The sequence below is a fragment of the Hevea brasiliensis genome, chromosome 9 (assembly GCF_030052815.1).
Source record: "Hevea brasiliensis isolate MT/VB/25A 57/8 chromosome 9, ASM3005281v1, whole genome shotgun sequence".
In the NCBI taxonomy this organism is placed as follows: domain Eukaryota; kingdom Viridiplantae; phylum Streptophyta; class Magnoliopsida; order Malpighiales; family Euphorbiaceae; genus Hevea; species Hevea brasiliensis.
Genome location: NC_079501.1, coordinates 1057008 through 1128568, shown reverse-complemented (window position 1 = coordinate 1128568; position 71561 = coordinate 1057008). Strand labels below are relative to the sequence as shown.

The following is a 71561-nucleotide window of genomic DNA, read 5'->3' as shown; positions in this document are numbered from 1 at the left end:
AATAATAATAAAATAAATAAATAATAATAATGATAATAATAATAACAAATAAATAAAATTGCTGCAGAATCAGTTCTCGAGGTAGTAAGGGTATTATGTAAGCTAAAGGATAAAAACAGAAATCACACGATAAAAGTATGACTGCAATTTCCTGAGTTCCTTTCTAACTTCATATTATTCAAAACAATAGTATAATCTAATTATAATAGTGTTAAGAGAAATAAATTAGCGAAGATAAATTATAGAAGGCCAATGGATAGAGAAAGTGCAGAATGAAGGTTTAGACAATGGGTGCCAGATGCAATATAATCTAAATGCCAGTGGAAGTACTAGCTAGAGTAGTCAAAGGACCAAATCTGAGTAGCACAGATATGTAATAACGTGGTAGAGACTTTAAAAGATATAATTAACAGGTACAACTGTCATGTTAGGAAGAAGAATGGAACCAGGGATAAAATAGTCAAGTTTTATTTTGGGTATGATAAAAGAAATAAATGGAAGGACAACCTAAAGAGCGCATAATAAAAGAACAAAGTTAAGATATAGGGTAGGCTAAGTGTTATTCTTGGCAAGGTGAATGACAAGGATGGAAAACCCAAAATGGGACCACATTAGTAAGAATAGTGATGGAGGTATGGAATCTAGTAATGTGATACTCATAGCATGATGTAGTTGAGATAGTGACATGGGCAAGATTCTTTTAACTTGTTAACAGTATCAAGAAGATTAGGCGAGGGAAACAATAATAATGAGCAAAAAGTAGAAGGTGTGCGATGATATTGCGGACTATCTAATTAGGCAGAGAAAGAGAAGTTAGTAAGTAGTAAGTTGAATAAAAGTTAATCTAAGGGATCAAATAGGTATGATGAGTGGAAATAATTATAGATAATGACACATAGGCTTTAGGTTAGACTTTTAAGATAGTGAGAAGGTAGTTAGAGGTTCGTTATGAATGTCAGGCAAACGTCTTTAGTGTGATCAACAGAATCACTTTGCAGTGAAGCAACAACGACAAAACAACAATAAGGGTAGAACGAAAAGTGACAAGTATGGGTGGTAATAAATCACTAGAAAGTTCAAGAATCAAATTAATGACCATAGATAATGGTGGAATTAGTGTTGGAAGAATCTATTAGTAAGAGAAATCTTTCAGGATTCAACAAAAGTTAAGGGCACAATATCAACGATGATAGATATGAATCATAGGTCGAGTATAAGTAAAGTTAATAAATTATAAAATATTATGTCAGGAAGGACAATGGTACGGTAAAGAGTTCATGCAGATGATACCTTATAGGTAGAGCACAATTATGCTAGGAGATGATGAAATTTGAAGAGAAAGACCAAGAAACATAGGCTAAATTTTATTATATGGACAATCGGTGTAGTTGCATATAAGAGGATATTTTTCTTTCTTTTCAAATTTAGCTTGTGCTATTGGTTCTAGAGGGTTATATAAGGAATTGAGACTGAGTCAAGGAGACCTAGTTATTTGAGAGTTTGGTAGGCACCAATTCATACACAATTTCCTGATATGAGAATGACAGTAAGTACATACCTAGTGTTAAGTATGAAAGGATGATCAGGATAGTGACAGGAGTCAAATGAAGTTAGCTACCAAGACTTGCAACCATTTTAAACTATGAGCTAGAGGAAATACTATTTATGGATGAGTTTCAATACATGAAATTGTTGCTGATGGGTAATTTGAGGCTGAAGTTTGGAAAGTTGTGGGTAGTATATGTGATTATATTAAGGAGAATAAACACGTAAAGTATCTTGTTTAGAATTAAGGCATGGCACACATTTCCCACAGCCGTGTTAGTTCAGATGGAACTTATAGTTTCTGGAGCTCATGTCCATCCAGGATAAGCAATTTCCTACTAAGGCTGGTAGGGAATGATAATGTTCTGATAGTTAAGTTGGAAAAAGGGGATACAAGAAAAATTTTCTATGGTTAATTATAAGTGTTACAAAAGGTGAAGAATGTGCAGGTAGGAGAAAATCGTAAGGTTAGAATTCCCGAAGTAATAGAACTAGTAATCAAGATAAGACTAAGAAATAAAATGAAAGTTAAAGTAGATGATGGGATGGACATTCTTGAAGAAAAAGGTGTAAGGGTGAAATAGGATTAAGATTTAGGAATAAGTGCAGTAGGTTGAAAGGATATCAACAATAGCAGAAATAGGAAAAGGAAGTGGATAAGATCCAAAGGATAGGAAGAAAGCCCGGTATAGCTAGTTATAATGATGAGGATAAGGAGGAATAGGTATGCTAGAAATACACTAAGAGATGTTTAAAATAAGTTATTATGAGATGATAGATTAAAGGAGTAGTAGAGCCTCGATCTGAGTGCCAATGTGTCAGAAGTAGGCCACATGCTGAGAAGCTATAGGAAGAAGTCTAGATATTTCCATTCCAGAGAAGGAGTGAGAATTGATAAAGTCGCATTGGATTGAGTTGTCAGGGAATATAAAAACTTTTGTTACCTAGAAGGAGAGACCCAGTTTACTTTCCAATGTTGATAAATGATACACTTGGCCCTTGGAGGATACTCTACCTGACTAGTTACATAAGATGGATAGAGGATTGGTCTAAGTACCTTAGTAATGACACAAAAGAGATTAAAAATTTGAAGTAGCATGGGAGTAAGAAGATTTATAGGTGTTGACCACTGAGGTTATAATAAGAGTGAAGATCTCGAACAAGATGCCTAGATTAGGTGCTACAGGAAAGCTACTCATAGGATACCATGGAATAAGGAACATAAGTTATGTCATTGGGAAAATAGAGATTATTAAAATAAAGGAATGATGACTAAAGTCACCAAGAGACATGTTGGGGCGTAATAAAAGTGAGGTAAGCACCAAAGTTGATTGAAGTTATGAGACATCAAGTTAAGAACAGTGAGGTATAGCGAATACTTGAAATGTCAGAAAAATGGTCAATGAATAGTTACAAGATAAAAGCCCTCTAGAAAGAGATGATGACAAATAGGACACTATAGTAGAATCACGGAGCGGTAGAATGTCATATATAATATATGAAGAGTTTGAAGAATAAATGTTTTACCAATCTCTGCATAGCTGAAGGAGTAATGATTGCACTTGTTCTCATAATCTTCTTTTCCTTATTTCTTTGTTTATTCAAATATTCGAGGACGAATTTTTCTTAAGAGGGGAAGAATGTAACAACCAGAAAAAAAAAATGGAAATGATTTGACTTTGGCGTGTGATAGTGGATTTCCACTGTCACTGCCAACTTTTTATAAAAAAAAAAAGTTCAAAAAAACGGGAAGAGGACCCGCCCCCCCCCCCCCCCCATTTTCCCTTCTCTCCTCTCCTCCCCTATCTTCTTCTTCTTTCTTTCTCCGGTTACCGGCAGGCGACCTCCCAGGCGGCTCCACACTCGGCCGGCGACCCTCCGGCAACTGCCAGAACCACCAGAAACGGCGGCAAGAGAGGGAGAAGAGAGAGAAAACTCGCGCACAGTGGGCAGCGGCTTTCCGGCGTGATTCCGGCTTCATCCGACGTCCGATCGAGGCGATTCAAGTGGCGTTGGAAAGCTTGTTCCGAGAGCTTTCTTTTGATACCAATTTTGCAGCAAATGGAGGTCGAATGAGTAAGATATGGAGGAGAGAAGTTTCGAGTTTTTCAAATTTTTTCGTCAGATCTAGGACGATCCGACCGTTGGATCGACGATCCGAGACCACATATTGACTGAAGAAGAGGGGAGGAACATGATGGTATGATCAGATCCGGCAAATGTCGCAGGCAACCGGTGGCCGGCCACCGTGCGCGGTGGTTCTGGCGGTGGCTCCGGTGGGCTATGGAGATGATTCAACTTCCAGAGGTTTCCTCGAAAATTTTTGAAATTTTTGAGACAGATAAACTTTGGGTAAGACTATTTTTATTATTTTTCTGTCTATGGAGCATAAATACAGTGTTTCTTAAACAGAAAAAATTGGAGAAAAATTCTAAAAAAAATACATGATGAAAGTAAAATTATTTAGAGATATTCTATGGTGTTTGTTGAATTTTTAAGTGATTGTAGAATATTTTTGAAAAATATAGATGGATTTTAGTTAGATTTTTAGCATATGGGCATATAAGATTATTTGAAATTAAGATATTTAAATTTTATATAATTGGTTGAAGTTTGAGGATGGAGGTTTAAATATGTGAATGTTGAATTGGGTTGAATTAAGAATATGTTAGTTGTTGGAAACTTATGGAATCGAGTAAAATTCTTGAATAAAATATTCATGGGTGCTTAGAAAATTACAATTCATTTTGCAATAGCCTTATAATATTATTAAGTACCACGGGACAAAATTTTAGAATTTTTAGAACATGTTTGAGTGGATTTTACAAAATGTTAATTATAGGGACTAAAACATAATTTTTAAGGTTTTGAGTATTGGTTGGTTTGGAGGGCCCAGGAGGGGCCATATAATGATGATGAGATATGAGTTAAATTTAGAAGTGTTATTTGAGCCTTTTTGCAGGTTTGGTAGGTCCCAGGTATAGGGAAAACTCTGCCAAATTTCCGGCATAAATTAGGCTGTTTATTGTCTCTTTAGAGTTTTATTCTAACTTAGTACTAATAAATTTATAATTTAATTATTAGGTGATCAAGGTCAGCTATTTTTCTGCATCCAGCAGCCACAATAGTCATCGGTGTACTGTGAGTAAAATATTAATTTTAATTATAATTTCAATATTATTATATGTTCAAGCATGCCTATGCATCACTTATATGTATATATCTATGTAGTTAAACTCTAGGCACGTTTTATGTTACATTCACAACTGTTAAAGTGCCTTGGATGTTATTGTGGTAATTTAGAGCAGTGTGCGTGCGTTGGCGTGCGTGTGATGTGGTGTGGACTATGGATAGGACAGGTAGACACGACTTGAGATCTTCGCTGGGACCTGGTCCTTCGGGGTAGACACGGCTTGAATTCTTCGCTGGGACCCCGATTTGGTATATTAAGCGAAAGTCCGGCTTGAGTTCTTCGCTGGCACAGGTTGGATTTAAGAGAGCTGTATAGGGGATCAGCTCCCATATATTATGATTGATATTATTGGGTGTGTGAGTGCTCCAAATTACCTTTTTGATGTTATGATGTGAAATTATTGTTGATGTTGCATTTCACTCTACAGGGTGCATTAGTTTTAGATAGTTATAGAGATTATGGTTAAAATTGATATTTTACTCTCTGAGTCGAACGCTCACTCCTGTTCAATATTTTTCCAGGTCACAGGAGGAGATATTTTTTCATAATAACATGTCCCTTTCCTGTCAGGTTATGAAAAGATTACTTAATTGTATTATTATTCTCCAAATTTGTAATTTACAATTCTGCATGTACTAGTAGTGGTATTAATCCTGTCAGGGACTGCGTGAATTTAAGTTTTTGTATTAATAAATAAAAATTTTTTTATGAGTTTTAAATAGTTTGAAAATGATGTAACATGGTTGAGCTGAGCTTTCCTAATTTTAGTTTCTGATAATTACTGGATTAAGTTGGCCCGAAATGAAATTATAACAGTTTGATTTAAATTATTTTATACGCATGTTGGGCCTAAATTGTGGGCTTGGTTATGGATTTGAGGACAGTAAGGCTTACTACAGGCCTCGAGGCTTTATGCCGACCTAGTAACCTAGTGTCGTTCGGCCCATAAGTTGAGTTGTGACAAAAACATAGTAAGTTTCACTAAAAAACATGATTTTCTTTTTTAATTTTTAATTAGTTGAGTGTATAAAATTATACACCTTAGTGCAACGAAGAATTTTCTTGGGGGAACTTACCTAAAAAATAGGTAAATGAGACCAACGACACTGTTGGGAGAGGATTTAGGATTGAAAGTTAGTAACTACTTTAAATTGCCTTGTATAATCCAGTGCATAGAGTGCGTGGTCCATAAACTATATAACTATTTTCAAGGTGGAATCAAATACCATGGGTGTAAGTATTGATTATTCCTAATTAATAAATAAAATCATTGATTAAATATAAAGTACTTCTCTATTTTATTTTAATGTTTTTTAAGATTTTTTGTATAAAAATTAAAAAATAATTGAATAACTTTATTTTTATAAAAAGAATATATCAATAATTAACTAAAGCATCTTTATAGCCAATTCAAATAAAAAAATGTGATAAAAAAATAAACATATTAAAAATAATAAACAATAATAAAATTAAAAAATATATAATTAATATTTTTTTTAATTTTTTAAAAAAGAAAGTGAAACCAAAAAGTTAAAAATATCACTTGAAATGAGACGAAAGGAATATTTAATTAATATATATGATAATCATTTATCAAGCTAATATGATACAACTAGTACATTTAATATAAGCTTAATTTTATATAAAAATAAAATTAATAACTATTAGATTAAATATTTATATCAAAATTTATATAAAATTAATTAAAATATATATAATAAATACATAAATTTAAAGATAAATATTTAATATAATTATTGCTAAACTCATCCTTATATGAGTTAGAATTTTCTATAGCCACACTAAAATACGATATAATACACAGCGTCAGATTTTTTTTTTTTCCCTACTAATTTTAATGTTTGTCAATGATATTAAAGTCATGTTAAGTCTCAAATTTAAACTTCAATTAAAGCCAATTGTACTAAATAAATAAAATTCGAAAAAAAATGAAAATAATGTTGGCTGACCCAGGCGTTAAAAATGTATCCTAAAATTGGATGAATGGGAGAATGTTGCAGGGTCGTAAGTTTGGTAGCCTCAATAAAAAAATGGGCTGAGAAATTGCCTGAATTATGGGCTGTCTCTAAATGCAGGGCCTGAAACAGAGCCAGTGGAGTTGATGGACCCAAAAAAAAAAAGAAAACAGTGTGAATCCCATCCGTTGGATTTAATGAGTTGACTTTTTGGAAAGAGTCCCTATCCAATATCCATACCTATGATCTTACGGGTAAAAAAGCATTTCCCTGGTCGGGTGATGACAGGGAAGATTGGCTGGGACAGATGGGCTCAGAACCGCTAGTACAGCTGATGAGTTGGACCAACCAGGGCACAGGTCTCTTTATGACTTCACTGCGATAATAAAAAAAAAAAGGAAAAAGACTACTCCATTAAGTGCTTTGGTTAAAGTTTATTGTTTTAGCGAAGGGTCTTAATCAGCTTAAGCTTTTCTCACACTTAAAGGGAGCCGTCAGTATAAAGGATAAAGAATAATTTTGATTATCTTTATAATTGCTTTTTAAATTTTGTATTATTATACTTTTTGCCATTTCCCTTTTTTCCAAGAATTTATGGCTTTCTATCAAAAATTTGTTACAGCATATAAAGATTTAATTTTTATTTTTTTCCTTTGCATGAAAAAATGTTCAAAAGCACAAACCTCAAAAATTCTTTATATTATAAAAGAAAGATTTAATTCCAAAACTACTAATTTAAAATATAACAATGCTTTCATAGTTTGTATGTTCGCCATGGTCCGCTCTCATATGTTCCCAAAAATTAGAAGCTGCAAAAAAATATCAAAAATGGTCCTCTCTTCTTATGAGTGTGGTACGGTAATCTTTTGGGTTGTTTCATTCTCCAATATCCCAGCTCACTCAGTAGCCCAAATTCTGTTTCGGTACGGCTCCAGAATCTGGAATCATTTTGCCAGTTTACACGTGTCAAGCACCCACTTAAGCTACTACAAAGTCATAGCGTCCCCCAAATCTCTAATAAATTCTATTAGAGATTTGTTAAATTATTAATAAATAAATAAATAAAATTAAATGACTATCAATAAAATTTATCCCTTCCTACTTTACGGAAACTCCTCAACTGTCTCATGTCTGCTTTCGCTATTTTTATTCAATCATAAAGCGTAGCCATACCATTCTGACCGTATACGTGGCTGATCTTTGGGATAAAATGGGTCCCACTACATTGGATACCCATGCCCAACGCGTCAATCTTTACTCCGAACCCAGACTCTGCTTTTCTTTTTTATCTTATAAATAAAAGGGGCTCAACAATGAAACTAAATATTTTTTCAAATTCAAGCACGCACATAAGCGCGCATATATATATATATATATATATATATAATGAATAAATTATTGAATACGCTTAATATATTAAAAAATAATATATTATATATTTATATAAAAATAATTATATAATAAAAATTAAAAAATATTATTTTATTAATAAAAAATGTATTTACCGAATACATTTAATAATTTATCTATAAAGTATTACTGTCGATGATATTGTCGCAAAGTGATGAGTTGTAGATCAGGGCTCCACTCAATCTACACCACATGTCCATCAGCAATCTGATTAGGGGGTCCATCATTTGGATCCTCATCATCCCCACAATAGGGTGCCGTCATTAATATTTATTATTACACCCATTGAAAAACTTTATAAGTGCTTAACAGAATTTGTTTAGAAAATCTTAATTTTTCTAATTTAAAAAAAAATGAATAAAGTGCTTTTATAAATTTGGTAGCTTGTCTTATAATTAGGTGAATTTATTTTATATATGTATAAAGAGATATTAGTAAATGCGAGTGACGTATGTTGCTGCAATTGAGAAATGACTTGTGTCCATCAATGTCAGGGAGCGCTTGTCTGCCTTTTCACCTACAGTCGGTAAACTGCTTAAATAATAAGGAAATTTATAAATTATAAATTTATATTATCAATCCACAGTTCCATCCCTTTATGAGCGCGTGCGCAGCATATAATTTTTTTTCCCCTTTAAGAATTTTACCGTGACTTTTGTTTTTTTACCATTTCCACTACAGGCAAAAGGGTTGATACCTATATTTAATCAGGGCACGACTTCTTTTTGCTAATTGCCAGCTTTTTTTTTACTTGCAAATTAGTCGTGACCTTGTGGACAAGCTCAGTAAAATTAGACTTTCTTCCCTACAGCATTGCCGATAGGGACTAAGCAAGAACAACTATCGTAAGCCATAGAGAATTCTTCCACCAAAGGTAATCAAGACAAGCAAATCCATAGGAACAAGATGAACCGCCCCACAGCCATCACAAGGCAGACCAGTTCTTCCAGGTAAAAACCAAAGGGCTAAATGATGACAATCATTACAGATAGAAAAAGCAAGGCCACGTAAGGCATTCTTAATCTCCTCTACCTGTGGGATTTCGGTGGTAGCCGCTCTTCAAACGCCGGCTTTACAATCCTTAAGCAGCTTTTTGAAAAACCTCTCCCGTGGCCGAATGAGGTCCACCCAGCAGAGGACCACCCCATTACTCAGGAAGTAGCAACATAAAAACTTAGCTTCTTAGACTACAGTTCCCATAGCGTATCTTCGCTAACCGCCTGTTTGACATTATGCTTAAAGGCCCTGCTTTTTTAAATAAATATATTTTTTAAGATAATGTTAAAAAAATTAATTTTAAAAAATATATTTTATTATTTTTATAATTAAAATTTATTAAATTTAATTATAAATTATTTTTAAATATTTTTTAATTAATATAATTTAAAAAATAATTTTCTTGACATTGTTTGAATGATAATACTAAATAAGCCCTAAATCACACTCTCCATTAAATAACCAAGATCTAGGCAAGGGGGCCACATTTTTATTAATTTTTTAACAGATATATTAAAAACTATTTTTTTAATTAATTGATTTCAAAATTTTCTATTAGCCTCTTCAAATATTTATAAAAAAATCTTAAGTGTAGCAAAATTTTAATTTTTTTTTTGTTATTTAACCCCCACAAATTTTTATTAATCCTTAATCATTTGTAATTTATTTATTATAATTTAATTTTAAGTATTAAAATTACTTTATTCTCAGTTTAATTAAAAATTAATTATTCAAACATTTTATATTTACAAATTATTTTTTGTTATTTAAAAAATTAAAATCAATCAATGTAATAATTTTCCATCATATTATTTCAAATCATATGAGATTTTTTCAATTCACATTTTTGTTCTCCCTCCCTTTCCATGGGTATAATATAAAAAATTTCTTTATCTTACATCTAATTTAGCTTTTTATTCTTTATATCAATTAAATTTAAAAATTATTTTATTTATATACATACAAATAAACAAAACTAGTGAAGTTAACTCTCATGTAAACTTTAAATTAATTATAATAAATTTACATTTATTTTATTATTTAATCTATAACTTTTTAATGATTATTATTATTTTTTAATATTATTATGCCATATATTCTAGCAATATAATGTATACTTATTTTTGGTCTTTGATCTATAACTTTTATGCAAGGATTTAGTATAATAATTTGATATCGATTAATTATTTTAATACTATTTAGTTTATAATTGTTCTTCCATTAATAATAAATCATATTTACTATTTCTTATAAATAAAAATGATTTTAAATAAATAATTGATTGGATTAGCATTTTAGAATCGATGAAAATTTTGGTTAATAAAAAAGAAAGAGAGGAAATATAATCTAGATGAAAGAGACGCTTTCCTCTGACCACCAAGAATTATCTCAATTAAAATAAGAAAACAAAGGAAAAACATCAAAAAAAAAAAATCTAAAGGACTTTCTCTCTCTAGAAATTTAGTGAGAGAGCTAACACAGGCCTGTTGCTCTGCTTCGTGAGGTGCTCTATTCCAGGCACCTATTTCTGTCGAGCAATTTTTTCAAATGATTTAGACCCATCCGTCATTAATCTGTAACTGTGCATAAATTGAATATTTTTGAATGTATCATTGAATTAGTAAGAAGATTCAAATTCTATAAGGCTGGTCTTAACTTCATTCCTAAAAAGGAATGAAATCGTAAGACCAGATTGTAAAATGGGGTTTTGTTTTCTTTCCACTCAAAATTTATTATCTTTAAAATAAAAACCAACGAAAAATAAGATTATACTCCAGCCTTTTTTTTTTTTTTTCTCCCTTCCATCCCTTATTTTCCACGTTTGACTTTGTCAAGTTAAGTTTGTAAAGAAAATTTCCAATAAGGCACCACAACAGTTATGAAAATGGAATATTGATAAAATTAAGTTCTAGGAATTAGAGAATAATGCGAAGGTGTGGTCACGATCAAGCCAATCTTGGCAATCTCAAGACTCAAGAGGGAGATCTTAGGTGGAACCCACTGGGCTCCGCGTGTTATATGGACTACCCCAATTCAGCACTGCACCAAAACTTTACAGACTGCGTTGCATTAAATGGAGCATGGAGCCATGAATGTACGTGAATTCTTCACTGCTCCAAACCCACACAGTAGGATTTACTTTTTTTTCCCCCTCCTGAAAAGTTTAGATAGAAAAGAAATTTGGAAGAACTGATTTGGATTTATCATCTTTTTACCCTTTAATTTTAAATTTCTCATACTTTTTTCTTTTATTTGTTTACAATAAGTTTAAATATATTTTTATTCTTTTATTTCTATTCATTTATCTTTATACGAAGAGTCTTATTCCCCTTTGTTAGTATTATTTTTATATTTTTAATTAATTTTAAATTATTAATATTAATTAATTTTATCAAATAAATGTGGATCTCTTAAAATATTTTAATAATTATAATTGAAAGCTTTATTTAAAAAAAAAAAGAGCTTGAGACATCAAATCAATTAAAGAGTGATGCATGATACATTATGAATAAGTTCGGAATAAGTAACCTAAGTAAGACACACGAAGCGAAAAATACCTATGTGCATTGTATCATGTGCTCGTATGTGTGTGAAGTGGGCCTTATACCTCGTACACTGACAATTCCGATTTGTTTGATTAGCTCAAGTCATTAACGGCTCGGTATAATCACACAAGTTAAATATTGAGTTAAAGTCATATATGACGAGCTAATTCGAAAGTCTAGGAATCGCTCTAAGAAAATAATAGACCGTTATATTAACATAATAACCAAACCAACAACTAGTCGGAAGATATGAGTGCTCATCGCGTAAAATAGCCGAAAGTATTAGGCCCAAGGCTAGATATAAAAAAATCCAGGTCCCTACCCGAAGGAAATCGGAGAGTCTAAATACTTCACAATGAATTCATAAAATATGATGTGATCAAATTATGAACATGATGAAATCTTAAGATCGGATAAATTATGTCAACCCTCTTATTCCTTATAACCCCAAAGGTTGATATAAACCTTAAAGGTATATCCAGAACTGGAAAGAAATCCCACTCCTAATCTGCCAAAGTTTTGACGAGTTAATAATAAGATTGTCTATATTAACAAGTCTGTCAAGTATATCTATCCCTTCCCAATTGGTTAGATAGCCGGTATATCGACCTGTTGATCGGTTAATTCATTCTGCTCAAACTTATCAGGGTTGTCAGAATAATAGGGACAATTGATTTGATCTTATGATAGGTGATCTTAATTATAATAGCCCACTTGTGAGAAACTTTACACATCCGGTTCAAATTGGCTCCTCAATTCTATAAATTAAGAAAGTCCTTCAATAAGAGGGTCAGATTGATTCTAGCCCATATTCTACCCAAGCTAGTTCACTTATAAAGATTCATCTAAAAGATTCACAACTAGGGCTTGTATTCCAAGCTCAAAACCTCCTATCACTTTTCTCGTACACTAGTCCAATCCTTGTATCAATATTACGAGTATCAACCGAATCTCTTATCATTAGATATCAATGCAGAATGAATGTTATGTAGTATTGTAAAAAATTGTTCTATTTTGTATCATAATTTTTTGATATTATTATTAATGGTAGATGCCGTAATGAATATTTTGTTAATCGGATGACAATTTCCTTTTAAAAAAATAGATTTTTCTAATATTTTCCACCACTTGAAAATGCTGCACGTGATAATAATAAATAAAAAAATTATTGTTAAACCTTAATTAAGTTTTTTTTTTATTGATTTCGCAATTTTTTCAAATATATTTATTTTTACCTATTCAAAATATCATATTTCATAACTAACACTTAGATTCTTGAATTAAAAAAAAAAAGAAAATATCCCTAAATTTTAAATTTTTCATACACTTTCATTCCTACAGTTTTATCAATTTAATCATTTATCAAGGAATTAAAAAGATTAATGAGAAACAATTATAGAAGTGTTAAGATATTTTTATTAATGATAAAAGATGAGAGAAATAGATGGAGCAATGAAAATGTATGACAGGCACTATTGAAAAAGAAAGAAAGATGAGATGACCATCAAAATCGTCCTATAAAATCTTAAAATATTTTTATCTTGTTTTAAATGTAAAGTAATAACGTATTAATTATGGCATAATAAACTAATTTATCCATTTAAAAACTAAATCAAAAGTAATTAAAACAATGTCCTCAAATGCATATTTAGCAATATATATCAAATTAATTAGGAGCAATTATTAACGAAAATGTGACTTAAGATCAATCAAGTGGAAAGTTACAGAACATATTTAATACATTATACATATAAACATAATATATTATATATTCATAAATAAGTGAAATCCTCCTATCCTATATAAATATAGAGAAGAGGTATATGAATTAAGAGCACTGGATAATTTTTTAAGTTAAAGATGCACTGAATTTTTTCAATTAAGATGTATTAATTATTTTCAGGTAAAAAACAAAATTCAAGAAACGAGAAAATGGAATATGGATCAGAAATTTGATTATATATTTTAAAAAATTAAAAAGAAAAGAAAAGAAAAAGTATATGGAGAAATTTTTTTTTTCCAAAAGATAATTTTATTGCATAAAAGATCAAAGGCTTAGCATATAAGAGGATTTAGCTAGATTCAATTATGCTATAAGTTCATCCTAGCCAAAAAAGCAAAAAAAATCATAAATATAGCCCATAACTAGATGGGTCAAGGCTTAATTAAAAGGGTCCTAAAAACTATCCCAAATTAGAACTAGGAAAAAAGATTTAGAGGCTTAAAAGAACGGAATCCTAGCTCTGAAGCAAAGAGAACTAATGTCAACGCTAAGAGTAGGCTTAGCAGTATTCCATCTAAACTAAAATATTGAATTGAATTGAGTCAATTCAGTTTAATTGGTTTAATTTTTTTTATATAATTTGATTATAAATTTTTAATAAATTAATTTTTTTTAATTTAGTTCGATTAATGAAATAAAAAAACCGAAAAAATCAAACCGACCAAAATATAAACCTATGTCATTTTGCCATATCGTCTTTGTTAATTCTAATTTATTAGTAATTTATAGCTTGCTGACCTATCCATTTATGAGAGAAGGCTTGGTGAAGAAAACCGTTGCACTGAAGGGTGGCTACCGTGATTTCATTATAGGAAGTTTTGAGCTTGGGCGCTTGAGTTCAGCCTTTCTCCCGTCCATCTATATGAAAATAACAACCATTATTTGACCCTATCTTTAACGATTCTCTTTCCCCCCAAATCATCATGCACTATGTAATATATGCCTAAATGAGCTATAATTTACAATAAACATTAAATGGAGATGTTCAACAGCCCTTTTTTTCTAAATATGCATTGCATACTATTATTTTATGTGGAAAACAATATCGATTGCCTTACAGCTTATAATTTGCATGAATGTGCCAAATACTGACTATATCTCATAATTTACACTCTGACTTCTAAACCAGATGACTATAAGAATTGACTCTACTTTACTCAATTTTGTCAATTTTATAGTTTTTCTTGCATGTACCTGAAAGATTATAGAAGACACATTTTCACGTTTTGCGGTTGCTAACAGTTACTAGTAAACTCTCTTATAATTCATTGAAACTATTATTAACCTCCTTGACCTCAGTAATCACTAAATAACTCTCAATATGTTTATCTAATAATTATCTTAAGTCATAAATTAATTAAATTAATAAAATTAATTTTTAAGCCTAAAAATATTAATAAATTAATTAATTAATTTAGTATAAACAACTCTAATAGACTTTATTCACTACTGCATTTTCCTTCTTTCTTCTTTGTTAGGTGAAAGATGTGGCCACCATACTATATTGGAAGATCTATGCATTATATAGAGGTCATTCCAGCTAAGGATGAGGACAATCTCTTCTTTTTTGTTTCTTGAGATAACATATGAATTAAGTGGGTTGTGTATACTGATATAAGACCCTTATATCAAGAACGGGAATTTCTCAGGCCATGTTTTCTTCCTTTTTCTGTATTCACCTTATTTAATTATATACGAGTTACTATGAACTAATGCACATGTTAGTCTTTAACTAATCTTTCAATTAACTATTATAATCATAATTTATGAAGAGACTGATAATATTAGCGATACTTGAGGGTTAATTTATGCTAAGCATCATAAATCATTTTAAATTAAAATTAACTCCACAATACATTTTTTTAGTGCTTGAATATATATATATATATATATATATATATATATATATATATATATATATAATTGAACTCTGTAATTAAAAGTTCTGCCATCCGTCAATGTATAAGGAGAAGATTTGATTGCATGCTCAAACTTACTATAATTTGAAGTGAATGGTAGGTAGCCATTTATCCACGCTGGATTTCTAATCCACCTGCTCCGATGGCTGGTGTTACGCTTAAGGATAAGGTGTATGAATGATATTCTCATTTTCTGTATTAAAAAAAAAAAAAAGAGGCGATTCTACATAAATATGGCAGGAAAGGAGGGAATATTTGCTCTCACCGTCCAATGGAGAGCGTGAAATGCACGCTCATTTCGTGCAAGATGATTTGCCTGTTGAACGTAACATTGAATACTGGAAGGCCCCGTTCGGAGATTACGTGGAAAATGCATGCAAATTACCTGTTCAGGATAGTGTTGTACACGACCTTTCCAACTGCGTCTGGATTTAGTACGGCAATCATATTCTGTACGCGTCCTTTTCCATAAAGAGGAAACCGGTGGGTGGCGGAGAGGGGAAGAGTCTCTCCACAGAATACAGAGGACATCTGATCTTCTTGACTCTCTCTCTCTCTCTCTCTCTCTCTTTCTCTTGGCCACTTTGCCACTTTGTTATTATTGTTTTGTTTTTTTGAAAGATGTTATTATTGTTATGATTAATATTATTTCAGTTCTTGCAGAGTCACAGAAGAATCTTCTTAATCAAAAATCACTTCAATCCACCTGGAATGGCCACCTTCAGTATTCCCACGTGTCAATCCTCTCTCACACGTGCCACCCCGACTCTCTTCAAATAAAATTGCAGCTTTTAACTAGAGCTCCCATGCCCCATTTGAGTGCAACAAATGAGGAGCAGACATTTTGATTCACTGCTCTCTCTCTCTCTCTCTCTCTCATTTTTTTTCTTTTTTAATACAAGCAACCAATAGATCCCTACTGGTTGGAATCGTTGCAGGCATCTTTTTATGATCAAGAACAGCAAATAAGCTACCTATTCAACGTAACTGCAGTACAAAGAGAAGCAAGTTCTAGAGATGGAAAATGGCGCAAACTTGTACACTGCTCACAGCAATCGAGACAGAAGCCAAAATGCCAATATTGTTTGGGAGCCTAATTCTTCAAGATTCGACTGGGGCAATTCCACCAATGGCAACAGCACGTTTTGCACAGCCGTCGTCGCCCCCGCAACCACCTCTGCAGCGGATACTATCTGTTCCACACACCCAGAAGCTACTTCTGCCCACGCGCTCATGTTTCAGCGTGAGAGTCTGTACCCCTACCACCATCACGACCAGGACTATCAGCAGCAGCTCTCTTTTTACGGCGGAGAAGGGTCCCACTTTCACTGTGACCCACATCTAATGTGCTTGAAGCTGGGCAAGCGCCACTATTTTGAAGATACTATCCCCGTGGGTGACCGGCAGGTAGGCTTCTCCATAAGCAAAAGAGGCAAACTCTATCATCGCGTCGTGGGTAGTCGTGCGGGACAATACTCGTCGGCAGCGGGAGGGGTGGCGCCTCCGGCGAATGTACCGAGATGTCAGGTGGAGGGTTGCCAAGTGGCTTTGGTGAACGCTAAGGATTATCACAGGAGACATAAAGTTTGTGAGATGCATTCCAAGGCTCCCAAAGTAATCGTTCTAGGGCTAGAGCAGCGTTTCTGTCAGCAGTGTAGTAGGTAACTCTCTTTTTATCCCCTCTTTTTTTTTAAAAAAAAAAATTATTTTAATTAATGTGGTTCGACTAATAATTTAAAAGAAATATTTAAATTCCATTTCTTTCCTTAACTTTTATCTATCTTTATTATTTTTACTTCCTTATGGTTAATGAATATATTTAAAAATAATAGAGAAAACGTAAAATAGCTAGGCTGATGGCTGGGAGTCCGTGTTGGGGATAGGTTTCATGTAGTGTCAGAGTTTGATGAGTCGAAGAGGAGCTGTAGAAGGAGATTGGCAGGTCACAATCAGCGTAGAAGAAAGAGCGCTCGCGATTCTGATTCCAGGAACTATTGTCAAGGTATATAATATATCCTTTAGTTTTTTTTGGCAATCCTAATCTTTAATATGAGAGGAATCCTTTGTCTGTTTTTTAATAACAGATTTGTGGAAAGCAAGTTAATTAGCATGTAAATTAATTTCATAAGCTTTATACTTTACGTCATCCTTCATGCTCCTCTCAATCAAGCATTTGAGCACTTTATCAATTTGGCTTGTGATGATTCTCTTTGTCCCAGTTTATAGAGTTTGTTGTTGAGTCATTGTTGCTTTATCTGCGTTTAATCATTCCGATAATGCAATAATTCGAGGATATGACAAATTAACAGCTGCATGCCTCAAATAGAACAAACTTGTCCATTGGTATTGAAAATGATAAGTGAGGATATTATAAGCTTAACTGTGTGCACTAGTTAATAGGATTCTTTTCAAAAAGAAATTAGGCTCAGAAAAATTTTTATAGAAAATATATTTCTTATATATTTTTTAATACTTGCAACATTTAAAAAATGTAAATAAAAAAGATTTTTGATGTCCCAAATATGTCTTAAGAGGAGGGGCGAATTGGACTAATATAATTTTTTTGTTCTTGCTCAAAACCTTTGAAAAATTATGACTTAGTTCAACAAAGTATTCTAATGTGACGTGTGTGTGTTAAATAGCTCAAATTAACTATATTTGCAAATTTAACTCAAACCATGCTCAACATACTGGTCAAACAGAATGTGGCAGTATTCAGCAAACAGAACAATAAACTTATGCAAATCACAGCACAATAATTTTAACTTGACCAAAAAATAAAATGCTGAAATTTAAAGAGTAAGAGTTAAGAAAATAGAATATTGAACTTTTATAGTGATTCGGCTTAAATAGCCTATATCCACTCTCTCAAAGGTGTCTCTTTGAGTCTTCACTTCACTATTCTTTTCTTTTAAAGGCAAGAGATAAAACATTTCGCAAATCTTCACTCCAAAACTTTATAAAATAACTTCAAACTTCTCCCAAGTGTTATCCCAAATACTTTACACTATCAAGTTTCAATAGGTGCTTATCAAACCTCTCATAAATGCTAATAAAGTTGTTTAAAACTCACTCTCACTTATTACAATAGAATCTAGAAAGAAAAGTTGAGTAGGTATGCCAATGATAAGCAATAAAAGCAAGTGGGAGCACTTTGAATGAAAGCTTTTAAATAACTTCAAAGAGTTAGGAACACGATAGCAACTTTCATTAAGTACAAAATGGCCAAGAATAAGTGTATTTACAGTCCCAAACTGTTTCTAACCGTTTGAAAAGCCATTGGAACGTTATAAATTCAAATTTCAAGAAACTAGCCATTATTTTGTTGTTTTCTGCGATATTGTATAGGCTTAAGTTTGTTAGCAAACTAGTTAGTATGCAAGGGACAGTAGCAAATCAATTAGCAAACATGTAAACTTTTTCTGTTCAAATTTGAAAAATTAAAAACTTTGTATCAGATCATAGTGAAATACTTTTAAGCCATTCAAAACTTAAAAACAAGTTCTAAAAACTTAGGATAAAAATTTGAGGGATTAAAAGTTAATTTCATTGGCTCTACTTTCCAATTCTTTTAACAAAAACTCTTAAGATGCTTAAATTATACTCTAAACTATGTACTTTCACTTTGATCTTCAATATAGCTTGGAAGGTAGCTTTATCTTCCTTGTCTTTGATTCATCTTGAGTTGCTTAAGGATGTCATCTTTTTTAAAAGCATAATTTCACCAATTCATGAATCTATCTTTAAATTCTTAAGAAGAAATATCACAACACTTAAAGAAAAGTTAGTTTGATTATAATTGAGTTTTGCTATTATTAAAATTCATGCTCCCTTGAGCTCATGGGGTCAATAATTTTTGAAGTCAATTTTCGAACTTTAATAATTTTATTAAAATGTGAAAATATTTGTACATAAACACATATTATTAATTTAATATGACAATCAAATATTAAAAAACATTTTCATGAAAAATATTTTTTTAAAAAAATAATTTTCATAAATTTTTTATATATAAATTATTTTTCAGGAAACAAATAAACACAAAAATTAATAAAATTAAGTCCACGTATAGAAAACACTTGGAGCCCTTCCAAGAGTCATTGCCAAATTATTTCAAATATTTTAAACAAGTTTCTGCTTTTTGCTTGCGTGATAATTAATTTACATTAGGCATTAGTTATTTCCATAGAAGTTAAAACTGTTTATTTCCATAGAAGTTAAAACTGTTCTCAAAGTGGTGTCACTCACAAAGTCAATCTTGGCTTTAAACGAAATCTGCTTATACAACCTGAAAAGAATGATCAAATTATAGAAATTGTTAGAGAGCGGAAAGGAAGGCAAAAATTTGTCATCCTATGTTCTTGGGTACTGTTAGAGAAATAAAATTATCATTGAAACTCTCACATATAAATTTTAATTTTTAAATTCATTCTCATTTATTAATTAAATATTTTAACATAAGATAAATTTAGCGAAATTGATTCAGCTTCAAATTTAATGAATATTCACATGCGAAGTATTTTACCAACATTCACTGAATCAAATAAAAAATTATTTATTTGGCTTGATTTTTCAATTTGGGCTGCTTTCTAGAATTTCATTCTTATTGTAAAACTTGTTGGGGGTGTTTGTGGACAATGAATCGATAATGCAGATATAATATTGAGAGCTGTAGATATAGAGATGCTTGTGATCTTGATTTTGTTTTTCTGAATTATAGCTTAGTTGTGATTAGCAAATTAGCAATAGTAGCTTTTGTAGATTTAGCTCAAGTAGAACAAATAGCATAGAGATTCTTCATGCAAAATGCAAATAGACCTTCTAAATCAAAATTTTGGTCATCTTAGTATATAAATACTCATTTCCAAATTCCAAAACACCTAAAGAAAATCAAAGATGAAAAAGAGCAAAGCATATAAAACAATTGGAGATTTAAGATAATAGCCATCAAAGGTGTAGAATTCTCACTTCGTTGAATTAACTAGAGGTTACAACTATATACATATATATATATAGCAGCTACTGGATATATAGAGGAAGTGCAAGATATACACGTAAGGTTATCCTAAACTATTGGAGATAGAGATAACAACAAATACTATCTGTTACAACAAGATATCAGCTATAACCATTGGATAAACCTTATCACACCCCCTCAATTCGAACTGGGAAGAGGTTGGATTGACAAAAGCTGACAAAGTGCGACATGTCTTGAACATGAAACAACTTTAGTCAAAAGATGAACCAGTTGATCCTTAGATGCAATGTATCGTATCTGGAGCTGCTTTTTAGACACAAGATCACGAACAAAGTGGAACTCAACTTCAATGTGTTTGGTCCAGGAATGAAATACGGGGTTACTGGCTAAATATGTTGCTCTGACATTGTCACACCATAATGTAGAGCAACTAGAGGAAGAAAAACCAATGCCTTGTAAAAGAGATTGAAGCCAAAAAACCTCCATTGTAGCTACTCCAACTAACTTGTATTCTGCTTCAATGGATGAGCAGGCAACTGTGGTCTGTTTTCGGGTTGACCAAGAGACAAGGTTGGCACCTAGGTATATCGCATAACTAGAAACAGACTTGCGATCTTCTGGATTCGAGGCCTAGTTCGCATCAACATAAGCACTAAGTTGAGGAGTGGAAGCTTTATGAAGGAACAAACCATAGTGTTGAGTATGCTTTAAATAACGCAGAATGCATTTACAAGTTGACCAGTGATTTTCTGTTAGCTCATGGAGAAATTGAGAGACACGGTGGACGGCATAAGAGACATCAGATCTGGTCAAGGATAAATATTGAAGTCCGTCGACTATGGTGTGGTATAAATGATGATCAGTTGCCGGATTGGAATCTTGTAAGTGTAACTTGGTTTTGGGACATGCTGGAGTAGAGATACCATTGCAATTCACCATATTTGCTTTCACCAGGAGATTATTAATATATTTACTCTGAGTGAGTAAAAAACCTGTTGCCAAATGATGAACCTCAATCCCAAGAAAATAGTCCAACTGGCCCATATCTTTTAATATAAAGTGCTGTTGAAGAGCATTAATCATGTCTGAAATAGCTTGTTCATTATTCCCTGTGATGATGAGGTCATCAACATAGACAAGACACATCAATCGTGTAGCACCAAAAGTGTAATGGAATAGAGTAGTATCAGTTGTGGATGAGTTAAAATGTAGGGCAAGTAGTGCTTTTTTGAGTTTTGCATGCAATTGATGAGGCGCATATCGAAAACCATATAGATTGCGATTTAGCTTACACACATAATTAGCTTTATCAACATCCACAAACCCTTGCGGCTGACTCATGTAAATTGGTTCATGAAGATCACCGTGTAGAAAAACGTGTGACACATCTAGTTTTCGAAGAGTCCAGCCATGCGACACTGTAATTGATAGCACAATTTGAAATGTTGTGGGTTTGAAAACTGGAAAGAAGGTTTCAGTGAAGTCCACCCCCGGGCGTTGATGGTATCCCTTGGCAACTAGCCGTGCTTTAAAGCGGTCAATGGAGCTGTCCGATTTTTGTTTAATGCGGTACACCCACTTACAACCCACAACATTCTGTGCTTCTGTTTTGGGTACCAATGTCCAAGAATTGGTTTGAACTTGTGCATGTATTTCATTAGACATTGCACTTTTCCAGTTTTCATCTAGTACTGCTTTGGAGTAGCATGTGGGAACAGGTGGTAGAATAGTTACAGCTGTAAACGCTTTGGGTTTTAGTTGTCTCGTTTTGCTATGTGTAACCATGGGGTGAGTATTTATTGATTGAGGTAAGGGAGGGTCAGGTGGAATAACAGACTCAGATTCGGGATACGAAGAGAGATCAACAACGAGAGGTCGACCAAGTGTGGAAGTAGGTAGGGATGAGGTGTAGCGGGATAAAAGACGTGATGGAGACGGTGATACACTGTTGGTTGGGACAGATGACGTGACTAGAGGTGGAGGAGAGGGTTTGTTCAGTGGTCAATTTAATAAGGACTGAGGTGGTGATGATGTAGACGAGACATGTGGTTGTATTAGATTTATTTGTGGAGGTGGGCCTAATATTCTAGCTGTAGTGTTTGGCAAAGAAGATGGGCATGATGAATTGGTGGAATTATGCATGATAGTATTTGGTAGCAAGGGTGATGGGTACGGTGGAGTAGTGGTGTCACTGCCATGGATTGTAGGTGCAACTTCTTGAATATTCTTGTAAAGGAACACTTGTTCATAAAAGAGGACATGTCGTGAGATATGGAGCTTAAATGAAACCTAATCTAAACAAAGATAGCCCTTGTGCAACTTACTGTACCCTAAGAAAATACATGGACTGGATCGAGGAGATAATTTATTTGGAGTATACGGTTTTAACCGTGGGTAACACAAACACCCAAAGACTCTTAATTCCTTATAATTGGTGTTTAAATAACAGTTCATACCGGTAATTGATCCAATAGGAATAGAAGGCAACTTATTGATTGTGTATACAGCTGTTTCGAAGACATAATGCCAGTATTTATTTGGGATAGCTGAGTGAAGTAAAAGAGCACGACCTATCTCTATAATATGACGTTGTTTGCGTTCAGCACACCCATTTTGTTTAGGGGTGTGGGGGCAAGATACACGTTGCCTAATTCCATTATGCCGCAAATAACAGGTTAATGATTGAAATTCTCCCCCTCAATCAGCTTGAAATGGCTTAATGGTAAGCCAAAATATCATTCGACAATGTGATGAAATTTAATGAATATATTTATTACCTCAGATTTCTATTTCATAAAATATATTCAGCAATAACTAGTAAAGTGATAGTAGAAAATCACATAATAATGATGTCCATCTACTGAAGGTCCAGGAGATAGACCCCAGACATCAAAACTAATAAGTTGCAAGGGCTGAGTAGCACAAGTGGTTGACTCAAAGAAAGGAAGTTTATGACTTTTACTAATTTGGCAAGAATTATAAGGCAAATCAAAACCAGTTTTATTAATAGGCAAATTATTTGAAAATAAAATCTGATTAACAATTCGAGCATTAGCATGGGCAAGCCGATCATGACAGACACTGAATTGCACAAGATGAGCCTGCGGAGATGACAAAGGGCTGGTTTGAAGAGGTAGCTAGTGGAGACCATTTTCACTCTGACTTTGGTAAAGAACCTGTTTGGTGGAGGTATCATTCACAAGAAATTTGTCAAGATAAAATTCAAGAGAACAGTTATTTATTATAAGCAGTAAAAGCTGAACTGAGAGTAAATTACGAGCTATTTGGGTTGAGAGCAAGATATTTTTAAGAAAAAATTTGCGATCATGAATATGAGTAACAGAAGAACCACAGTGAGAGATAGGTAAGGAGTTACCATTGCCAATTGTTATGGTATCTGGACCGGTATGAGAATGAGGGTGACCGATGTTCCCTTCATCAGCTGTGATCTGAAAGTTTGCACCGGAGTCAACAGTCCAAGCTTGAGTAGGATGAGATGTGTTGGAGACAAAATGAGACTGAGGGTTGAGTGGTGGTATAGTAGAAGACATTGTAGCTTTAAGTGTGGGACATTGACGGGCCAGATGGCGATGACCGTTTCAGTAGTAACAAATAGTAGTGGAACTGGGAAAAGCTGTGGTGGGAGAGACAGGACTAGTTCATCCACGTCCACGTCCTCGACCCCTAGAGAAACCTCGCCCATGAGAGGGGGCAGCAGCAACTTGTACCGTGGACCACAGTAAGTAAATTAAAAAACGAAAAAAAGCAAAGCATGTAAAATCACAGGTGCATGTGAGCAATTCCCTATTTCATATTTACAAATCTCTTTCTTTTTAAGTGATTATTTAACTACCTCAAGCAGTTGTTGTAAGTGGCGTTAGCATCAGGCTCTAATATTCTTTCAAATATACGTTTCAAATGGAAGTAGCAGCGGTGATTATACGTAAATATTCTGCTGTTATAAATGGTGAATTTTTTTTTCTTGGACATCTGAAATTAGGGATATGCTTAAGTTTGAACTCTTAAATTCATGCATTATGATGTAGACTGTAGACAGTTGATGGTCGAGTTATCAGCTTAATAGCATTACATGAAATATGTAGGCAAGAAAATTTAAATGCAGTTACAACTAATGAACTGTTTGAACTTTGAACAATTTCCTCCTCAACATACAAGCTGATGGCAGGGAAATTTCCATACGTAGCGTCAACAGCAGACCGTGCTCTCTCTCTTCTGTCAACTAAGGCTGATGCTTGGATTTCATCTGATCTCTCTACAAGATCCAGTGCTGCATTGCGTGAACTGATTGCAGAACACCGTGCTGTAATCTTGGCTAGACAGGAACGACACCTGCAACATAGTAATGCAATGGAAAACTTTGGTGATCATTCCCACCCTAGCTCCAACAATTCCTTCTTCCCTTATGATCACCAGCTTCAAGTTTCATATGAGCCACACAATTGGGACCGCTTCAATGACACTACAGGCACACGACTCACTCTGGACCTCATGCAGGCTCCGAGTTCAGCTTTCTGTTTATTGTCTACCAGAGGGAAAAATAACAAAGAAGAGGTAGAAGAATGTTCCGTGTTATGGAACACCTGGGGAGGAGCCCATGTAGTTTAAAGGTTGTACTTTTTAACATGCAATTTCTTTTATAGACATTAGACCGTCTTGTAGTGAGTTATTTATAAGTTTATTTGAACTCCCAAGTCTCCCGCTTGATAGGTAATTAATTCTTTTTTTTTTTTTTTTGTATCACAAGTATGTACAATTTTGATTCAATTATGTAAAATTTCATTTGTTAATGGATTTGGAAGAAATTAGAAGGTGTACAAATGCAGGGGAAATTTATTCTTCTGTTGGATACTCAGTTATTCTTGCCCTGGTTTCATTAATTCTGCTTCCATGGGTTAAATTTCGAACAGATGATACCTACCCAAAAGCCCAAAAGCAGGAGAAATTTGGATACTCACGTTGTGGCCTTGAAGCATATGCAACTCTCGAGAGAAACATTGAACTCCTCATACACTGCTAAATTTCGATTGACCTATCATATTGCAAGCATATATATACTCAAAGACATCAGTGTTTTCTTTGGATTAATTCTTTTATATGTATACAGAAGGTAACAAAAATCATGAAGGAGCTTCAAACAAATTAGAGATATAAAATAATCAGGATTGTTTTTATTAATAATATTATTTTATTATGGAATAATTTTTTATAAGAAATCTAAGAACATAATACATAGGCGTTGGCGCGGATCAGTTCCAATTTGTCTTTCAAGTCAAATTTGGACCCAATCTTATAGATTCAGTTTCATACTATTTTCGATATGGGGTATTTTGATCCTGGACCTCATCCAGCGTGTTTTCAGGTTTTCTTTTTTATTTATTTATAATTCAAAATTTTCAATTGAAGTCAAATCGAACCAGTGATCAATTTGACGGTTCTAGTCTAATTCGATTCAAAATTCAGGAAATCTCTAAACTAAGATCAGCCCTACACTACCACAGGTTCGATTTAATCTCAAAAACCATTAATCAGTTCTAATTTTGATTTTGACTAGTTTGGTTGCGATTTCAAACCGAACCCATGCGTGTCTAATTATATGCTAGCTAGCTTATATAGCTGCAGTAGGCTCGTGGGTGAAGTAAGTCGCAGCAGAAGCAGCAAAGGGCCTGCTGAGTCAGAGGGCCAAGATCGTATCAAAGGCCGAAAGGGAAGGGTGAAACTTGAAGGGCTTAATCTGGAAATGGAAGCACAAAGAGGAAGATAACAATGATCACGTGCAGTGAACGTGAACCTGACAAAGCCACATGTCCAAAAATCAGGAGCAACCCCACAATATCAGGCAAATACTATCCCAAAAGAGAGGCTCCACGTGCAGGAGGTTTGAAAAGTAATGCTCCATGAACAGTGGCAGCGGAGTTAGTAGTTGCATTTAAAAGAGGATGGGCTCCACATCCCTCCTTAGTGGAGCGGTTTTTTTTTTTTTTTTTTGTCAAAGCCCTTAGTAGAGTTTATGACCACCAAATGTAGGACCCGGCATTTATGAGAGGTGAAAAACTACAAAGAATATGTGCGGGGACCCATCAAAACTGACGACTGGGGAGCTAAGCCGAGCACTTGTTCCACCAGTCATTTCCACCTTTCACTTTCATTTCTCTCTCTCTCTCTCTCTCTCTACCTGCCTAACACTATTTATTTTCCATTATTCTAATGATTTTTCTTAGCAAGTAAACAAATGATTAATACCCATTGTGGTTAATTACTTAAGTTTAGTATATTCTTCAAAAAAAAAAAAGGAAAATTTTAATTAAGGAAATGTACATTAGAATCAATGCAGCCAGAGACTATTGGGTACCCAAAATTAAGATAAATAAATGAATTGGAAGCATGTATGCATGAATCTAATCCTAGTAGTGATGATATTTCTGTTCTAATGAAGCTATAGTGTCGTAGAAAAAATGTAGAGGGGCAAGGGACCAAGCAGGGGACAGCAATTGGCGGTGCAAGGTACGAGACAGAGACTTTTCTCCAAACATTTTAGAGATCTGATCCAAGCCACTAGATTTTTGTTTGGTGACTTTAAGGAAATATCAAATTTACAGATGGAAAAAAGGTACGATATATATATATTCATTTGATTTCGAATTCCTATAGCTTTTAACAATGGTTTCTTGTGCCTGATAGCCAATATTGCTTGAGGCTTGGATATAACCATAAGGTTTGCTATCCATCCCTGTAGGATTCGTGTATTAGCCAGGTGTGGGTTCTAAGTAACGCATGACAAAGTTGGCCACCTTTGGACGCAGCATGTTAGTGAAAAACTCTCAGCCTCAGGCAGCTTCATGAGACATAAGTGGAATTTAGGGTTGTTTCATTACCATACATTTCTCAAATAAGAAAAGGAAGAAGATTAAAAAAAAAAAAGAAGGATACTTCTCTGCTTTGCTAGTGGGTCTGTGCAGCATTATGAAATTCGATATTGATTTCTTGATTGAAGGATAAATTAAATACCGCACCTGTTAATATAAGTAAATAAATTTAATTAAATTCTCAAAAAAAATTTAATTAACTACTTTTTATTTTTTTTAAATTAAAATTTGACAGTTCATTAAATTATGTTATATAAACTTTAATGGTGTTTTTAAATTTTAAATATTGTTAATAATTGTTTTAATATTGAAAGAAAATTTTGTAATAAAATAATTATTTTAAAATTTTATATGTGTATAACTATAAAGTTAATTCAATTGTTTTGTTCTTCAAAGGTCTCCCAATCTTGACTTCAAGTCTTCTTAAAAACACTCAAAAATCTATTTTTCTTAAAGATGAGTGACAACTTTTATTGACCGGATCAATTTGATGTCTATTTAATCGGATCAACCCGACTGATCCGGGTTAAAAACGCTTGGAGAATAGACAGGTGATCAGAATAGGAAATTTCCTGCTGTTCTCATATCCAAATTTTGCTCTGTTGTAAAAACAGACTTCATCCGGTGGAAGTTTCATGGGGACATTCCTCGACGCTGCGAAAATTTGGATTCACTCGGGTTGTGTAGCTGGGTTGAGTGTACTTGAAAATTTTACCATGTTGTTTCGTACTAACTGAATAAAAATACGCACAGGCCAGGAATTTTCCTAATTTTCTGGAAAAATGAGAACATGGCATCCATGGTAAAGTGTTTGAGCATAAAAGATCTGAAAAATCTTAGTTCTGTTAATTTGTGTTTCTCCTCTGATAACCAAAAAAAGGCTGATTATTAATTTAGTCTAAGACTCCATTTGTTTCGGGTCATGAAAATATTTTTTATTATTTGATGGTAATGTTAAATTAATATTATTTTTTATTTATATTTATAAATATTTTTATATTTTAATAAAATTATTAAAATTTATGAAATGAAAATAATTTTATATTTCAAAAAGATGGGTATTTTTTCTTAAAAATGATTTAAATTTTTTTTATCAGAAAAATATTTTTTATTAATTATTTTTTGAGTGTTTAAATGCTAAAAAATTATTAAAAAAATTTAAATAAATATTTTACGTGCCTAAATTAAGACCATCACAAGCATGTAAAATAAGAACAAATTAAACTTATAAAAAGGAGAAAGACCCACAATTAATAAAATTTCGAGGAAGTTGCACAGAGGCATTCTAAACATTACAAGGAACATTCGTAAACTAACCCACTAATATTTTTAATGTATGGATACGTTTTTTTTTTTTTTTTATAAGCCAAATTATTATTAATGAAATGAATTAATTATGGATATGTTAGATCTTTTTTTTTTTAATTTTTAATTAGTAAAATTATTATATATATAAAAGTTTAATTATTATACATATAAAATTTTAATTATAATAATTGATTATAGAATTTATGTAAGATTCATCATAATTAATGGTTACAATGAAGCTATTGTATGTATATAAGAATAAAACAAAGTGAGATTTCAACATTATCTTTACAGTTATCCATTGTTGTACAGTGAGTGCAAATTTTGTCTGAGGATGTAATATGATATGTCCATTCCAGTCTCAATCATCAAGAAGATATAAAGAATACGTCAAGCTAATTAAATTCCATAATTACATGATGTATATGAGATCATAAGATCCCAAATCCCAATTTATAGCAACTATAATAGTAGCTAATTCAGGAATTATATTAATTTCCACTAGCAATCCCTGCGGAATGCATATATCAATCTATTAATTATTTCCACTTCCTCGCAATGTAGAGACCAAATTATTAATTAAAAGTGTGGATTTGTGTTACCCCTGCTGCTGATATTTTCAAGTTCGCTGGCAAATCCTTGCATAAACCGCACTATATTTTCTTTGGAGATAATAAATGAGTGCAAGTTTATAAGCAAAGCTGAACTTTACATGGAACTGGTTTTAAAAATCAAACCAGACAAGAACTTTCAGCGACCTAGACTAGACGAACGCCTTCAGCTTCTTGAAAACTAGTCTTGTTTAAGGGATAAGCACATCCATTAAACATCACAAGAATAGTTCTAATTCAATTAGATATGAAAAAACATGCAATTGTTTCAAGTTTAGAAGCAGATCAACTTTGTACCTAACAATACCCACTAATTCTAGGACCTTCATTTGAGAAGAAGCCAACATTACAAAACAACAGAAGGCATCCAATCTAAATTAAGCAGGACACTTGCAATTATGAAACTAAATTGATTTTACTTAGAATTAAGCTTGGGCAGAAAGCCAAAGACATGATGAAGTCTCCGCAACATTTTCACTGCATTCTACTCCCATCTGAAAAAATGGAAAAAGGCCAAATGATAATGACAATATCTTCGGGGAGAGAGACGATATAGGCTATTTGTTGATTTGGTCAATAAAGATGCTTATTACAGCCTCCATGAAGGAGACAACTTGACAGATCCATGTCTTATCTAACGATTCCAAGAAAATTTGTATTACGTGGGTCATTGTGAAGGAGAAATTATAGGGAACTCCATTATTAAGTTTGTTACGTGTTTACCGCGTTAATCTTATTTGGCGGGGAAGTTACTGGAGCAGACAAGGGTGTAATAATGCAATGCCATAAATGATAATAATCCTGCACTCTCGCGCCTACGAAAGCCATTTCTGAAACCAACAGTCACTTGTATCGGAAAAGTCCAATTTTCACGCCGTGAATTAACTTAAATTATTAAAATTTTCAGACAGAGACTGAGCGTGTACACGATGGATATTTGCTTCTTCAATAAGAGAGGGAGGAAAAAGAGTACATTTAAACATATATATATTGGTTGATACTCCACTTGATGTTATAAATAACACCAATTCAAGGGTGAACATCGAAATATAAGGGGGAGAAATTACAAAAAAAAAAAAGGGAAAATTAGACGTAAAGACTATGTTATTGCTAAATAAGCCTCCTTAAATTTTCAGTGGCACTATGAGTACTACCCACTTGAGAAAAACAGTGAACTTGATGAGGCGGAGGAAGAAGATGCAGTAGCCTGATATGGTCTATGCTTGAAACAATCCAAAAAAATTCGAGGCGGCGATACTGCCACAGTCACCGAGGACGAGGAATTATGAACTGCATAGTCGGGTGGAGAACCTATTTCAAGAAATTAAAAATCAAGTCATGCCTAGCTAAATAATAAAACATTAGCAAAAAATTTTGCTCACTTGTGAGATTCTCAGAAGGAGAATTGCGGGCATTTTCTGCCGATTGTGACCTGTGATTTTCTTGATTTATCTGGTGTGATTTTCGGCGGCGGCGATTGTGATCGGCCAATCTCTTTCTGCAACTGCGCTTTCCATTATCGAATTCTGAAAGGAGATGGAATCTGGGAAACAATCTTGTCACTAATAGTTTAACATTTTTAGAATTCTTCTAATACATAATTATGCACATAATTATCCAACTGCACAAGACAGCTACGGCAAAAAGGACAGTTAAAAGAAATATTAATAATAATAATTAGTATACGGACACAAATGCCCTCGGGATTTCCACATGTACGGGCTACCCAATCATTGGCAACAAAAACATAATTCGAGGGGCATTATCGTCTGGTGGGGATTGTCCGACCATGTTCGGAGATGAAGGCAGAAAATGATGGGCTTTTTGTTTTGTTTCTCGCCATGGATGCATCAGGGTGAAAATATGAATGAATGTGGTGGGCGTTTTGGTAATTACAAGGAAGCCCAGGCAAACTAGGATAAATATTATAATAATAATAATAATATAAAATCATGTCACCATAATAAGAAGCATAAGCAGAAGAGATTAACAAAAAAAAAAAAAAAAAGGTACATTAACGGAAAACGGAGGAGAAGTTTACGGACACAAATGCCCTCGGGATAATCACATGTACTGAAAATCAATGATTGAAGGAACAGGGGCATTTGGGCCAATTCCAACACTTGCCAATCATCTTCTTTCCGGAGGAGGGTTATGAAAATAATAGAGCATTCATTGATTGGGAATGAAAAAAACGTGAATATGAGAATGCATGGGAAGGGCGTTTAGTTGATTTTCATTGAACCTGCTACATTGCTGGCAGAATCGTTGAGTCAAACCGGCAGCTATGACGGTAGACGCTTTTGAGTGAAATTCGCAGACCTTGTGGCGCCTATGGTAGTGCTTTGCGTGGGTCAGATCGGCATTGCACCCCTCAGCTTGGCACCTGGGTGCATTCGACGAACCGGCCTCCACCGGTCTGGACCGGCGATAAAGGCGATTCACGAAATCATCCTCCGATGAAGAGAAGTAGGTCCGACCGCCCAAATTCAGCCCAATCCTCGCCGAATAATCTGAGGGTCGAGAGACCTCCTCGCTCTTTGGAACGAGGAAATATGAGGGACCGGCTCCTGCGGGGTTGGGGATGGGGTCTACGGAGAGGAGGGAAGGATGGGAAGGTGTGTAGGAGGTGGCGCTGGCGTAGGCTCGTGGGTCATAAAGACAGTTGACCTGATGTGTTGTTGGGTGGTGAAATAAAGCTGTAGTGGGTTGGGGAACAAGGTTACCGTTGAAGGATTGAGCAGTGTAATGATCGAAAATCTGGCGGTTCTGGTCTGGGTCTTGGGTGGGTTCGTCTCCAGAGAGCATCATCGTTGATGGGTTTCCCCATTCGTATTCCAGCATGTTTGCAGCGAATTACAAAGTTTCTTTTCCGGTGAGAGTGGAAGGAAGCTCTTTTATCTGCACCCAAAAAGAGAAGTAAGGGAGAAAATTTAGAGTTAAATTAGAAAAAAGAAAATGAGAGTTCAAAACTGCTAAAGGGTAATATGTCAGCTTTCAGAATAGATAATTGAGGAAAGAAAAGCTGCTGGAAAAGCTTTGATTTTGCTGTTTGTTGCTTTGAAATAAGGTTGCATTATTATTATTATTATTGTTATTATTATTATTATTGTTTTTGCTTTTTGAGATATATAGGAATTGCTCTTGGGACATGTAGGTGTTGAAGGGAGTTAATGGATAGACAGTTAAACTCACCTATGGCAGTATGGAACTCAGTGAAGCGATGGAGAGAATGCGAATTTCGAAAACCAAAACCCTAACTTTGCCATTTGCAGAGTTAGACTGTTGCTTTCTCCACTGTATTGGCGTGCACATTAAGTTCTCTTTCTCTCTATCTGTAAGCTCTCTTTCTTTATTTAGCTGCCTGCCCGCCCAGAATACTCTCTATTTCAGCTAGGCTCCTCACTCCTCTCTCTTTCTCTCTCAAAAGCCCACGCCTTTTTCAGCTTTCTGTCTCTCCCTAGCGAGTCTGAGACAGAGAGCAGAGTTATGAGGCGGCTTGAGCAGAGGTGAGCAACAAAAATACGATTTTACCCATGTGATAGTTACATAATTGTGACAAGGCCACTGCTGTGGATTTCTGTGTAAAAAGCAGGAAGGAATGAGATAATAGCAGGGGACTTTCGCTCTCTAGTCTCTCCCCAACTTGTAAGGATTAGGGCTCTTTCTTCCCTTACGGTAAATGCCAATGCTATAACCGTGTTCTTTTAGGGTGAAATAAATACCCTGGGCCCCACTTGCTGTATTTGCCGTGTTCTGTACAAATTTGAACATTTTTCATTCAGTTTGTCATCACGGCTACATTAGTTTCTGTTTCACAATTTCCACCGAGCCTGGCAAGGGCCTATTCAAACCGTATTTAAAAAAAAAAAAAAAAAAATTGTGGTTGATATCTAACATAAGGTCTTTTAATACACAAAATTATTATTTTTAACTTAAAATAGAAGGTATTTAATTTATATATATTAAATTTAAAAAATAATAGTGAGTTTCCTGGATAGGATGAAAAAGGAAGTGCAAGTATAGATGCACATACCTGTAGGCTACCTTAAAATGAATAAAATGTTCTTTTTTTTTTTAATGCAATCAAAGTTTGGTTGATCTGGCATAATTGCAAGGACAAAGGAACAGCATAGAATAGGACTCGGGGGTGGGGGGGTGGCTGCTGCCTTAGTGTCAAATCAGTGTTCTTAGAATCGCTCCACTATTCAATTTTAACTTGTGCTGACCACTATCAGAAGTTTATAGACATGTAAATTTGCGGTTCTACAAACTTCATTGTGTAATGTTTAATGTTTTTGATGTTAGGTGTTGCCTTGATTGAGGACGAGGAATATTTATATGAATCAATGTAAATCCTAGTTACAATATATGGGCAGTTAGCCTACGTATTGTCTCATTGACCCATTTGTCCTTAGTCAAGCAAGGCTTTTTTTTTATTTTTAAGTGAGAGAAAATTTTCTATTTTAATTGGTTCAATGAGATTTGATTCGTATTTTTGCAATCGATTAGTGGCCATCCCCTATTCCAGAGGAGTAAGGGATGACTGCTACCCAACCCTATCCTTCCCCTCTCCATAATCAAGTTGAGCTATGAATAAGTAAGTTGCATGTGTGTTGATTTTTGTTGGCAAATTTTGTTTTAGTGTAAATATGCTTTGGTAAAATTTTAGTAGTTTGACTCTAGAAATTCCTGTATTGGTTGATAACTTAAGGAATGTGATGGTATCGATCCAGTCGTTAATCAACAACTCCCTCTTAATTATATGAGAATGAGATGCATGAACTCTGCTATATATTCCCCCGATTTTTTTAGCACCTGGTTGCTAGTTATTTTATCTATCAGCAATTTGATCTCTAGCTTACTTGGAGCTCAGCTTGTTGAAGCCGTGAATGTCCTATGAAGTGGTGGAGTTGTCCCTATTTGTGCTTTCATGAGTCTTTGAAGTCTCCCCCATGTGGGAGCTGGTGCTCTTGGTGTTGATGATGATGGTGTTGTTTCCCCCTTTGTTTGGTGAATCTTTGGTTCGGGCTATACAACCTGCTTAGTCTTAGGATTCTTAGTCATAAGGATCTTTGTCCTTTTTTTTTTTTTATGGGATTGTGGTAATCTTTTTTATACGTGGGCTTTGAGTCATGTATCTCTGTTTTATTCAATGAATTCTAATTTTTTTTTTTTAAATTGAAAAAAACACAGGCGGTGCTTACTTTTTCAATTTCACATAATTAATTTTTATGAACACTGTTATCATTCCTCTCAACATCTGCATCGTTGTGACACACCCATTATGCATCCAACTTATTTAATGCCATGAAAGAACTTTCTTTTAATTATTTATAAGCAATTCGTTTTGAACAAATAAAAATAATAAATAAATGAATTGATCATATAATACTCTATAGATTGAGCTAATTCAAGTTGATTTCTTTTCTAAAAAAGAATCGTACATCATGCAGACACAATATAAATCTTTGCCATTACAAACTTGTACATCATATTTAATAATTAGTTTTTCTCTGACTTCATGACTAACAAATTTTTACAACATTAATGAATTGTATAATTTGTCATAATTAAATATCATTCTCAATAATAGTCATATATAATATGTCATTTATTGAACGGCTGAATACATAATTTTATATATATATTAAAAAAATTTTTATGGCATTCAAAATTTTTAAAATATCTCATAATATATTTAAACTCCTACAAAATAAATAATGTGAATTCTAATTGCGCTGACATGATAATCTGATAACGAGGATTTAAATAATATTTTAATTCTATTTTTATAAGAGTTAAATTATGTTATGAAACGTTTTAAAAGCTTAAAGTACTATGAAATTTTTTTAAAAACAAAGTTTAAAGATAAATTTATATATTTAATTTTATTGAATTAATTTAGTCCGTAATAAACTTAATGTTAATAAGATAATTTTAAAATTAAATTTAATATATTTTAATTAAAAAATTTAAAATGACTAACTATTTTTTATGAACATTAAAAATAATATATATTTTTAAAAAATGTTGATGAATATGATAGATGTAACTAAACATATATGATAGATGTAACTTAACATATTAATAGACATACAAAGTTCACCTAATTTAAGCTTGAATGTCTTAAGTACAACTGATAATCACATCAGTCTTTTTGATTAATCATCATGTGGTGGTCCACCCTTATCACCCTAATTAATCGTGGCCCATTTAGCATTATTATGTTCTGGCTTTGGTTGTAAATAAGACGAAAAGCCAAGGGTATAACAGTAAAATAACAAGAAGACAGAGGATGAGACGATCGAATCCGCAACGTACGATGTATTATTCGGTCTTGTAACTAGTTTGTTTATATAGAGCCAGTTGTTTGCGTACTCGCATGTCTCCGCTAGACGTGTACTCGCTAACGGAGAATGGAAGACGTTCGGTTAAGTAAGTGGACGTAGAATTACAAAAATAGCCTTCGGTTGACAGGTGTCGAGAATATTTAGCGACTTGAATGAAAGTCATAGAAAGGGGAGAGTGCGAAGTTGGGATGCAGAAGTTGTAGACACGTAGTCGGTAATCCAAAAGAGAGGAGAGTACAGGCTGGTGGCATTTGGTGAAAGGCTGACAAGACATTGACTCATATGTACGAAATGTCTACCCATTAGTCAGACACTAGTTTTATTAATTAATAAAGAAAAATAATAAAATAAAAAATAATTTATAAAAAAATTTTATTATTTAATTCAGATTTTATTATTATTAACTTCATTTTCATAATTTTAATAAATTTAAGTAACAAAATAAGATTTGAAATAAAAAAGAATATTTTTTATATTTTAAAAGAATATAATTAAGTATTTTATAAAATAATTTTAGTAAAAATACGTTTTATATAAATTATTAATTAAGATATATATAATTAAATATATAGATTCAAATAATATTAAATTTTAGACATTTTATTCATTGTTATTTTTATTGTTTAGTGGTTCTGACAGACACATGCTTTATGACCCACCACAAAGTAATTAGACTCATTTTCCGCAATTTCTCGAGCGCTGATATTAAACAGAGATAATCTGTAAAATTGAAATTTCAGTTGTGAGCAGAGCACTAATGGCGTCTTCTTCAAGGAAGAAAACAGAAGTAAATATTTTTATTTTTGCGCTGCATTTGCATTCAAATTATTCACTTTTTCCATTTCAGGACAAATATCAAAGAAAGTCGGACTGAATGTAGATAAATATATTAATAAGGGAGTATTAAAAAAATAATTTATAATTAAATTTAATATTTTAATCTTAAAAATAATAAAACCAAAACCATTCTGGGCAAAGAAACAATGTGAAATCTCCTTTGGTAACCTACGAAGCAATCGGCACTTCAAAACTTTTTTCTTTGCTCAATTCTAATTTAAGACATGATAGTAACATAATTGCATTTCAATTTTGGAATGCCGATTGTGCATGGCTAATGCCAAACATCATCCAAAATTTTCAACAACCACAAAGAAGAAGCGAGTACATTCACACCTAAAAGAACGGCTACGCAACAAAATGAAAATGAAAATGTCATGGCATCTATAATATCCCTGGGTCTGTCCTCTCTTCTATCTTTCGTCTTTGCACATGCAAAGGGATAAAACCCACACGCCCATAGGCTCCAGGCCTTGTCAACATCTTACAATGTCCATTGAAACAAATGAGCAATACAGCATCAAAATTAAAAGGGTTATGCAGGTCTTAGCATCTCCAAAAAAATAGCCACTTGATTTAGTACGTGAAATATTTTTGCCCCAACTACAGATGGGGAATTTGCTGCTTATAAATATAGTTGGTTTTAAGCAGGGAAATGGGCGTATTATAATCAGTATTTTATGGTAGCTGTATGAAATTCAGTGGGTTCCCTGTTAAATCGGATGCATCCCTGCATTGAGTCTTCAGCAGATGCCATTATCTACAAAGAGTAAAATTAATATGTTGTATGATAAATACGTTAAAGTATACATTGGCAACTAATAACAAACAGTTATATAGGAAAACAAACGTGGCATCTGAAACAAGCTCCTAGAGGTTTATCATGCAAAGCGCAGACATAAATCAATCACAGATCACCATATTATTTACTTATTGGCAAAGTGAAACAAAAAAAGAGGGAACATTTTTCAAATGTCCATCCAGACCATGTGGAAACTTTTGGTAAAATGGACCACATAAAAACAAGATGACAATGGTCTTTCATGGTATCTTAAACTGTTTCAGCAGTCCCCACAAAACTTCCATACTATTTAAGTGAAAGGATAAAACTAAATGGACCCTGAAACCGACACCATTCTTTTCTGACAATTAATTTGAGCACAAAGGAAGACAATGAGAGGTAAGAAAGAAAAGAAGAAGCCATAAATTGTTATATGGTCGCAGACCAAAATGACCGACTCCAGAAGGTTAATAGATAAGCAACTCCAAAAAATCTAAAAACCAGAAAATGGTTTTTTTTTATCTACCTACACATATGATAAACAGAAGTAATTATGTGAATTTGGTGAGGCAAGAATTACTTAGGTTTGTCTGTTAAGGTGACCAGAGATCTGAGCACACCAGGACAAATCTTGTCAGCAAGAGCACCTTTTTCTGAAATAAAAAAAGACTTCTCCTTTACATAGCTTTGTAATTTTTTTGCCTCATAGTCAAGTCGTTCTTGATCTGCATTGCAACAAAGATAAGATTTGAGGAATCCGTCATTCAAAAACCATTAACATCATGGAGAGAAATTTAATACAGTAGTGCTTTGTTATGATAACTAAAAGTGCAAGGGAATGGAAAAGAAAATTAATAAGAAAAAAGAAGGGAAAAGAAAATAAATGAGATTGCTTTTCTCTCATATAGTTTGGGTTTTTCATAGAATATTGAAGGAAGTCAAATTGCCCTTCTTTAGTTACATGCAAGAAAATGAAGAAAATGTTCTTTTCTTCATTTCTTTTGGTTTCTCTCCAAATTGGAGGAAAATGTTTTCTGGCTTTCTTACGAAATTGGAAAATAAAATTTCATTTCCTTCCTCCTCTATTCCCTTCCTCATTAGTACCCAAAAAAGGAAATGACTGAAACTTTCACTTCAATTCCTTCAAAACAAACAAGGCATAAATGATTTTTTTGCGAGGAACTAATATTTATGTTTCAAAAATCATAGTTTGTGACTTTTGAAACCTATATAAATTAAGCTTAAGAATATCATCTTTATATAATTAAGCTTAAGCATACCATATTTTCTATTAAAATTTTGACCACAATTTGAAAAAGCAAGGAGATGTAGAAAAGGAAAATAATAGCTCATGCTGAGACGCTTAATAATTTGCAATGCTCTATTACTATGAAATGAGAATCTTCTAAATTCTAATACTTTCAATTTCCATTAAAATGTGGTTCATTTTTTTGGGGAGTCTATGCACAGATGATATAATGAAGATAATGATGAATGCCAGTCTATGCCATTGCTACTTGCTAGGGTCTTCATAGTGCACAAGGCTCTGCTATTTGTGGGTTAGAGGGGGGTCATATATTGTACACAGCCTTCCCCCTGCTTTTTGCAGAGATTGTTTCCACAGGTCATCCCCTGATGAATGCCGCCAGTCTATGCTATAGAACCTCAACTTCCATTGAAGTTTCAACCATATACAGTTCTTTCTATTGCTACATAAATGTGTAGCATTCCACAAACAAAACTTTCCAAATAGTTCGGCTTACAACAAGATGTCCATCTCTTCTGCTTTTGCCACAGTGAGGATTAATTCAATTCAGCCACCTGATGTATTATGAACCCTTAAGTGGCTAACACATCAATATCAGTTGTTGATCCAATTCATGCTTTAATCTCCAAATGCTCAAATTTCACTTTCTTAATCGATTGATACTTTTAAAATCTGTCTCTTCCAAGTGCCTTGAATTCACCATCAAGAGCTTTACCAGAGTAAACATGAAGGTACATGTTGGTTACATAACTGAAGAAAAAACCACATTCAGTTTCCCTTGCTTTAGTCAGATAAGTGCTGTGATCAAATATCTAGGTGTTGATGCTCCTAAAAGATCACATTCATGCCATTCTTGCTGGCTTAAAACAGACAAAGGAAGAATTTGGTCAATTAATCCTGAAATATTAATTTGATCCTGAATTGGACAATTTGAAGTAATATGACTAGCTGCCTGTTAAAGGGCCACTGTCACATCATAGGAGTTCCTAACAGAAGCATACCTCCATAAGCTTTCTCATGATGTAGGTGATAGTCTGCATTAATTGTTAAGACTCTTAAGGGTTTCTATTTTTTTTTTTTTTCTTTTTCCTGCTAAGGAAAGGGGGCGAAACCTATATTTTCTTTTCATTGCCAACACTCTTGTTTCCGATTAAGGGTATTACTAGGTGCAATGTTAAAGTCTTAAATTATGATTGAGTTTGCGAGCTATCACCTCCTGCAAAAATGTGAATTTGAAGGACAAAATACAGAACTCCAAATTATTCCTCTTCACCCCGGTTCAGTTGGGGCATGGCTGATTAATGGCTTTACTTAACAAATTCCTAAGTAGGCAGCCTACAAAATACAAACTGCCCTAGTCAAGGTGGAAATGGGAGAAGTTGAAATTTCCATGTCTACCACGCGGTATATAGTAATTTTAGCAATATCTCAACTATTCTGCAAGGACTCCTAGTCCCATCACTATTTCTGACAGAACTCACACATTTCATATGTTACAACATATATCTAGTTAAAGTAGTATATCGATCAATTCACACATAAATCCACCAAAATTAAAAGTTCTAGAGAAAACCTGCATCCAAGATGGTGTGAGCAGCATGAAATGGCATACTAGCAAAGACATCAGTTCCTTGGAACATCATCCATGTGCGCTCATCTGGGTCATGGTTGCCACATGTTGCACATACCTCCTTCACCAAAGGCCTTGATGCAGACCTCCCAATATCCTTCATGATCGACTGATAGGGTGAAGGAACACTAGTTTTTGTTGTCCGAGCTCTCCTCCTCAGCGCCGTAAGTGCTTCCCTGTTCCCATTCCTCATTTTATCATTTTCAACCACCTGCACATTTATTGCCAAAGGCCACATATAACATTGTTTCTGACTAAACTAAAGCAAAAGAAGTAACATAAGTACCATATCTATAGAAATATGCCATCTTAATTTTAATAAATTTGACCATGCGAAGTAACTTCAACAGGCTCAATTAAACAGAAACTTAAATTTCACAAATTTGTTCATTTTCTATTCCCACTTCTCACAACCTTCTGTATCTTCCTGTAGCCTCAATTTCTGCCTTTATTTTTTCTTGACTTACTCAAACGGGCCAAATGGAGAATTTTCTTTTCCCTCACGTTTTGCTAGCAAACAAACAAACTTGTGAGATCATAAAGTTAAAAGGGTATCAATAACCTGATGCCGGGCTAAAAGGAGGTGCTCAGCTTCGGTTTCAAGCTCAACCAAGCTTTGCTGAAATTGCTTCATAGTCTCATCCATCTTTAGGATGCTTTTATAAGAAAACACACCTGAATGTATCATTTAAACATGTACGAGATCCAATAAAGCCAACATTATCTCATAATCATAAATCGGATAGGGTCACCCACACAACCAGAAAATTAATCCCAACGAATCAGCGAAACATATCAAATAACACCTTTGACATAACTCAGGAAACCCTAATTAACAACTATCTAAAACAAAATAGAGCATAATTTACACTTTCATGCTTTGATCGGGCATGAAATCGCTTACAAAAGCCCGTAGAGTCGAAGAGAAGCGAGGGAATCTGAAGCTTTGGAGAGGCATTTCCAAAACAGAAGCACAAGGATTATTTAAATTAGGCTATGGGCTTCGACTGAACAGAATTTCAAAAGGAAAAAAGTTTAAATAAGCCATTGTGCTTTCTCCTATATTAAATAAGCCCAATATTAAGTTGGGCCCAAAGCTCTCATTTGGGCTAAGGCCTACACAGCTCGCCCAAGAGAGAAAATGTTAATTTTATAATAATCAATAAAAGAGAAAAAATATATATATTCTATTGGCAAATTTGGCGCATAAATGGGAAATAAATATGAAAAGTAAAAGAAAGTAAAATTACAAAAGAGTATTTATATGGTTTTGGATAATTTTTACTTTAGAATCTAAGATTTATTTTGTAATAAAATAATTCTTTATATTTATTGATGAAGTATGTTTTTTTATAATTTCTCCCGCAACAAATCTAAAGAACCAATTCTTTACTTCTCTCTCTAATAGGAGACCATTTCACATACGAGCTGATCCTGCCTATACATCATATAAGATGTCTGGTTGTGTACCTCGAGTCATGGCTTCCTCTGTGGTTGGTTCGAAAGCTAATTTTTCTACACGATCTTTTATCTACCAATGAACCTGTTGCATTTGTTGATTGGAACCAGGCGAATCTCAGGGAGCCTGATATGAAGGTGTTGGATGCATCCTGGTACATGCCAGATGATCAGAGGAATCCATTTCAAGAGCGTCATGTTGCTCACATTCCTGGTGCTCTTTTCTGTGATGTAGATGGGATAACCAATCTAACAACAAATTTGCCATATATGGTGCCATCTGAGGAAGCTTTTGCAGCTGCTGTTTCTGCTCTGGAGTTGAGAATAAGGATGGGTTGGCTGTTCATGATGGCAAGGAAATTTTTAGTGCAGCTGGTGGATGTTTCGAGTGTTTGGGCATGACAAAGTTTAGGTGTTAGATGAAGGCCAGCCAAGATGGAATACATCAAGTTATGATGTTGAATCTAGTGCTTCTGGCGATGCCGTCTTGAAAGCCGGTGCTGCCAGGGGGCAATAGAGAAAGCATATCAGCCAGGCAGTTGGACCAATCACATTTCTGACCAAGTTTCAGTCACATCTTGTTTGGACTCTTGAGCAGGTTAAGAAAAACATTGAGGACAAGTCTCACCAACACATAGATGCCCGATCAAAGACCAGATTTGACGGAGCTGCACCAGAGCCTCGAAAGGGAATAAGAAGTGGTCATTCACATGGCAACAAGTGCATTCCTTTTCCCCATATGTTAGATGCATGCTTCACAGACACTCTTTCCAGCTGATGTACTTAAGAAACGATTTGATCAAGAGGGCATCTCTCTATAAAGCTTCGTTGTTACTTCATGTGGGACTGGTGTAACTGCTTGCGTACTTGCTTTGGGTCTGCATCGACTTGGGAAGCAAGATGTTGCAGTCTATGATGGATCATGGACTGAATGGGTAGCTCATCCTGACACACCTGTTAACACTGTAGTAGTTAAACTTGTTTTAAATTTGTTTTATTTATTTTTTCTTATTATTGCTTGGTCAATAGTTAGTGCCTATTTTGTAGGAGTAATTGCTGTTTGTGCAGATATGGAGCAAATCTGTTGCAACAGATTACTGCTAAGTTTTTTCTATATATTGCTGTGTATTTTAGAGGTTAAATAAAAAAATGTAGTTAGAAACTTTTTTCTCTATTCTGTTGTGTTGGTCTCGATTTCTGCTGTTTCTCTTTTGTTTAGTTTGATATTCTAACAATTGGTATCAGAGCCTTAAGATCAAGGCCTACACAATGTCTCATTTGGAGATAGAGAGAGCTAGAATATTGAGAGAGAGAGAGCAGAAAGAACGAGAGCAAAAAGACAGCGAAGAAGCCTCTAATGAAGGAAATTCCTCTACAGTTGAAGGAGGCTTGTTTCCCGAAAAAGAAGGTTCTGTTACCTTGAAATATCCCATGCTGACGAAGAGTAATTATGCGGCGTGGGCTATAAAGATGGAGGTCTTTATGATGGCTCAAGGTGTGTGGGATGCAGTTGAGTCACCAGGCGCAGTTGATAAACGCAGAGATAAGATGGCGTTGGCGGCCATTTACCAAGGTATAGGAGAAGATACCTTGCTTCAATTGGGAGCGAAGAAGACTGCAAAGGAGGCATGGAACATGCTGAAAACCATGAACCAAGGGGCTGACAAGGTTAAAGAGGTGCGAACTCAGACGTTGTGGAGGGAGTTCGAAGCCTTGAGAATGAGCGATTCCGAGAATGTTGATGATTTCTCAGGAAAGCTTACAATTATCGATAACAAATTGAGGAGCCTTGGGAATACTGTAGAGGACGAGAAAGTGGTGAAGAAATTGTTGAGATCAGTTTCGTCAAAGTTTCTTCAGATTGCGTCCACCATTGAAGAGTTTAGTGACCTAACCACCAAATCGATTGAGGAGGCGATAGGTTCACTCAAAGCTCATGAAGAAAGACTGCTTAGCTATGGTGGGAGATCTAACGAAACAGTTCTTCTTACAAGAGCAGAGTGGAAGGCGAGGGAAGAAGCTAAGAAGAACAAAGGAAAATAAAAAGAAACCACCAGCTCGAGAGGCGGACGAGGAAGAGGACGTGGGCGAGGCAGGAACAGTGGCAATCATCAAAGAAAGGAGGAAGAACCACAACAACAAAGGAAGAAATTTTATAAATCAAAGATCAAATGCTATGGATGCGGAAAAATAAGACACTTCGCATCAGAATGCTCATTGAAGGAGAAAGAGGAGCAAGCAAATCTGACCGAGAGAGATGATGAAGAACAGTCCCTGTTGATGATTGAAACTTGTGAGCTGAATGGTCAGAGTTATGGTCAGATTTGCTTTGAAGAACCCTCCTTGATGATGATTGATGCTGTCAAATTGAATGGGGTTCAAGGAGAAGCATATGTTGCTGCCACGAGTGGGTGTCTCATGAAAGGGGCAGGTTGGTACCTCGACACAGGAGCTACCAATCATATGACAGGTGATAAACACTGTTTTGTTGAAATTGATGATTCTATTTGTGGCAAGGTTAAGTTTGGTGATGGTTCTGTAATTGATATACAAGGGTTTGGGTCAGTTATGTTTCAATGCAAAAATGGTGAACATCTGACCCTAACCAATGTATATTATATACCAAAATTAAAGAGTAATATTATTAGCCTTGGCCAAATTGATGAAAGTGGAGGTCGAATACTCATTGAATGTGGAGCCTTGAGGGTCTATGATAACTCAAATAGACTCATAATCAAGGTGAGAAGACAACAAAACAGATTGTTTATTGCAGATCTACAGATTGCCGAAAAAGTATGCTTGATGACAAGCATAACAGAGCCGAGTTGGCTATGGCACGCGAGATATGGTCACTTAAATTTCCAGGCGTTAAAGAAGCTGTCCAAAGAAAAAATGGTACAAGGTTTACCAGACATCTCGCTCCCAAATCAAATCTGTGATGGTTATACTGTGGGGAAACAACATCGGAAAGCCTTTCCACATGTTGCGATGTATAGAGCAAAAGAAAAACTTGAATTGGTGTATGGAGATCTCTGCGGCCCAATTACACCAACAACTCCAGGAGGTAACAAATTCTTTTTGCTTCTAGTTGACGATTATTCACGATACATGCGGGTTTTCTTGTTGAAAGGAAAACATGAGGCTTTCCAAGCGTTCAAGATATTTAAGAAGACAGCTGAAATTGAAACAGAAAAGAAACTGAAGTGTTTCAGAACAGATCGAGGGGGAGAGTTTCTCTCAACCGAATTAAAAAAATTTTGTGATGAAGAAGGAATCAAAAGGCAATTGACAGCGCCATATTCCCCACAGCAGAACGGAGTCGTAGAAAGGAGAAATCAAACCGTTATGGAGATGACGCGAAGCATTATGAAAAGCAAAAATGTGCCAGCAAATTTGTGGGGTGAGGTGGTAAGAACCTCTGTGTTCTTATTGAACAGGTGCCCAACTAAGAGTGTTGAAGGAATGACACCCTAAGAAGCTTGGTATGATAAGATACCAAATATACAACATCTGCGTGTATTTGGATGCCTTGTTCATATCAAGGTCATGTCATCTCATGAAACGAAGCTTGAAGACAGGAGCTTAAAGGGAGTTTTGCTAGGTTACGAAGAAGGTTCAAAGGCGTACAGGGTGTTTGATCCTAGAAAGGGGAAAGTTCTCATAAGCAGAGATGTAGTTTTCGAAGAAGGAGCAAGCTGGCCATGGCAGAACAGCAAACAAAAAGAGGAGTCTGATTGTACTGAAACATTTATAGTACAAGTAAAAGAATTGGGGGGTGCTGGTATACCCGAAGCAGTGGATGCGTTTCGCACTCCATCTACGCCATCCTCTTCTTCAGGTATACCAAATTCAGAAATTAATTACCCTCTAATTCAGTCATCTTCTTCGAACACTACAGGTACAGGTTCAAATTCGAGTTCAACTCCACCACGAAAATTTCGATCATTGCAAGAAATTTATAATGAGACCAGAGAAGTAGATGACGAAGTCGGGTTGTGTTTCTTATCAATGGAGGAACCAACAAGATACGAAGAAGCAGTTGGTGACGAAAACTAGAGACGTGCGATGGAGTCTGAAATTGATTCAATTCAAAAGAATGGAACCTGGGAACTCTCTGATTTGCCGAAGAACCAAAGAGCAGTGGGACTCAAATGGGTCTTCAAGTTGAAGAAGGATCCAAACGGCAAGATTATCAAACACAAAGCCTGTTTGGTGGCGAAGGGCTATGTGCAGAAATATGGTGTTGATTATAAGGAAGTTTTTGCTCCTGTAGCAAGAATAGAAACTGTTAGAACTATTCTTGCTTATGTAGCTCAAAAACAGTGGAGAGTTCACCACCTGGATGTGAAGACTGCGTTCTTAAACGGAGAATTAGAAGAGGAGGTGTATGTGAGTCAACCAGATGGTTTTGTCGACAAAACAAATCCACAGAAAGTGCTGCGGTTACACAAGGCATTATACGGCTTAAAACAAGCACCTAGGGCCTAGAACACCAAGTTAGATCATAGCTTAAAGTCATTTGGTTTTCATAGGTGTCCTTTTGAGCATGCTCTTTATATGAAGAAGGAAGAGGATGACGTTACTGTTGTGGGAGTTTATGTCGACGACTTAATTCTCACCGGCTCAAATGGAAAACATATTGAAAGATTTAAACAAGAGATGATGAGGATGTTCGAAATGAGTGACTTGGGGCTGCTGAGTTATTATCTTGGGATTGAGGTAAAACAAACTCCAGATTGTATATCCATTTGTCAAGCAGGTTATGCGAGCAAGATTCTTGAAAAAACAGGGATGCTTAATTGCAACAGCAGCCGTGTTCCAATGGAGCCGAAATGTAAGCTAAAAAAAACAAGATGGTGAACCATTTGTTGATGCCACTGAGTATAGAAGAATTATCGGCAGCTTGATGTACTTGGTAAACACACGTCCTGATCTTGCGTACTCCGTTGGTGTTGTCAGCCGATACATGGACACACCAACGGTGACACATATGAGTGCTGTGAAACAGATACTGAGGTATGTGAGAGGCACTATTGGAATGGGAATTGTCTACAAAAAGAATCAAGAAAAAGAAGAACTTGTAGGCTTTAGTGATAGTGACCTTGCAGGAGATACGGATGACAGGAAGAGTACTTCAGGGATTATATTTTTCTTTGGAGAAAGCCCGATCACATGGGTCTCACACAAGCAAAGAATTGTTGCGTTATCTTCTTGTGAAGCTGAGTACATAGCAGCAACAGGTGGAGCTTGTCAAGGGATATGGCTCAAAAAGATAATTGCAAAATTGAGAGGTGATGATAAAGTTAAACCAGTGTTGAAGGTTGACAACAAATCAGTCATATCACTAGCCTATAATCCGGTTTTTCACGATAGAAGTAAGCATTTTGACACAAGAATTCATTTTATTCGTGATTGTGTTCAACGTGGAGATATACAGCTTGAATATGTCAAGACTAAAGTACAGGTTGCTGATTTGTTAACAAAGCCGTTAGCACGGCAGAGGTTCAATGAGCTGAGAGATAGAATTGGTGTTAAACAAGTTTAAGGGGGTGATTGTAGTAGTTAAACTTGTTTTAAATTTGTTTTATTTATTTTTTCTTATTATTGCTTGGTCAATAGTTAGTGCCTATTTCGTAGGAGTAATTGCTGTTTGTGCAGAAATGGAGCAAATCTGTTGCAACAGATTACTGCTAAGTTTTTTCTATATATTGCTGTGTATTTTAGAGGTTAAATAAAAAAATGTAGTTAGAAACTTTTTTCTCTATTCTGTTGTGTTGGTCTCGATTTCTGCTGTTTCTCTTTTGTTTAGTCTGATATTCTAACAAACACTTCATAAATATGGAAGCTTGGCAGCCATGTACGTGGCATGAGGTCTGCCTTGTGTAATTCGATCTGATTGTGATGAAAGAGTTTGTACCTAAAACAGTTGGTGCCATTTTTTAAGAACATTTTTGAGCTGTACTTCCTGTCGAATGTGAAAATTTTATCACCATTAACCCCTCTATCAAAATAATGGTAATAATAATAAAATAAGCTGCTGCCATGAATTAGAGAACAATTCCAAGAACAAAGTATTCAGCTACATAAAATCGTGTAAATCACTTTTTTCAAGCCTTCGGTCTGTTTCTTATGGAGAAACAGGTTTATATTTATATAATATTAATTCTGTTATTGTTATTATTATTACTCATTCTGAGCTTCTTCTGGTACCGGGGAAATTGCAGTAGATCAAACATTTAATCCCTGTGTTTTATTGTCTATTTGTTCAAAACATAAGAATTAAATAATTAATTTTTTTTTAAATAAAAGAATTGAATAATAATTTGAATAATATGAATAATGAAAAATTTAACGGAAAAATTAAATTATTTAACGAAAATAAAATATAGGATAAATAGTATATTTTTTTAAAATATAAAAATTAAATAATTAATTTTATTAAAATATAAAAAGTAAATGATAATTTTTCTTAATAAAAATAAGAGCATTTTCAAATCTCAATTGAGACATGAATAAGCCAACGATTTCTCTTAGATTAGCTCTTTCGCTGTCGTGTCCATCTTTGCCCTTGAAAACTCATCAATCTTGAGCCCTACCATTGTAACAATACAATCAGAGAACTCAATGCACTGAACATTGTCTTGTAAACCAATTAGTAGGAAATTACAAATGAAAAAAGCACTTACCTTGCACTGTAGACCGCTTTCCTTTCTCGCATGTAACAGGAAAAGAGTAAATAAGACCCGGCTGGATCCCATAAGATCCATCAGAATACACTCCCATAGAAGCCCATGTTCCCTGAAAGCAAGATTCAAAGCAAACAAAAAAAAAGAAGGTTCAAAACACTGTTTGCTACTAGTTTTGCAAGATCAAATAATATTCAAGATAACAAGAATTAATCGTAGGTGTCCCTAGAACCCAATCACGCATGTGAAACTGTGGTGATGAAATCACCATTTAACCCGTGGGGAGAAAAAAAAAGTGTATCATTTGGAGACACGTTGGCCAATTATATTAAACTAAAATTGATATGATTACTGACAATTACAATCTAAAATATGAATTGCCACCCCTACCATTTGTCATCAACAACAAGTTCTCTGACAGGCTTCTCTCCGCCGCTGGTGTTGACAGTTGCATGGTTGACATCCGGACACTGAGTTGAAGAATGATTTCCCCATATGATGACATTTTTCACATCACTAACTTGAACATTTAGCCTTTCTGGGACTTGGCCTGATGCTCATGATCAAGTCATGTAAGACGTGATGTTTTTCTCCTGGATTGAAGGTGCAAATTCTTTCAGATGAGTGCATTGGCATTTGCAGGATTAGTCACCGCTAGCACCTGCATAACAAAAGAAATGAAAATGAATCAACATAAGAGAGTACTCAACTCAAGTCAACTTAACTAAGTTTTTATCCTAAAAATTTGGGGTCGTCTATATAGATTCTCTTTCTGCACTTGAAAATGTGTAATGCTTCTAAACTATGTTGTACTATTCTCCTCTAAATCAGTTTAGGACTACTGCTTATTTTCTTTCTATTCTCTAATTTAATGTGCTCTACTTATCTTGTCGACACCATATTTTGACCGATCCCCAGAATCAATAAATTTCAAAACTGATCCTAAGTCTCCTTTTGCCAGCCTATTACATTTCCGATCTCTCTTTACCGAACAATCACATTTCCGACCTCTCCTCAAAAGGAATCAAACCAATACTAAGTCCCCATGTCATTTAAAGCCTTGTCGATCTCTCAAACCAATTGTCAAATCTCCTGAATAATCAATTACATTCCCGATCTCTCTTGTCAGACGAAACTGAACCAGCGCTAGATTTTCATTTTAAAAGTTTAGGAATAATCAAGTTAAGGTTCCAATCCGGTTTAATGGCAATCCCGATCTTAAGTACTCAAGCCAAATTTCCAATTTTAAATTAAGTCCTGTTTAGCGTTGGTTCCCTGCCGATCTCATGCTTATGGTGTTTTCCAACCTCATGCACTTAGATTAATAATCAACTTTAGTTGTTTTTAATATGCTCAGACAATCAAGTGCTTAAGTAATTTAGAGATTTTCCGATCACATCCATTCACTGAACAAAAAGCGAGTTTCATTTCATATTAAAGTTTGTACAAGTCATTCGGCTGGAGGATCACCCCCAACCTGGTCTACATTCTGCTCACTTCCTCTCTCACCCTCAGCCTCCTCCTCGCTGTCCTCACCTTTGTCTTGGGGAGCCAGGTCTACCATCCAAGTGAAGTCCTCCTCGGGATATCGCTTCCTGAGCTCGGCGAAGAGATCCCTGTGGGCATTCACATAAGCACCGGCCTCTCTTGTCACTATCTCTTCTTCCTTCGCTTTGAGCTCTTCAGTGAGGTGAGCAACTTTGCCAGCCCGGAGCGCTTGGACTTTTTCAAGATCATGATCTTGCTCGGCCAGAACTTGAGCCTGTTCGGCCAGCTTATCCTCATAGAATTTCATTCGCCCCTCAATTTGAGATATGTAGTCCTGAGCGGGAGAAAGTTGGGATCGGAGAGAAGACACTTCATGACCCATCTTCTCGACCTCCATACCCAGGCGGTGAGCCTTCTCCCTGACAATGTGCTGGTTCACCAAGCACTCCACGTTTAAGCTCATATATCAGGTTAGGATGTCATCAAGGTTGTCTAAGGACAGCCTGTCCCGATCCTCCCGAAGGCAGATAGAAGCCCCCAGGACCTTAGCCAAACCTGGATTCTCCCGAACAGTCCGGTTCTTCTCCAAGGAATGGATCAGCACTTGGGCACCGCGGGAGAGAGCCCTTGGGGTAGGCTGGGAAGGACCCCACTTGATTCTTCCGCACTTGAAACGACTGGAGGAGGTGGAGGCGGCTCTTCTTGACGAGGAGGAGACCGGACCATTTCTATGATCGGCAGTCCAGAAGGTCGAGACGAACCTTCTTGTATTTCTCCGGGTTCATGACCGGGTGTTTGAAGCAACTCGGAACGCTTCATCTCCCGTACCTTCCGGTAGATCTCTCTCTTCCGCTTCTGGCTCTCCTTGGAGGCTTCGCCGCTCGCCATACCTGCACGAAGAAGAGGTCAGTGAGATCGCTAAGGTCCAAAGATGTGAGATATAGAAAATACCGATGCCGAGGTCAGAGAGCTGAAGCCCGCAATCTTGGCCGGTGACCAGCTGCATAGTCCAATGGTGCAGTTCAGCCGTCACTGCATCCAAGCAAGAGAACTTCTCTCTGGATGCCTGTTCTTTCAACTCCATCACCATTGCACCCTCTTCCCTATTTAGGGCGATGTGCTTCGTAAGCAAGGGACCCTGATGCAGCCAGCTCCGAGGGAAGCCCTCAAAACCATTCGGAATTTTGCTCCTCAAGATAAAGAAACGGTTCTTCCAATTCTTCAGGGAGGAAGGCAGGTCGGTAAAAAGTCCACAATGAGGTTTTGCTGGAAAAACCAATACTCGTCGTCCTTTCGATAAGTTAATTTATGTAGTTCGGCAAATACCTTAGCTGTGGGTCGGAGTCCCTTAGCTCGGCATAGGCCTCGGAAGGCTACTAAATCCGCCACGAGTTCGGGTGAACTTGAGCGATGCACACTTGGTGATATTTTAAAACTTCCTTGAAGAAGTCATCCAAAGGGAACCGTAGACTGGCTTTTAATTGCTCTTCGTATACTATAATCATGTCGTTCCCTTCCAAGAAGTGATCAGCTCGGATATCTCCGTGACACCGGATGAGTTCGAATGAATCAGGATGAATGTTGTATTCTTGGCTGAATGATTGTAGGTCGGTTTCTTGAAGAATTGATGGTAGCTCGTCCATGGGAAGATTTTCCTTCCCTGAAGAAGGTACAGGCCTTGATGGTGCTGCTTGCCCTCGAGCTGGAACAGGGACCCTAGGAAGTTCAGATCGCACGCTTGGCTCGACCACCTCTACTTCATCAGAAGACCATGAGAACTGAAGAGAAGGAGGGCTCGTCGCTCTCTGACCCTCGGCGCTGCTCATTTTCAAAGGAAACAAGAAATTTAAACTAAAAGAAGGATCAAAACCCTTACAGGAGTCTGATCGGTGTCGGAAGAACTTGAGGAAATGAGAGAATTTTGAAGTTGTTCGCGAGAGACTGAAAATGACATAAGGGAGCAACTGGCTAACCCCCACCCCTATTTATACTCGTCCGAGCATTTAATGCTCACGATGTTCCAGGCAGTGCATCGGTTAGCGGGACTCGCCAGCTGTTCTGACACGTCTCATGAATATTCCAAAATTCCATAAGGAGAGATCGGCTAGTTAGGGATCGATTAATTAAGGCAAATGTTTGGAAGTGCGGATCGGATAAGGGCTGTTTAGTTAGAAACCAGATCGGATAAACACACCAGAAATCAGAAAATAATCAATAATAATAAAGTGATAATTGGCAAAATAAATTTTATTTCCAAAAGGTCAAAATACATCATTTGGGCGATCTCTGGAGATCGGATTACATTAAAGGTCTAATTACATCATTTGGGCGATCTCTAAAGATCGGATTACATTAAAGGTCCGATTACATCATAAGGGCGATCTTTAGAGATCGGTGGAACATCCTATCTAAAAGGCCTATGTCAAAGCCTAGTCTCGTGGCTGAGTCAAAAGATGTGTTTGACCAGGAGACCGGCTGGGGGGACTATGACTCTCATGAGAATGAGAGAGGTCGTCATCAAAATTACCGCTCGAAGCCGAGCCGCTGTCAGAACACCCAGAGTGGAGAGGAGCCAGATGAACGCCAAAGAGCAATCACCAGTGTTGAGGGGAATATTAGCAGTCTTCTCGCCCGAAATCGGTTCGCCTATTAAGTCAGGTGAACGATTCGAGATCGGCACGATCGAGGTCCTCGATCCAGATCGGTTAATTAGTCCAGTTCTTTCACTGTCATCAGACAAGGTCATCATGATTTTTCGATCACCGGGATCATAAATTTTCAGGCAAGGAACAAAGAAGGCAACCGGAAAAAGATCAAAAGTGGCCACCATGGCCGGAATTGTTGCCGGGGCGGCTAGAACAGGGAAAATGAGGAGAATAGGGGAGAAAGTCAAATGAGGAAGGGCTTCAAGGTTGAAGGTATATATAGGGAAAATTCAAGCATTTATTGCAAGCAGAAAACGAAGCGAACGCCTCGAGAATTGAGGGAAATAAATGCTTTGACTGGACCGAACCTGATAAAAGGAAAACCGGTGTGGTAAAGATTGGTAGAAGGGAGACCGACATGAAAGATCGGAAAAGAGCGCGTTAGGAAGATCGGAAAGGAGGGGAGGTCGGAAGACAAAGAGAATAAGACAACTCCTGCTGATTATCGTCATAATCAGGGCCGAGGTAGTTAAAGCGTTGCAAACGAAATCTCCACCTCACACTCCAGAATCACCCGCATCACTGACATGTACCAGAGTACGTTAGGATAGCGCTGTACATCCTAATCTCCACCGTTGATCTTACTTGTAAGGACGAGCCCGGAGCCCTCGGATCGAAGAAGAAAACGACAAGATCAGCGCCTTTCACTCCTAGCCCTCGGATCGCTCTTGACGAGAAATTTTGGGCCGTCAGATTAGAAGAGAGAAAAGGACAAATACTCCAGAAGGGATCTTAGTCGTCCATTCTGATTCTCTTTAATTCCCGAGCCCTTAGATCATGTCCTTCAAATCTTAACCCTCCATCTCCCTCAAAACAGATCCTGACCCTCCATGGGGAGCGCCCGGTTCCTATAAATACCTGCATGAAAAACTGTTCAAAGGATAAAAAAAAGAGGAAAAATAGTGAATATAGCGGAAGGACTCTGAAACTTAATTCAGCTCGTTACTCTGCTATTTTTGAAGCTTTCATAAGAAAAACTTTTGAAACCCATTTTCCAAAGTATTTTCTTGCAAAGGATTTCTGAATACTAAAACTGTAACATCCTCCCGGTAGCAATTCCGCACAGTCTACTGTTTCGGTGACCAGTGTCGATCCGGACAGCTAGAACGTCCGGAAAAATATTCAAATCAAAGTGAGGGACCATAATTAACTCAAATATTAATGAGAAAAATTTAGTAAAAATTTTAGAAATAAAATACAGTTAAGTCAAAAGAGCCGGTGCCCAAGCGATGGGTAACCAGAGGTAAGTTGCGGTTCTGGCAACGAGGAGCCCTAGACCCGAGGGAAAAATTATAAAATAATTTTTGGGACTCCAGAGAAGGGTCATTGAGGTTCCTATGGCATTAGAATGCCAAGAAAATATTTAGAAAAAATTTTCAATCGGTACAGCAAATTTTGACCCGTTAAGCCAAACGGAGGGCATTTTGGTCATTTCGCCTTTAGAGGTGATTTTTGGCCGACTTGTCCAGTTAAGTAAATAATTATTATGACTCAAAATATGAATAAACATTACTAGAAATTAAATTAGAAATGAGTAGTGGAGGAAAGAAAAGAAAATAAAGAAAAAGGCTTAATAATGACATAAGGTGATGTCATTAAAAAGCCACCACCAATCACCATTAAGCTACCATTTGACTAAACCATTAAAAGACATAAAATGAAGACCAAATGGACCAAAACCAGCAGCCAAAAACGTAGAGAGAGGAAGGAGAGGGTTTCCACCATAGCCACCTCCATGAAAGCTCTTTCAAGCTTTAAATTCCATGCTTCCTCACCCTAAAACCCATAAGTCCCTTCATCAAAAATTAATCCCACACCTTAAACAAGCTCTTGGCAGCCAAGAAGAAGAAGGAAAGTGAAGTTCTCTCAAGCTTGGATTGGCATACAACAAGGTTAGTGCTCTATATACTTAAAACTCTTTCATTTCATAAATAGCAACTTGAATTTAGTGAGAAAATGTAAATTAAATGAACAAAAATTCTTGTGAAGGTGTACATGAATTTCGGCTGCCCTAATTATGGAATAGGAGGGAGTGTTTTTATGAGTTTGAAGTGAATTAGAGTTATGTTGGAAGTTTGTAAATACAAGAACAATGATTAAAAAGCTAACTAAGACATATTGTATAAAAACATGAATTTGAGTTAGGGTTTTGTGAGAAAAATGTAACTTGGTTTAGGAAATTATAAGAGAGCATTTTAATGGTCAATTAGTGACCATTTTAGGTAATTTGACCAACAAATGGACTGAAGAACAAGGTTGCAAAGAGGGGTTGCAGGCTGCCCTAGGACAGCAGCATAGGGACTGAAAATTTAGTCCCTTTGCACTGCCATAACTTGGGCTGTGTTAGTCCAATTGATGTTTGGCCAATTGGACATGAAACTAGGCTTATAATGGCACATTTTTGCTGAAGAAACCATGCCCAAAAGACCAAAGCAAGAGGACCAAAACTTGGCCCCAATCCGGATACCCTGAAACTGCCTCTGCAGAATTGACCAAATGAACAGTAACTGTTTATTTGGCCATAACTCACTGTAGATTTGGTCAATTGACCTGAAATTTTTACAGAAACAAGTTAAGACATAGACAAACAACTTTCATGAAGGAACCTACCCCAAATTATGGCCAGAACCCATTCAACCAAGTGACTCAAGTTACTATTCATGCACTGTAGATATGGTAAATTTCTGCAGAATGCATATCCGGACAGCTTGGGTTTTTGAGTCATATATGGAGCTACAAAACTCCAAATGGAGTGATTCAAAAAAGGAAATTCAACTAGACAAAATAAGGAACAACTTTCATGTTTTATATTTCTTCAAATTCCAACAGTAACAGTGTCCAATGGAACAGTGAAGTTGACTCACCAAAACTGAAAAATCTGCTCCTTTGGTTTAATGCTTGGAAATGGTATTAACACTTAATGCCAACAAGTTTTAAACACCAAATGTGGTATGTTGGGAGTGCCAAAGTCAATGTACACATTTTTATTCTAAAAGTCAATATTTTTGTTGACCAATGAGGTGAATAGTGACACCAAAACTAAAAATTGGCAATTTTGCCAAAATGGCCTAAGCTTTGAGAAAGTGACCAAAACTAACAAGTTTTGAATACAAAATGTGGTATGTTGGGAGTATTAAAACCAATGTACCTATTGTTTATGCAAAAGTCAACATTTTAGTTGACTAATGAAATGAATAGTGACATGAAAACTTGAAATTCAAAAATTGTGAAACTTAAAAATGCAAAATGCCCTAGTAGGCCTAATGTGATTGGTTTGGATAGTTTGGCATGCCAATAGGGTATTGTTTTAGCAGTACTGCGAAAGGAAAGGCTTTTATGCCTGTATTTATAGCTTTATGCCCGTATCCATGGCTTTTATGCCCGTATTCATGGCTTTTATGCCGATTATGTGATATCATCGCTTTTTAGCCATACTGACTGCATACGTGGTTGACGTTCTGCGTCCCATGGTATGACGGCCCGAGGCACCGTGGTGTCCAGTGCCAACGACCCGTTATCCAGTCCAGTCGTCCAGTATAGGTTACTTGGACATGGAAAAGTATAACTGTAATTGAACTGATTATTGAAGAAAATACGAAAACTAAATATCAGGAATGATTACGATAGAATACAATGAAAACTTAAAATTCATGAAAAAGTTAATATCATAAAACGTAATTAGCCCTCGACTAAACACTAAGTTGGTAATTATTCAGTTCTTATGAACACAATGGCTAATAAATTATGATTTTTATATTGCATATTATTTCTTTCTATTTTATTATTTGCACCACTAAGCTTTATGCTTAGCGCGTCGCTTTTGCAACGCGTAGGTCGAAAGATTGACAGAGCGCCGATGAGACCACAGTTCGTAAGGCGGTTCACGCTCAGATAGTGTTTGTGTCACCTCACTGTCAGCAGTGCATTGGTAGGACGCTAGATGTCATTTTGGTATTTTGTAATTGATTTTATTTTCTCATATGTATTTGAAACTTATGTAATGTATTTTGATATTCATGTAAATAATGAAAAGTGTGGTTGTAAATGGAAAAGTGAATGTTTATCTATGATTTATGCATGGTATCATATGAGATGGATGAATGAGAACTGAGACTGAACATTGTTGAGAATTTGATAAATGGAGTTGAGATGATGGAAAATGAATATAGGAAGTGTTTTTCACAGTTCCAAGAACTGCTTTCTCCATTTTTAGCCAAGACTCACGATTTTCTATAAAATTTTCGGAACCTCAAATAAATAGTAATTTCGATAAATGGCTTAAAATGAATTATATTTCACAAGTTATATTCAAAACTATGGTAAAAATGAATTAAGATAAAATAGAGTGCTCCAGCACACTGAGTGGCATAACTTGCTCGGCTACACTGTAGTCGGGTAAGGGGTATCACAAAAACTTTCCATTTTTAGTTCATTCATTATCCTGTGACACTCTCACTTTCTGTCTTTGTTATCTTTATTCTCACCTCCGTTGTCCAAGTTCAACTTCATTCATACTTGGTTATAATATTGATCGGACTGCATTTTAACAAGTTATTCTCCATTTCAAGGCAAACCTTACTCTTCAGGTTACCAGCCCGCGGCCCCCATTACGTTCTGTGATCCCATAGTTAGTTCAATAGACCCGACTCCCCAAAGGTGAGTGCTCATATTGCTTTTTTTTTTATTAAGTGCTCATTCTTATTTTATGTATTTCCTTTATTCTTTATATATATTGATGTGACTAATTCCGCAAGTATACGGGTCGTCTCAAGTAATAAAGTGATGAATCAAGTATCGTTCCCACGAGGATTTGCTGTTTGATTACTAAACTATGAATGAAGCGATTATTTGGGCTAATGATTAATGAATAAATGGTAAATGTAAATGAGCAAGGTAAATTGATTAATCTAATTGAAATGGGTAAAGAGCAAACAAATAAATTCTAATTCTAGTTCGCAATTAAACTAAAATTAACAATGGGTAATTTAAATGAAAGTCTAATTATGGTAAAAGTGATTCCAGAGTTGGGGGTTTATGCATAAATTAATTAGGATTTGTCTTGGGCATTCCAATTTTTAGGGAAAAATAGAGTTTGAAGGAAATTGATTCTAAATCCCTTTGATATCTTTTTCAAGCAAATCAAAGTGTATTCTAAAATAACCAAACCTACTTTCGTATGTATTTGATTACTTTAAAACCCATTAAGTTTTGTAACCAATAATTAATTCCTCTTAAAGTCCTAGTTTATTTCTAAATCTAGGTGATTTTAAGTTCCAATCCATGATTACCCATCAATGACTTTCACCTTTCGGTCCTTCAATCAAAGATTAACACAATACCCAATGGGTACCAACATTAGGCAAGTAAATCAAGCACACAAGGAAGGAATCAAAACTCATATTCATATAAAATAAAGAAATACCCAGTCCAAATCCACAAATTAATCTAAGACATATTTCCCAACTCTGAAATCTAAAGAAATTACTCACTCATGATGGTATTTACAAGAAATATAGATGGAAGAATAAAGAATGATAAAAGGACTGAAATAGGAAAACTCAGGTGGAAGAACCAAGGTCTCTGGTTTCTGGAGCTCTAAACTCGTGCAGTAACTCCTCTTCCAAGAGAGAATGGCGCATCCTCTCTCTCTTTCTATTAAATTTTTCTTTCCTTTTTGTTTTTCCTCCCCTTCCTCTTATTCTTGTGGCAAAAACTAGGAAATGATGAATTTATATGGTCCCAAAAAGTTGCCCTAAAAGTAAATAAGAGCCAAGGAGTGGATAGGAAATGAGGTGTAAAATTATCCAAGTCAGTAGCACTATTCACGTTCTGGGCAGTCTGCTTAGGGTTCGGCTTAACCCTAAGCAGCTTTTTAGCAAATTTCAGCTTCTGGTCACACTGTCTGCTTAAGGTTAAGCAGACCTTCAGCAAATCTCGGCAGACTTAGAGTAGAATGAACTCTTCTACTGGTGCTTGACTTGTGCTGCTCCTTAGAAATCTGCGCTTTACCCTAAGCATGACCTTAAGCAAAGTCTCAAGCAAATTTCGGCTAGTTTGCTCTTTCAAGGCTTGATTTCTTCAACTTTCCTCCATGCTTAAAGAACTTCAAATCTCTTCAAATTATTTCCTATTGCACTCATTGATCTTCGATTTTACCACAAAATCCTATCAAAACAACAAAAATTACGAAAATCAAATATAAAGTATCTAAAGATAATAAATAAACTAAAATAAAGCTAAAAACATAAAATATACTAAAATATAAGGGCAAAATGGATGCAAAACTACCCTAAAATGCCTATATGAAGTGAGTGTAACAAATTCCCCCAAACTCAAACATTTGCTTGTCCTCAAGCAAATTAAAAACAATTAATACAATTTGGGGTACCTTACCTTAAATTTATGAAAATTACTTATCCAAACTCTCAAGCTTACCTTTAGCCACCAACAAACCATATACCCACTTTCAAGATGCAAAGAATTTAATCCTTACCAAAGTTATCACCGCTTAGCCTTGGGTTAATTATCCATATCATCAAGCCCAAACCAATCAATCACAAGAATAATCGTGCCTAAATAGACTATAGGGTAATCCATAAGCTAAAGTATCTCAAATAATGATGGACGTAAATGAATGGATTAATGATATCACAATCCCATAGGCAATTTTCCTATTCCAATCTCCACTAATGTAGCAAAACACTATCAAAAGATCAAAAGGACTTTCAAGGGTTGTAATGGGGCTAAGGGGGTGATAATGTGGTTAACAAGAAAGGATAAAGGTAACAAAATATGAGAATAATCAAATTATTGAAAGATCAAGATACACAAAATATTTTTTATTTTATTTTATTTTATTTTATTTTTTTTAAATCAATTGGGAGAAGGAACTTTACAACTTTTCACTAATGCTAGCATATAATTTTGAAGCTTTTAGAGGGACTACATAAATATCATTGACTTGAATTATAATTGTCCCTTTCAATTCACCCCCAAACTCATTTCTTTGTGTACTTGGGTGGTGAATTACTTTACATACCATAATTGAATTTGCTAGCTTTTTTTTATTTTAATTACTTCTCCCAACTAATTGTTATATATATTATTATTATTATTATTATTATTATTATTATTTTTTTTTTTGGAATCTATCTCTTTAAGAATTATTCTCATGGAGGGTAGGTAAGTGTTTGGGTTTATGGCTAGGTATTAATGTGGGTTCCAAAGAAATAAGAGGGATAAATGTAGGCTCAAATTGGTTTCAAAGGAAATTTTAAAGTGAGGTTGGCTAAGGCTAAAATATGAGTTTAAAATTCAAAGAATGCCTAGATCATTTCTTTTTCAAGTGTATGCTATGATTTCGCCTTGAAAGGTTTAGAAAGATTGTTCTAGGATTGGTGAGACATCAATTAGCTACTTCTCACCCTAGAGTTTTCTCTAAGCACTCAAAGTCAATGCAATTGATTGGGTGGCCCTTGGCTAAGAAGATATAAACTAAAGCAAGAATCTAATAACTTTGCACCTATCTAGAACTTTCAATCCATCAAACCCTTCTAAAAGTAAGTTCAATTGCTCTTCAAAGCAATTCTCAATCCTCTAAGGACAAGGTAAAAAAAAAAAAATTATTTTTTATGATATGCATGATCCTAAAATGAATGCATAAATCAAATTAAAACTAGGTGTAATCTATATGAAAACTATATGCAAATGTATGTATATGGGTATAGACATGTGTGTGGTATATGTATAAGTGTATGGATTATCTATATATGGATGAATGAAATGCAATAAATGAATGAATGAAAATTTTTAAAAATTTTCATTCATTTTGCCCTCACCCCCAAACTCAAATGAAACATTGTCCTCAATGTTTAAAATGAATGCAAAGATGGACAAAATTGTGTGAACTAATCAATTAATGAAATATATACAATTGGGGATTAAATCAATATAAGCTCAAGTATTTCAAAATTAGCTCAAAATGATATTAACAATGAAGCTTTAGAGAGAAAAAATGTGAAAAAGTATCCCAAATGTATGGATTTACACTGCTTAAGATATTGCTTAACCTGCTGCATAGGGTAAAGCGAAAGCATAAGCATTGGTAACATACCATAAGCTTAAATGGTGTAAGGGAAGTTGTTACCTGCAACTGATGTGGAACAGGTGTGGCTCAAAGAAAATTTGTGCAACTCATCAATGTCAGCAAAATTAGGATTGAAGAAAAGATAAAGTGCAAAAATAATGTGCAAGAAAATGAAAAAGTGTAAAGAAATAAAATCTAATAGTTAAATAAAAAATTAAACCAAAAAAAACATTCACAGAGTATCTATGTCCATAGCAGAAAATAAAATAAAATAAAATAAAATAAAGGAAAGAAGTGCAAGTATAATCATAAAAACTAATTACCAAAGTATTACAACTAGTACCAAAGTTCGAAAACTAAAATAAACAGATTACAAAATAAACTTAAAATGTAAATTAAAGCTGCACTCGATCAAGCTCGCTATCAAGTCTTTGTTCTTTGCATCGGATCCGCTTAGTTCCGCAGAGGTTTATTGTAATCCGAAGCTTCAGAAGCAGTTTCCAAATTTTCTGTGAGGTCTTTCATTTCTTGAAACATGGCTTGGCCCCAATGATATAAGTTGTTGTAGGATTGGGCCAGTTTGTTGTAAAGCTCCAACATTTGAATTTGATGTTGCTTGCTTTCTTTTAAGAGATAAAAATCTCTTTTTAAGTTTCTTTTCTAGCTTCTTCTTTTGGTTAACCTGCTGCTGACCCATGGTTTCAATTTTGATTTCTAAGTTTTCAAGGTAGCAAGAATTTCTGTGTTGTCAGGTGAGGGAACAGATGGTTGGACAGTGAAACTAGTTAATTTGGATTCCGAGGATCTTAAGAGGGATAAAATGTCTCAAAACAGTGGGGTAGTGGTTGGTTGTGGTTACTGCTGGTGTAAAGGTAGTGGGGTCTGTAGTACCAGTGGTATCAGGATGCTGCTGTAACATAGTATAGGTATGGCCTATTTTCTCACAAACATCCATATGCAGCAACATTGTGCTGTCTATATATGATTCCCCAAAAGCGCAAGAATTTATATAGACTAGCATCAAAGCTAAATGAGTTTGCTATAGCGATTATATACCCCCAAAAACTATCCTACCTTTAGTATGATTTGTGAAAATTAATTTCCAATGAGTGGCTATGAAATTTTCTTATCTTACATCTTTTCTCTCCATCAAGCACCACAAGAGAAACAAGACACCAAAGACCCACAATATCATATCTTGTGTCCCTCCCTAAAACAGTGTAAGACATCAACCGATGGAGGTATTTCAATACATGGTCAACTATCCTTGAGGCTTTTGCAGTCTTCTGTCTATAATAACCCCCAAAAGGTGCAATATCCTTCCAGAATTGAACAGGGTCATAAATAGTTTGCTGCCACTCAATGTTTTTATACCCCGAATCCTGAAAACCAAAAATTGCATTCATAGCAGCCATGTCTAACTCCCTATCAATTCCAGCACATCGAAAATATATCATATCTTTATGTTCAGGCACTGTTGGTTTGAAACTCAGCCTTAGGGAACTCAAAAATTCCAGGGTTAAATCCTTGTACACTGGTTCCCTAATTTTAGCAAAATCAGTCCAGCCAACAGCATTCAAATAGGCAAATACAGAGTCATAAATGCCTAATTCTTTCAAAATTTGCTCATCCATATACTTTTTTGCCAAAAAAGTTTTAGAAACTAATTTCTCATAGGCCTTTTTCATATCCATATCCCTAAAAGCCCAAGGTAATGGAGAAATTACCTCCTCGATATTATCTGCAGATGATGCAGGTGCTGGAGAGTGTATGGGAGACTGAGTTACTGGTGTTTGGACCGCTGGTGCTGGGGTTTACGAGGAAGACCTGGTTCTTTTGCTGACTGGTTCAGAGGATGGCTGAGGTGGTGAGTTTAGGTCGAAAGGAACAGAGGGTACTCGTTTCCGTTTTCCGACAGGGGTTTCCTTGGGTCTACCTGTGGCCCTTTTTGTTTTGCCTTTTGTTTTTGTTTGAGTAGGCGCAGGTTCGGGGGAATGGGTGTCGAGAATTGGTGTTTCATTTTGCGGCTCGGATTGCGGCGAGAGGGGAGTCGGCGGAATGAGAGGTGGTATTTGGCTTGGGGGTAGTGGCGGTGACTGAGGTGGTGGCGATTGTGGCAATGGCGGCGTTTGTGGTGGTGGTGACTGAGGGAGTGGCGGACTGGGGCTGGGGTTAGGGTTTGTGGGCAATGAGGATGGAGTACCCATTTTAGATTTGACAGAATGTCGAAATCTACTGAGTTTGGGTTTGTGGGAAGACCACATTTTAGTTCTTACCATTTTAATGAAAGGAAAGAAACCTTTCAGCTTCCTGTAAAGATTGCCGAAAGAAATGGCGTGGGAAAGGAGTTGACGAGGTTTATCGGGAGTGTGGGCGAGGCTTTTGGAAAATTTGGCGGACATCTTAGGCTATTTTAAATTGTGGGGCATACTTGTTGTAAGATGGGCCATGCTTGGGGTTAAGCATAAGGTTCAACAAAATTTGCTTAAGACTCTGCTTGACAAGCAATGTCATCAGCAACTTTCGGCAGGTTTTGGGAAAAATTGTGGTTTTGCTTGCCAAAAACAGTCCACAAGCTATGGATTTCTATATGACCCTCAGCAATTTCCAAATACATACAAACACCATAAAATTGAGGGATTTAAGTTCATCATCTCTTAGCACTCATCAAACACAATATATTCATTTAGCTTATGCAAGCATTTTTCAATTTAGGCACCAATTGTGACTACCTTTTTGCACATTTAATGAAATGGTCTCCTTTCTAAACTTATACCAAAAGCATATTTTCAGCAGCATTTGAGACAAGTTCCAAACATTCAAAAATTACAGAAAAGAGATAGAAATTGACCTTTTTAGCAGCATGAACAGTAGCATGAACAGTAACAAAAATCTGCAGATTGCAAAAAAACTAGCAGCAATTCAAACAAAAACATGTAAATTCCTAACAGACTACAAAATTATATATACACTAAAAGGTAAAACTTAACAAACACTATTTTTGCACTTCAATAAAGCTCTCATCAGTCCTAAATATCAAAATTGATCCTCATTCAAGTTGCATTTCACAGAATTTACACAAAACACAAAATCAAGCATGTGCTATCAAGTAGATTGCAATATCAGTAATTTAGCACAAGTTTAAAGGTGTTACTGTTCACAAGCACTGGATAAAGTGCAGAATGTTGCTTATACTTGCTTCCCTTCAATTCTTTGTTTTTGCCACAAGTGTAAACTTGCCCAATCTTCATGAATGGCCTACAAAAGATAAACAAATGTCACTTTTGAGATTAATGAGGGTGAAAACTGAAAGTGAAATGAAATGGAAAATTAATGAACTATAAAAGGATACGCTTGGGTTGCCTCCCAAGAAACGCTTGTTTAGGGTCTTAAGCTTGACCTTCCACTCTAATTCTAAGCATCCCTGATTGGGGAACTAAGCCATGAAACCTCTATGACCCTTTGCGTGGGTTCTCCAACAATATAATGCTTTAATCTCTGCCCATTAACTTTGAAAGTCCCTGAGGTTTCATTGCCTATCTCAACAGCTCCATAGGGGTATACCTTTATAACAGTGTAGGGTCCTGACCATCTTGACTTTAATTTTCCTGGAAATAACCTTAGCCTAGAGTTGTATAGAAGAACAACATCACCTTCCTGAAATTCCTTCCTCCTAATATGCTTATCATGCCATCTCTTAGTTCTTTCCTTGTAAAGCTTGGCATTTTCATAAGCATCCAGTCTAAGTTCCTCAAGTTCATTTAGTTGCAGCATTCTTTTTTCTCTTGCAGTTTTTAAGTCAAAGTTCAGTGTTCTTATGGCCCAATATGCTCTATGCTCCAACTCCAAAGGTAAATGACAAGCTTTCCCATAAACCAATCTAAATGGGGTAGTTCCAATAGGGGTTTTAAAAGCTGTTCTATAGGCCCAAAGAGCATCATCTAACTTTAGTGACCAATCTTTCCTTGAACTATTCACTGTTTTTTCAAGAATTCTTTTCAGCTCTCTATTGGAGATCTCCACTTGACCACTAGTTTGTGGATGGTAGGGTGTTGCAATCTTATGTTTCACTCCATATTTTTGCAATAATCTTTCAAATTGATGGTTGCAAAAATGAGAACCTCCATCACTTATAATGGCACGTGGAGTTCCAAATCTTGTAAAAATGAACTTTTTAAGGAATTTAATCACAACTCTTACATCATTAGTTGAAGATGGTATAGCTTCAACCCATTTGCTCACATAATCTACTCCAACTAAAATGTATTTGTGTCCCAAGGACGATGGAAAAGGTCCCATGAAATCAATGCCCCACACATCAAATAATTCCACTTCCAGTATATTTTGGAGGGGCATTTCATCTCTCTTTAAGATATTACCCATCCTTTGACACCTATCACATGCATTTACAAACTTCCTCACATCCTTAAACATGTGTGGCCAAAAGAACCCTGTTTGAAGAACTTTTTCTGCAGTCTTTGTCGCACTCATGTGACCCCCATAAATTGAAGAATGGCAATCTTTGATAACATTCCCTATCTCCTCATCAGCTAAACATCTTCTAATCAGCCCATCTCCACATCTCTTGAACAAAAATGGCTCCTTCCAATCATAATCCTTCACATCAAAAAGAAATTTCTTCTTTTGCTGCCATGTTAGATCAGGTGGAAGGATTCCACACACTAGATAGTTCACAAAATCTGCATACTAAGGGGTTTTTGCATTCATGATTACTAACAGTTGCTCATCAGGAAAATAATCATCTATTGGGGGCTCTTTTCCCAGATTGTCTCCTTGTTCTTGCCTCAATCTAGATAGATGATCCGCTACCACATTTTCTACTCCTTTCTTATCTTTAATTTCCAAGTCAAACTCTTGAAGGAGTAATACCCACCTTATCAATCTAGGTTTAACCTCTTTTTTTCTGAAGGAGATACTTGATAGCTGCATGATCCGTGTATACTATGACCTTAGACCCCACAAGATAGGACCTGAATTTGTCTACTGCAAATACTACTGCCAAAAACTCTTTCTCTGTAGTAGAGTAATTTATTTGAGCATCATCTAAGGTCCTACTTGCATAGTATATTGCATACACCTTCTTATCTTTCCTTTGTCCCAAAACAGCCTCAATGGCATAATCACTAGCATCGCACATTAACTCAAAAGGTAATGACCAATCGGGTGGCTGCATAATAGGAGCAGATATCAAAGCTTCCTTTATCCTGCAAAAAGCATTCATACAATTAGTATCAAAATTAAATTCCACTTCTTTACTCAATAAATTGGTAAGAGGTTTAGAAATCTTAGAGAAATCCTTGATGAATCTCCTATAAAATCCAGCATGCCCCAAGAAACTCCTCACTCCCTTCACAGATGTTGGGGGTGGCATTTTCTCAATAATTTCTATCTTTGATTTATCCACCTCAATACCCCTGTTTGACACAAGATGTCCCAAAACAATTCCTTCTTGTACCATAAAATGGCACTTTTCCCAATTCGAAACTAAATTGAACTCTTCACATCTCTGCGAAACCTTAGACAAGTTAGATAAGCATTCATCAAAAGATTTACCATACACAGAAAAATCATCCATGAACACTTCCATAATACCCTGAATCATGTCAGAAAATATGGACATCATACATCGTTGAAATGTAGCAGGGGCATTACATAGTCCAAATGGCATCCTTCGGTATGCAAAGGTACCATAAGGACATGTGAAGGTAGTTTTATCCTGATCATCTGGGTGAATAGGGATCTGAAAGAACCCTGAATAGCCATCCAAATAGCAAAAATAAGAATGATGAGCTAGTCTCTCAAGCATTTGATCTATAAATGGTAATGGAAAATGGTCCTTTCTAGTTGCCTTATTCAATTTCCTATAGTCTATACACATTCTCAATCGATTCTGATTCTTGTAGGTATTAGTTCATCATTTTCATTTTTCACCAGTGATGCCCTCTTTCTTAGGTACAACATGAATCGGACTTACCCAATTCTTTGTCGAAACAGGGTAAATAATACCTGCATCAAGCAATTTCAAGATCTCCTTTTTCACAACCTCTTTCATATTTGGATTCAATCTCCTTTGTGATTCTCGAGAGGCTTTATGGTCATTTTCCAATAAAATTCTATGCATGCACACAGAAGGATGTATTCCTTTAATATCATCAATGGTATAACCAATTATCCTTCTATGCTTCCTAAGAACTCTCAATAATTTTTCAACCTCACAATCAGTCAATTTAGCACTAACAATCACAGGATATGTAGAATTTTGCCCTAGAAAAGCATACCTGAGATTTGTTGGAAGAGGTTTCAACTCTACCTTAGGTGCTTCACTTTTCTCAAGCTTTGATGATGAAGTTGTATCTTGCTTCAAGTTCCCAATCTTTTCAATATCAGCCATAGGCAATGGTGGATTTCCTTCCAAAATTGTAGCATATTCTGCAGCTTCTTCAATCTCATCCCCTTTTTTGATGTTATGAACCAAACAAGCTTCTAAGGGATCTTTAGGATGTTGCTTTTTAAGCACTTCTCTAACCTCTTCATCTATCACATCAACTCTCAAGCATGAGTTTGAATCATCTTTCTTTTTCATTGCTTGAAACAAATTGAATTCTACTTTCTCTTCCCCAACTTCTAATGTAAGCCTCCCATTTTTTACATCAATCACAGCTCCAGCAGTAGCAAGGAAAGGTCTACCAAGAATAATAGGAATGTGTACATCCTCCTCCATCTCCAATACCACAAAATCCACTGGTATGAAAAATTTCCCAACTTTCAGAGGAACATTCTCAACTACCCCAATTGGAAATTTAATAGACCTATCTGCTAACTGTAGTGATATGGTAGTAGGCTTCATTTCTTCAATCTTCATTTTCTCATAGATAGATAATGGCATCAGACTAACACTGGCTCCAAGATCGCATAAAGCCTTATCTATACTGATATCCCCAATGTGACATGGTATGGAGAAACTTTCAAGATCTTTCAGTTTGGGTGGAAGCTTATTTTGCAAAATAGCACTGCTTTCTTCCGTGAGAGCTACAGTCTCAAATTCCTCCAATTTCTTCTTGTTAGATAAAATCTCCTTCAAAAATTTGGCATATGAAGGCATTTGTGCTAGGGCATCAGTGAAAGGAATAGTCACATGCAAAGACTTCAATACCTCCAAAAACTTCCCAAATTGTTTATCCAATTTTGCTTTCTGAAACCTTTGTGGGAATGGTAAAGGTGGTATGTAGGCTTTAGGTGCAACGTATTTGGGCTCTTCTTCTTTGCTCTCCCCCTCCTTACTTCCTTTTTCTTCCACTGAATTTTCTTTCTCAGCTTTAATTCTAACTTCAGCTTCGGTTTGTTCATCTCCTTCTCTGCTTTTCTTTTCTTCAACTTTCTCTTCAATCTTTTTATCTCCATCTTTCAATATTTTTCCACTTCTCAATGTAATAGCCTTGCAATGCTCCCTTGAATTTTCTGGTTGGCTAGGAAGCTTCCCAAATGCTTTATTACTTGAAGAGCTAGCTTGTTGAGCTATCTGATTCTCTAACATCTTGTTGTGTGTTGCCATTTGATCCACTTTAGATGCTAATTGAGAAATCATTTCTTGTTGACTTTGATGGCTCACAAGTAGAGTTTCAATCATAGATTCCAATCTAGCTGTCTTGTCTAGTTGTGCTTGTTGTGGTAGAGGTGGAGCAGGTACATTTTGAGGTTTAGAAATTCCAGGAGGGGGGCCTCTATTCTGCTGAAAATTCTGATTTTGTTGATATCCAGAAGGTTGCTGAAAATTCTGATTTTTCCCTTGTCTACCTCCCCAAGAGAAATTGGGGTGGTTTCTCCATGCTGGATCATAAGTTGCAGAAAATGAGTTACCACCTGGTCTTTGATTGTAGTTCCCCATATAATCCACTTGCTCACTTGAAAAATCTTGATTAAGTGCAGAAAAATCTGCTGCACAATTGACATTTGCAGCTCCAACTTCTACTGAATTACTAGAACCTCCAGCTGAAGAATCTACTTTCATGCTCAGCTTGTCCATCTTCCTTGTTAAAGCATCAAACTTAGCATTAATCATATTCATAGCATCAAGCTCAAACATACCAGCTGGTTTCTTGATCTCATTCCTCTCACAACTCCATTGGTAGTTGTTATAAGCAATTTTATCAAGAGCGGAAAAAGCTTCATCTTTAGATTTCTCCATAAGGTCACCTCCAGAAGATGCATCAATCGTACTTCTAATAGCTGGTGAAACTCCATTGTAAAAGTGTTGAACAAGCATCCACTTAGGAATCCCATGATGTGGACATCTCCTTTGCAAATCCTTGTACCTTTCCCATGCTTCATACAAGCTCTCATCATCTCTAGGTTTGAAAGAAGTCAGCTCATTTCTTAGCTTAGCTGTCTTGCTTGGTGGAAAATATTGAGCTAAAAATGCTTGAGAAAGTTCATCCCATGTTGTGATAGAACCCGGTGGCAAAGAATGTAACCACTCTCTAGCTCGGTCTTTCAGAGAAAAAGGAAATAATCTGAGTCGAATTGCATCATCAGAAACTCCATTTATCTTCAACATATCGCTGATCTCAAGAAAGTGTGCTAGATGCACATGTAGACTTTCACTTGGATTTCCTCCAAATTGTGCTTGTTGTACCATTTGACAGAGTGCAGGCTTCAGTTCAAAATTATTAGCTTCTACTCTTGCTCTTGTGCTCTTTCTTGTTGTTGTTGAGCTTTAATTTCAGCTTTTCTCCTCTTAGATTCTGCTCTTAAAGCTTTTGCTGTCTTCTCTATTTCTGGGTCAAAGAATAAATTGATTTCTTCACTTTTTGTCCTTCTCATAAAATAAAGCACCTGAAAAACAAAAATAAACAAATTCTCAAAGTAAAATGGTAAAAAGAAAATAAAATAAAATAAAGTGCCCAAATTAACCAAACAAACAATTGTTCAATATCAAACAAAAATCAAATCCCCGGCAACAGCGCCAAAAACTTGATGTGACTAATTCCGCAAGTATACGGGTCGTCTCAAGCAATAAAGTGATGAATCAAGTATCGTTCCCACGAGGATTTGCTGTTTGATTACTAAACTATGAATGAAGCGATTATTTGGGCTAATGATTAATGAATAAATGGTAAATGTAAATGAGCAAGGTAAATTGATTAATCTAATTGAAATGGGTAAAGAGCAAACAAATAAATTCTAATTCTAGTTCGCAATTAAACTAAAATTAACAATGGGTAATTTAAACGAAAGTCTAATTATGGTAAAAGTGATTCCAGAGTTGGGGGTTTATGCATAAATTAATTAGGATTTGTCTTGGGCATTCCAATTTTTAGGGAAAAATAGAGTTTGAAGGAAATTGATTCTAAATCCCTTTGATATCTTTTTCAAGCAAATCAAAGTGTATTCTAAAATAACCAAACCTACTTTCGTATGTATTTGATTACTTTAAAACCCATTAAGTTTTGTAACCAATAATTAATTCCTCTTAAAGTCCTAGTTTATTTCTAAATCTAGGTGATTTTAAGTTCCAATCCATGATTACCCATCAATGACTTTCACCTTTCGGTCCTTCAATCAAAGATTAACACAATACCCAATGGGTACCAACATTAGGCAAGTAAATCAAGCACACAAGGAAGGAATCAAAACTCATATTTATATAAAATAAAGAAATACCCAGTCCAAATCCACAAATTAATCTAAGACATATTTCCCAACTCTGAAATCTAAAGAAATTACTCACTCATGATGGTATTTACAAGAAATATAGATGGAAGAATAAAGAAAAACATGATAAAAGGACTGAAATAGGAAAACCCAGGTGGAAGAACCAAGGTCTCTGGTTTCTGGAGCTCTAAACTCGTGCAGCAGCTCCTCTTCCAAGAGAGAATGGCGCCTCCTCTCTCTCTTTCTATTAAATTTTTCTTTCCTTTTTGTTTTTCCTCCCCTTCCTCTTATTCTTGTGGCAAAAACTAGGAAATGATGAATTTATATGGTCCCAAAAAGTTGCCCTAAAAGTAAATAAGAGCCAAGGAGTAGATAGGAAATGAGGTGTAAAATTATCCAAGTCACAAAGACTATTCACGTTAGGCGATACCGCTTAGGGTCTGGCTTAACCCTAAGCGACTTCTTAGCAAATTTCACTGGTCACACCGTCGCTTAAGGTTGCGGACCTTCAAAGAAATCTCGGCAGACTTAGAGTAGAATGAACTCTTCTACTGGTGCTTGACTTGTGCTGCTCCTTAAGTACTGCCGCTTTGCCCTAAGCATGACCTTAAGCAAAGTCTCAAGCAAATTTCGGCTAGTTTGCTCTTTCAAGGCTTGATTTCTTCAACTTTCCTCCATGCTTAAAGAACTTCAAATCTCTTCAAATTATTTCCTATTGCACTCATTGATCTTCGATTTTACCACAAAATCCTATCAAAACAACAAAAATTACGAAAATCAAATATAAAGTATCTAAAGATAATAAATAAACTAAAATAAAGCTAAAAATATAAAATATACTAAAATATAAGGGCAAAATGGATGCAAAACTATCCTAAAATGCCTATATGAAGTGAGTGTAACATATATATAATTTTCTCTAAGTTTATATTGCGTTAAAGAACACGAAGAAGGTCATTTTCGAATTTACTTCTGCGTTGGCCGGTCCATTCTTTTATTAATCTTTGTTATTCCTGAACGTAAGTCTTCTAGTCTCGAGTAGCATATAAGTGGTCAGATAAAATGTAGGTAACTGTATCTTAAGGGTCTCTTTAAAATAATGAAAGGTCTAAACAATAAGTCGAGGAAATAGTAAGGCCGAATCACTAGAATAATGTAAAAGATAATTGAGTAAGACGACACAAGGCAGAGTAAAACCGAACCTTAAGATAGATAAATGGGATAGATCGGGTATCAAAAGGTACTTGTAAGGCGACCACATAGGAAGGTCGAAAAATTCGATTTGGTATCTCCTGACTAGTTACAAGGCACCAATGAGTTAAAAGAAGCCTTATTCCGAGCCCCTGTATCTTTAAATGCCAAAACCCTTAGTTCTAGGATTTCGCGACGAGTAACTGTAATCAAGTTTCGAGAGATCGGAAATGTCACACCTTACCCCTCTGTAAGGCA

At 35.5% G+C, this 71561-nt stretch overlaps 3 protein-coding genes, 1 non-coding gene and 1 pseudogene across 5 annotated transcripts; 3 read left to right on the top strand and 2 right to left on the bottom strand.

Moving 5' to 3' along the window:
• Positions 1–15938: 15938 nt before the first annotated feature.
• LOC110666987 (squamosa promoter-binding-like protein 7) lies at positions 15939–25158 on the top strand. Its single transcript, XM_021827672.2, has 3 exons — positions 15939–17029; positions 17252–17370; positions 24533–25158. The coding sequence occupies exons 1-3, from the start codon at positions 16386–16388 to the stop codon at positions 24970–24972; spliced, it is 1203 nt and encodes a 400-aa protein (XP_021683364.2). The 5' UTR covers positions 15939–16385; the 3' UTR covers positions 24973–25158.
• Positions 25159–30119: 4961 nt separating this feature from the next.
• On the bottom strand, positions 30120–32801 carry LOC110666939 (squamosa promoter-binding-like protein 8). 2 transcript variants are annotated; one of them, XM_021827622.2, is made up of 4 exons: positions 32345–32801; positions 31395–32050; positions 30582–30692; positions 30120–30460 (listed from the first exon to the last, which is right to left on the bottom strand). In XM_021827622.2, exons 2-4 carry the CDS (start codon positions 31991–31993, stop codon positions 30433–30435), a joined length of 738 nt encoding a protein of 245 aa, XP_021683314.1. In that variant the 5' UTR covers positions 31994–32050; positions 32345–32801; the 3' UTR covers positions 30120–30432. The 2 variants fall into 2 exon arrangements, with proteins under 2 accessions (XP_021683314.1, XP_021683313.1); XM_021827621.2 differs by having other exon boundaries at positions 30532–30692; positions 32345–32797.
• A 3825-nt stretch (positions 32802–36626) lies between these two features.
• Positions 36627–41007, bottom strand: LOC110666938 (uncharacterized). The gene is made up of 4 exons (XM_021827619.2): positions 40580–41007; positions 39961–40228; positions 37701–37845; positions 36627–37099 (listed from the first exon to the last, which is right to left on the bottom strand). Exons 1-4 carry the CDS (start codon positions 40703–40705, stop codon positions 37096–37098), a joined length of 543 nt encoding a protein of 180 aa, XP_021683311.1. The 5' UTR covers positions 40706–41007; the 3' UTR covers positions 36627–37095.
• A 388-nt stretch (positions 41008–41395) lies between these two features.
• On the top strand, positions 41396–42633 carry LOC110666937 (thiosulfate/3-mercaptopyruvate sulfurtransferase 1, mitochondrial-like; annotated as a pseudogene).
• Positions 42634–68734: 26101 nt separating this feature from the next.
• LOC131183744 (small nucleolar RNA R71) lies at positions 68735–68841 on the top strand. Its single transcript, XR_009151769.1, has one exon. It is a non-coding gene; the product is annotated as a small nucleolar RNA R71 (small nucleolar RNA).
• The last annotated feature ends 2720 nt before the right edge of the window (positions 68842–71561 follow it).

Excerpts from the sequence above, each read along its gene's own strand:
- LOC110666987 (XM_021827672.2), top strand. The coding sequence starts at position 16,386 with ATGGAAAATGGCGCAAACTTGTACACTGCTCACAGCAATCGAGACAGA. Across the intron at positions 17,030-17,251 it reads TTCTGTCAGCAGTGTAGTAG|GTTTCATGTAGTGTCAGAGT; the intron begins GTAACTCTCTTT and ends TGTTGGGGATAG. Across the intron at positions 17,371-24,532 it reads TTCCAGGAACTATTGTCAAG|GGAAATTTCCATACGTAGCG; the intron begins GTATATAATATA and ends AGCTGATGGCAG.
- LOC110666939 (XM_021827621.2), bottom strand. The coding sequence starts at position 31,993 with ATGCTGGAATACGAATGGGGAAACCCATCAACGATGATGCTCTCTGGA. Across the intron at positions 30,693-31,394 it reads TTCTGCCAGCAATGTAGCAG|ATTCCATCTCCTTTCAGAAT; the intron begins GTTCAATGAAAA and ends ATTGTTTCCCAG. Across the intron at positions 30,461-30,531 it reads TCCTTCTGAGAATCTCACAA|GTTCTCCACCCGACTATGCA; the intron begins GTGAGCAAAATT and ends TTCTTGAAATAG.
- LOC110666938 (XM_021827619.2), bottom strand. The coding sequence starts at position 40,705 with ATGATACATTCAGGTGTGTTTTCTTATAAAAGCATCCTAAAGATGGAT. Across the intron at positions 40,229-40,579 it reads TCCTTTTAGCCCGGCATCAG|GTGGTTGAAAATGATAAAAT; the intron begins GTTATTGATACC and ends ATAAATGTGCAG. Across the intron at positions 37,846-39,960 it reads TCACACCATCTTGGATGCAG|ATCAAGAACGACTTGACTAT; the intron begins GTTTTCTCTAGA and ends GTTGCAATGCAG.